Below are 72,089 nucleotides of genomic sequence, written 5' to 3'. Positions count from 1 at the left end.
TGGAGGGGTCCGAAATCAACCCTATCTCTTGTTTCCCCACACATACGGACTCTAAAAATAGACTATACTTATGTATTTCGAAATTACATGGGCCTGGCCCAATAATAAGGTGACGCAGCACCTAAAATAGCCTCGGGACGAAATTTAGGAAGTGGCATCTTGTATATTTCGTCCAAGGCTTCATGCACCCATTATGGTGGCTTCAAAGTCCTGAAATCATCACTTGTAACTCCGTTCTTGTTCTTGCTCCAATGTTCATCCTTCTCCAAGCTAGGCCCTTCATTTGTAAGCAAAACAAATGTATCCAATTTAGGCAGCATCATATTCTCATGAACATTAGAATCATTACCAAGAAACGAAAGTACCTAGTAATTTCGTTGGCGTGCACGAGCTCTAGTAATTGGTCCAGTATGTATAGCAGCAGGGGTTGTGGGTGTAACAATTGTATTGATGTCCTCATCACTTTGGCTCTTATTACACGTGAAGAACACGGTGGAGACGATTCTGATCATGAGACGCAATACATGGCTCTTGAAGATGCTGACAGGTATGAATGTTTAGTTGCTCAACGTGTTTTGAGTGTGCAGGTTACACAAGCTAAGCAAAATCAGAGGCATAATTTGTTCCATACAAAGGGAGTTGTGAAGGAACGTTCTGTTCGCATGATCATAGATGGAGGGAGCTGCAATAACTTGGCTAGCATGGAGATGGTGGAGAAGCTATCTCTCACCACAAGACCACATCCACATCCTTACTACATCCAATGGTTCAACAACAGCGGCAAGGTTAAGGTAACACGTACTGTTCGTGTGTATTTTAGTATCTCCACATATGCTGATTATGTTGATTGTGATGTGGTACCTATGCAAGCATGTTCCTTATTACTTGGTAGACCATGTCAATTTGATAAAAAATCTGTACACCATGGTAGAAACAATCAGTATACTCTTGTTCATAACGATAAAAATATTACTTTGCTTCCTATGACTCCTGATTCCATTTTGAAAGATGATATTAATAGAGCTAATAAAGCAAAACAGGAGACAAATAAGAGTGAAAATCAGATTGTGGCAAAAGAATTTGAGCACCAAATGAAGCCTAATAATAAACCATCTACTGTTGTTTCTGAAATTAAATTGAAAAGTGCATCGCTACCCAACCGTGCACCATACCGTACCAATTCAGAGGAGACGAAGGAGATTATGTGTCAAGTACAAGAACTGCTCGACAAAGGTTATATACGCGAATCCCTTAGTCCTTGTGCTGTTCCTATCATTTTAGTGCCGAAAAAGGATGGTACATCGCGTATGTGCGTTGATTGTAGAGGCATTAATAATATTACTATTCGTTATCGTCATCCTATTCCTAGGCTAGATGATATGCTTGATGAATTGAGTGGCTCTACAATATTCTCCAAAGTTGATTTGCGTAGTGGATACCATCCAATTCGTATGAAATTGGATGATGAGTGGAAAACAACATTTAAAACTATGTTTGGATTATATGAGTGGTTAGTCATGCCTTTTGGGTTAACTAATGCACCTAGTAATTTCATGAGGTTAATGAACGAAGTTTTACGTGCTTTCATTGGACGATTTGTGGTAGTTTACTTTGATGACATATTGATTTATAGCAAATCTTTGGAGGAACATTTGGAACATTTGTGTGCTGTTTTTATTGCTCTACGTGATGCACGTTTGTTTGGAAACCTTGGAAAGTGCACCTTTTGCACCGACCGAGTATCTTTTCTTGGCTATGTTGTTACTCCACAGGGAATTGAAGTTGATAAAGCCAAGATTGAAGCTATTGAGAGTTGGCCGCAGCCCAAAACGATCACACAAGTGAGGAGTTTCCTTGGCCTCGCTGGTTTCTATAGGCGTTTTGTGAGAGATTTCAGCACCATTGCTGCACCTCTCAACGAGCTTACAAAGAAGGATGTGCGTTTTGTTTGGGGTACCGCACAGGAAGAAGCCTTCACGGTATTGAAAGATAAGTTGACACATGCTCCTTTACTCCAACTTCCTAATTTCAATAAGACTTTTGAGCTTGAATGTGATGCTAGTGGAATTGGATTAGGAGGTGTGTTATTACAAGATGGAAAACCTGTTGCATACTTTTCTGAAAAATTGAGTGGGCCTAGTCTGAACTATTCTACTTATGATAAAGAATTATATGCTCTTTTTCGGACCTTAGAAACATGGCAACATTATTTATGGCCCAAGGAATTTGTTATACATTCTGATCATGAATCTTTGAAACACATTAAAAGTCAAGCAAAACTGAAGCGTAGACATGCTAAATGGGTTGAATTCATTGAGACTTTCCCTTATGTCATTAAACACAAGAAGGGTAAAGAAAATGTTATTGCTGATGCCTTGTCTCGTCGTTATACTATGCTTTCACAACTTGACTTTAAAATATTTGGTTTGGAGACCATCAAAGATCAATATGTTCATGATGCTGAATTTAAAGATGTATTGCAGAATTGTAAGGAAGGGAGAACTTGGAACAAGTTCATTCTTAACGATGGATTTGTGTATCGTGCTAACAAGCTATGCATTCCAGCTAGCTCCGTTCGTCTTTTGTTGTTGCAGGAGGCGCATGGAGGAGGATTAATGGGACACTTTGGCGTCAAGAAGAAGGAGGATATACTTGCTACACATTTCTTTTGGCCAAAGATGAGACGGGATGTTGAGCGTTTTGTTGCTCGCTGCACTACATGTCAAAGAGCTAAGTCACGACTCAATCCTCATGGTTTATATATGCCTTTGCCTGTACCTAGTGTTCCTTGGGAGGATATATCTATGGACTTTGTTTTAGGTTTACCTCGAACAAAGAAGGGGAGGGATAGCATATTTGTTGTCGTGGATAGGTTCTCGAAAATGGCACACTTTATACCATGTCATAAAAGCGATGATGCTGTTAATGTTGCTGATTTGTTCTTTCGTGAAATTATTCGCTTACATGGTGTGCCAAATACTATTGTTTTAGATCGTGATACTAAATTTCTTAGCCACTTTTGGAGATGTTTATGGGCTAAGTTGGGGACTAAGCTGCTTTTTAGTACTACTTGTCACCCCCAAACTGATGGACAAACTGAGGTAGTCAATAGAACATTGTCTACTATGCTTAGGGCTGTTTTGAAGAATAACAAGTAAATGTGGGAAGAATGCTTGCCTCATATTGAATTTGCTTATAATCGTTCATTGCATTCTACTACTAAGATGTGCCCTTTTGAAATTGTGTACGGTTTCCTACCTCATGCACCTATTGATTTGTTGCCTCTTCCATCTTCAGAGAAGGTTAATTTTGATGCTAAAGAACGTTCTGAATTGATTTTAAAAATGCATGAGTTAACTAAGGAAAACATTGAGCGTATGAATGCTAAATATAAACTTGCTGGAGATAAGGGTAGAAAACATGTTGTGTTTGCGCCTAGAGATCTTGTTTGGTTACATTTGTGTAAAGATAGATTTCCTAATCTGCGCAAATCAAAGCTAATGCCACGTGCTGATGGTCCTTTTAAGGTGTTAGAGAAAATAAATGATAATGCATATAAACTTGAGCTACCTGTAGATTTTGGGGTTAGTCCCACTTTTAACATTGCAGATTTGAAGCCTTATTTGGGTGAGGAAGATGCGCTTCCGTCGAGGACGACTTCATTTCAAGAAGGGGAGGATGATGAGGACATCAATACCATTGTTACACCCACAGCCCCTACTGTTACATATACTGGACCAATTACTAGAGCTCGCGCACGCCAATTAAATTACCAGGTACTTTCGTTTCTTGGTAATGATTCTAATGTTCATGAGATTATGATGCTGCCTAAATTGTATACATTTGTTTTGCTTACAAATGAAGGGCCTAGCTTGGAGAAGGATGAACATTGGAGCAAGAACACACATGGAGTTGATGGCATGCGCAAGGGGATCAAGAATGGAGTTACAATTGATGATTTCAGGACTTTAAAGCCGCCATAAGGAGTGCATGAAGCCTTGGACGAAATATACAAGATGCCACTTCATAATATTCGTCCATAGGCTATTCTAGGTGCTGTGTCACCTTATTAATGGGCCAGGCCCATGTAATTTCGAAATACTTAAGTATAGGCTATTTTTAGAGTCCGTATGTGTGGGGAAACAAGAGTTAGGGTTGGTTTCGGACCCCACCCTCAAGGGCCACGAAATTCCCCCCTCTTCCTCCATATATACAGCCCTTAGGGCGTCGTTTAGACTTTGGGTTTTGTTTAGATTAAAAGTTCGCCATAGCTGCAACTTCGCGTACTTCGTTTGTGTCCAACGACCAGACCAAGACGTCACAGAACCCCACCTTGATCAATAAAGCTTTCATCTTATATTCGCAATATCCCGATTGCAATCTCAGTTTCTTGCTTGTTCTTCGTTTGCTCGCAGGAAACAGACCCTCGTGGTCAGGTTGATCGTGCTCCGGCGTGGTCAATAACCCTCGGAAGTTGGTTTAGTGATTGCTAAGGCGCGACGTCTCGCACGTTCGTAGTCGGATCGTCAAGGTCGACTCCCATAGAAAACGATAGCCACCATCTCATCGAAACATCGGGACACCTTAGCCTCTATCAAGAAGACTAGCACTGAGCTACGGCCAATTCATCCATTAACAGGTTCAAACAAGCATGGCAAAAATGCATTTGGTAAACAGATTTCAGACTTAGTGAAATTAACACTTGTCTGGAATTTCAGATCAGATAGCACTCTTTGGAGCAAGAAAACAATATGCTACAAGACTTGAACATGGCAAAGTAAAGCATGGCATGGAGCTACTCAAAGAGATTAACAAAAGTCCCTTAGTGACCTTGAGCCAAAAGGGATCAGAAAATACAATTGCAAGCATGTGAACATGGCAAAAACATAATCAGTTCTCAGACTTGGTGAAAACTGGAGCATGCTGAAACAGATATCAAGTAGGCATGTTTACGAGCTCGATGCACTCACTACAGAGCAAGTCATGACAATATAAGCATACACCCGTCAAGAATACACAAAATACAAGCTAGACATGGCAAGAACAATAACATAGCATGCATGGATCAACTACAACATCCTCGGCAAAATCGCTAACAAGTAGACAATCTGCCCAGATTCAAGCTAGGGTGCTCTATAATTGCAACGAAAGACATGGATGGATATAGCACTACAAGATTAACAAAACATCCTTACTGATCATCCTTAAAAGAGGCACGGATCACTAGGAAACAACATGAACATATGGCATAATGAGATAAACAGATTAAGGACTTAGTGGAAATGCCAAGTCCCTGAAATCAGCATTAACGAATGCACCACTTTACAAGCTTGTGCTAGTCACCACACACATCGCAAAAATACATGGGTTGCACCTCTGGATATATGGCAAAACATATAACAAAACACATGTAGAGCTCATGGGCATATCATGCACACAATAATCATGGCAAAAATGACAAATATCTAATTGGAGCAGCAGATCTGACAATTATCTCAAATAGCATTCTTCTAACAGCATTTCGGGCATCAAGATGAACTCAAATGAAAATGATGCAATGAGATGAAATGATGTACTCTCTGAGTTGAACATTTTGATATGCTATATGCCCAAAATGGAGTTACGGATGAGGAGTTACGACGCGATGAACAATGCCAAATAAATTAGGGTTTCGGGCAAAAGTCAACCGAGGCAATTTCTCAAATCTAGATCCAGCCGGGCGCGGACTTTGAGGCTCGCCGGAACTGTTCACCGGCGACGGGGGCGCGGTGGCCGGAGTTGCCGGAGTCGTCGGATTAGCTTGCCGGAGCCGGATCCGGGCGAGGGGAGGCGAGGACGAGGCGACGGCGGGTCGGCGAGGCCTCGGGGAGGCGGCGGCCGGCGGCGTCGGGGTGCTGCAGGGCGGCGGTGCCTCGCCGGAGCGGCGAGGCCGGTAATGGCGCGCGGCAGCGCCGGGCATCGGGCGTAGGGACGGAGGAGGGCGCGGGGCGGCGCGGTCGATGGGCCCGGGAGGGCCTCCCGCGAGCCTGGCGGGCCCCGAGCGGCGGCGGCGATGTGGGGCTCGCGGGAGCTGACGTGGCGGCGGCGGGTGGATCCGGACGTGTCCGGCCGGACAAAAAAATGTCCGCCGACGCGAGAGGTGGGTGGTTCTAGGGTTTCGTCCGTGAATTGAAATGGGGGGTTCTTTATATAGAGGTGGAGGGAGCTAGGAGAGTCCAAATGAGGTGCGGTTTTCGGCCACGCGATCGTGATCGAACGCTCTAGACAATGGAGAGGGTTTTGGGCTAACTTGGAGGGGTGTTGGGCTGCAACACACACGAGGCCTTTTCGGTCCATCGGTTAACCGTTGGAGCATCAAACGAAGTCCAAATGGTATGAAACTTGACAGGCGGTCTACCGGTAGTAAACCAAGGCCGCTTGGCAAGTCTCGGTCCAATCCGGAAATGTTTAATCCCCACACACGAAAGAAAGGTAGAAATGACCACTGGAGGAGAACGAAGCGCCGGAATGCAAAACGGACAACGGGGAAAATGCTCGAATGCAAGAGATGAACACGTATGCAATGCAATGCACATGATGACATGATATGAGATGCATGACAACGACAACAACATACGGAGACAAAAACCCGAACCCGAGAAAATGAAATAACTTAAGGCCGGGAACGGCAAGAGTTGGAGTACATATTGGGTAAATCACATCCGGGGTGTTACCACACTCCACCACTATGAAAGGATCTCGTCCCGAGATCTAGGACTGAAAGAATGCCGGGTATTCAGAACGGAGGTGATCCTCGCGTTCCCAGGTGGCTTCACGGTCGGAATGGTGTGACCACTTGACTTTGAGGAATTTGATTGACTTATTGCGAGTCTTGCGTTCAGTCTCTTCAAGAATAGCAACGGGGTGCTCACGATAGGAGAGATCTTCTTGGAGCTCAATGTCCTCAAAGTTGACGGTGCGGTCAGGAGTCTTGAAGCACTTACGAAGCTGAGAGACATGGAACACGTCATGAACATTTGCAAAGTTTGAAGGAAGCTCGAGTTGATAGGCGAGATCGCCTCTCTTGCTGACGATCTTGAAAGGTCCCACGTATCTAGGGGCAAGCTTCCCTTTGATACCGAAGCGACGAGTACCTTTCATTGGAGAGACGCGGAGGTAAACATGATCTCCGATCTCGAAAGCCAAATCATGGTGCTTACTATCATAGTAGCTCTTCTGGCGGGATTGGGCTGCTTTGAGGTTATCTCGAATGACTTTGCACATTTCCTCTGCCTCTGTGATTAAGTCATTTCCCAAAAGCTAACGTTCACCGGTTTCAGACCAGTTGAGAGGGGTACGACACTTCCTGCCATATAGAATTTCAAATGGGGCCTTGCCCGAACTTGCTTGAAAACTGTTGTTGTAGGAGAATTCAGCATATGGAAGACAATCCTCCCACTTCATGCCGAAGGAGATCACACAAGCCCTGAGCATATCTTCAAGAATCTGGTTGACACGCTCGACTTGACCGCTAGTTTGAGGATGGAAAGCTGTGCTAAAGCGGATGTTGGTGCCCATGGCCTTCTAAAAAGAATCCCAAAACTTGGAGGTAAAGATCCTGCCACGGTCTGAAGAGATCACTTGTGGAATACCGTGCAGAGAGACGATTCGAGAGGTATAGAGTTCCGCCAATTGAGCTGCAGCGATTGACTCTTTGATAGGCAGAAAGTGAGCCACTTTAGTGAGTTTGTCGATGACAACGAATATAGCATCATTGCCATGTTTGGACTTTGGAAACCCAGTCACGAAGTCCATCTCAATGTGGTCAAACTTCCATTCTGGAATGGCAAGAGGTTGGAGGAGACTAGCTGGCCTTTGGTGTTCTGCCTTCACTCTTCTGCAGACATCACACTCATTCACGAATTGAGCAATCTCGCGCTTCATTCGAGTCCACCAATAAGCCTGCTTGAGGTCCTGATACATCTTCGTGCTCCCAGGGTGAATGGAGAGGAGAGAATTGTGAGCCTCGTTCATGATAACCTTACGAAATCACCTTTGGGCACAACAATACGATCCTCGAAGAAGAGAGTATCCTTGTCATCAAGGCGGTAGCACTTGTACTTGGGTTGACTCTTGGTAATCCCCATCTTCACCTTCTTCACCATAGCATCAAGAAGCTGGGCTTGGCGAATCTGGTCTTCCAAGGTAGGAGCGACTTGAAGGTTGTCGAGGAAACCTTGAGGAACAACTTGCAGATTAAGTTTGCGGAAAGCTTCACAAAGCTCGGGTTGATAAGGCTTGAGAATCAGACTATTGCAGTAAGCCTTCCTGCTCAATGCGTCAGCAATCACATTGGCCTTGCCTGGAGTATACTCGATACTCGGATTATACTCTTGAATCATTTCGACCCATCGAGTTTGCCTTAGGTTGAGATTAGGCTGAGTGAAGATGTACTTGAGACTCTTGTGATTAGTGAAAATGTCCACTTTTCTTCCCAATAAGAGATGTCTCCAAGTCAAAAGAGCATGCACAACTGCCGCCAACTCAAGGTCATGAGTGGGGTAGTTCTTCTTGTTGGGCTTCAATTGGCGAGAGGTATAAGCCACAACTTTCTTCTCTTGCATCAACACTGCGCCAAGACCTTGGAGAGAGGCATCACAAAAGACCTCGTACGGTTTGGATTCATCAGGAGGAGTCAGAACTGGAGCAGTGACCAATTTCTCTTTCAAAGTGTTGAAAGCAATGTCACACTCCGGAGACCAAACGTACTTGACGTGCTTCTGGAGAAGATTTGAGAGAGGCTTCGCGATCTTAGAAAAGTTTTCAATGAATCTTCGATAATAGCTCTCGAGATCGAGGAAGCTACGGAGTTGCTTCATGTTCTGAGGAGGTCCCCAATTCACAATTGCAGACACCTTCTCAGGATTCACCGCAATGCCCTTGGCAGAGATGATATGACCAAGATAAAGAACCTCATCAAGCCAAAATTCGCACTTGGAGAACTTGGCGTAGAACTTGTGTTCCCTGAGCTTATCGAGTACCAAACGCAAGTGCTTGGCATGATCTTCCTTGTTCTTTGAAAAGACCAGAATGTCATCGAGATAGACCAAAACGAAGTCATTGGTGTAGGCGTTGAAGATGAAGTTCATCATGTGAGAGAAAGTCGGAGGAGCGTTGACGAGGCCAAAAGACATGACAGTGTATTCATATGACCCATAGCTTGTCCTGAAAGCCGTCTTGGGAATATCTTGCTCACGGATTCGAATATGATGATAACCCATACGGAGATCAAGCTTGGAGAATACTTGGGCGCCTTTGAGTTGTTCGAACAGCTCGTTGATGTTGGGAAGTGGGTATTTGTTCTTGATGGTCTTCTTGTTCAATGGACGGTAATCAACACAAAGTCGGTCCGTTCCATCCTTCTTCTTCACAAAAAGAACACCACAACCCCACGGAGAAGAACTAGGCTGGATGAGACCCATACGCTCTTGAATATCGAGTTGCTTCTTCAACTCCTTCAACTCTTCAGGTCTGAGCTTGTAAGGACGCTTGCAAACAGGTTCCGTGCCGGGCTCAAGATCAATGACGAATTCAACTGGCCGGTGCGAAGGCATTCCTGGAAGCTCTTCTGGAAAGACGTCTTGATATTCGCAAACAACTGGAATTTGCGAGATGGCATCCAGTTCACCCTTCTCATTGAGAGAAAACAGACAGATGGTATCATCACGAGCGGCAAAGACAATTATATCCTCAGACGAATGAGTCAATTGAATCTGCCTGGCAGCACAATCAAGATGCGCCTTGTGCTTAGAAAGCCAATCCATTCCGAGAATAAGATCAATATCCGAGTTACCAAGAACCACCGGAGAAGAAAGGAACTTGTAGTCGCCCAACATGATAGTAACATCTGGGGCGATAGCGCTTGCATTCATGAATTTACCCGGAGAAACAACAGATAACTGTCTAGGCAAATCTTGTAAAGGCAACTCATGCTTAGAAACAAATGGTCTCGAGATGAAACAATGCGATGCACCTGTGTCAAAAAGAACTTTTGCAGGAATATCATTAACAGGAAGGTTACCCATGATGACATCTGACGAGTCCTCTGCCTGAGCTGCATTCAGCAAGTTGACCTTGGCGGACTTGGTGTTATGCTTGACCATAGCTGTACTTGCCGATCTCACCGGAGGAGGAGGAGGGAGGCGCCTCTGGTTGAAGCATTTGTTGGCATAGTGACCCTTCTGTTGGCACTTGTTGCACGTGACCTCTGAAAGCGGACGGTGATACGAAGCACTCGATCTTGGAGCTTGAGACGAAGTCTTGTTTTGAAAGCCAGGGTTGGGTGGCTGGGAAGGTCCACTGCCACCTTTGCTCTTCTGCTGATACGGCTGACGGAACTGAGGAGGAGGAAGCCAATACTTCTGCTACTTGGCCACTTGAGTAGAGGAAGAAGGAGTAGCATCTGTGACTCGCTTCTTGGAAGCATCACACCTCAGTTGAGCAGCCTCTTGCTTCAATGCCATGTTGTAGAACTCATCGTACCTCAAGGGCTCAAAGAGAACAAGAGCTAGCTGGATTTCTTCTCTGAGACCCCCCCTGAACTGGTATATCATGCTCTTCTCATCAGGGACGTCCTGCTTAGCAAAGCGGGTGAGCTTCTGAAACAACTTGTTGTAGTCATAGACAAACAAAGAGCCTTGCTTCAGGTTGCGGAATTCCTCACGCTTGCTTTCAACCACACTCTAAGGGATATGATGAGCTTTAAAGTCTTGACGGAATTCATCCCAAGTAATCACACGGCCTCCTCTGGAATCCTTGTACTGCTGGAACCATTCTGTAGCTTGGTCTTTGAGTTGGAAGGAAGCGAACTTGACAAAGTCCTCAGGCCTGACGTTACTGCACTCGAAATGCTTGCACAGATCCACGAGCCAATCGTCAGCATCAGTTGCCTCAACACAATTGCTGAAAGTCTTTGGCCCGTTAGCAAGGAACTGGTTGAGTGTAGCAAAGTGATTCTGATTGTTGCCTTGGTTCGCTTGATTGCGCTCTTGAAGAATTTGCATGATCAACTGCGTGTTTGCATTGGTTGCGGCCATCAGAGCTTGCCATGCCTCCGGAGGAGGTGGAGGTGGTGGCGGATCCTGATTCTGATTTTGATTGGTGCTCTTAGAGGGAGCCATCCTGAAGAGGGTGACAACCATTAGCACATTGACAGATAAAATGAAGCTGAATCAAACGGGTTGAAATTGCAACATAAAGTCTTCACATCCGAACAAAATGAACGAATGCATTCCACTTGAAACGGTCACATATCCATAAATTGAGAAGCCACTTAGAATTTAGGTAGAGAAATAAATTAACAAGGTATGGATCAAGAACGAATACTCGGTAAGAAATCCCAATCTCAAACCAAATATCCGTGGAAGAACTAGAGCTACAAGAATTCCCACCTATGAAACTCCCGAACCTTTTCGGTTATGCAATCAGGTGTTGGGGATACAGGGGAAGCATAATATCTCACCCAAATCTAGCAAATCCTACATCCAGCTGTATCCATCCTTCAACACATAACCGAGAAAAACTTCAGAAACCATCTACCGCAACCTTCGAAAAGCATCCGTTATACAAGTTATGGCGATACTCCCGAACTCCCACCCCAGTACTGGGTGGCGTCGAGGTTATCTCACCAACGAACTGCATAAAAGAGATTTTCGATGTCGGCGTACTAAACTCAGGTATTCCAGAACTGCAACGATAAAATTGTGACGACAACACCTCGGAGCTCAACTCCCCGGGACACTGCCACAACCCCTAAAGACAGGAGGCACCAAGAACAATGTTCTCGTCACAAAACCATCGGAACGATTCCAAGATACCCGCGTGATCCTAATTTTTTTGTGAAATTTGAGAAGAGAAGAGTCAAAACTCTACGTCAGGATGCCTTACCAGAGCGATGAGGAGACTGGGAAGTAAAAAGAATTCCTAAACTCTCTGATATATAATTCCTAAATGACTCAAAACAATTTTCTAGACTCAACAACGGCTACTAAAAACGATGAAGCAATGGGGGCTCCTATGGTCGGGGAAGGCTCTGATTACCAACTTGTAACGCCCTCGATGCGACTATAGCTCCCATGTGTCGAGGCACGACTTAGAGGCATAATCGCATTGAAAGCAATGTCGCAAGTTAGGCAATCTTCACAACATCCCATGTAATATAGATAATAAAAGGGGAGATACATAGTTGGTTTACACTCGCCACGTCAATCAAAGTACATAAATAGCATTACAACATTCAAACACTCATGGCCCGACTACAGCGCCAAAATAAAAGACAAACCCAACATGCGACACGGTCCCGATCTGATGAGGACATCAATACCATTGTTACACCCACAGCCCCTGCTGCTATACATACTGGACCAATTACTAGAGCTCGCGCACGCCAACTAAATTACCAGGTACTTTCGTTTCTTGGTAATGATTCTAATGTTCATGAGAATATGATGCTGCCTAAATTGGATACATTTGTTTTGCTTACAAATGAAGGGCCTAGCTTGGAGAAGGATGAACATTGGAGCAAGAACAAGCATGGAGATGATGGCATGTGCAAGGGGAACAAGAACAGAGTTACAAGTGATGATTTCAGGTCTTTGAAGCCTCCATAACAAGTGCATGAAGCCTTGGACGAAATATACAAGATGTCACTTCATAAATTTCGTCCAGAGGCTATTATAGGTGCTGCGTCACCTTTTTATTGGGCCTGGCCCATGTAATTTCGAAATACATAAGTATAGGCTATTTTTAGAGTCCGTATGTGTGGGGAAACAAGAGATAGGGTTGATTTCGGACCCCTCCACCAAGGGCCACGAAATTCCCCCTCTCTTCCTCCATATATACAGCCCTTAGGGCACCGTTTAGACTTTGGGTTTTGTTTAGATTAAAAGTTCGTCATAGCTGCAACTTCGCGTACTTCGTTTGTGTTCAACGACCAGACAAAGGCGTCACAGAACCCCACCTTGATCAATAAAGTTTTCATCTTATATTCGCAATATCCAGATTGCAATCTTAGTTTCTTGCTTGTTCTTCGTTTGCTCGCAGGAAAGAGACCCTCGTGGTCAGGTTGATCGTGCTCCGGCGTGGTCAATAACCTCTCGGAGTTGGTTTAGCGATTGCTAAGGCGCGACGTCCTCGCACGTTCGTAGTCGGATCGTCAAAGTCGACTTCCACCAAAGCGATATCCATCATCTCATCGAAAGACGGGACACCTTTGCCTCTATCAAGTGGTATCAGAGCTCCAGGTTGCTCGGTGAGATTTTACAGTTTTTCGTAGTTTAGATCGAGTCTGTTCTTCATACCTACAGTCCACGAAAAAGCCACAAAAAAAATTAGGGTTAGTTCATCATATCCGAACCAATCTGAGCCTTTGCATAATCTTTTTAGGGTTTTGCTTTGTTGAATTTGCGGTTGCATCGTCGTGTCTAGTTGCTGGTCTTAGAGTCTAGTCTTTTAGAGTTTTGAGTTCTGGTCATAAGTTGTCACGCCGCCGCCGCACCATCATCGTCACCCCTGCCATCTACCACCACCGCTTATCCGCCACCGCTTCGAATCCGTATCCATATACCACCACAGCTGTCATATACCACCACCGCTGCCATCTACCACCATATATCCACCACCAATCCGAGTTCTTGTCATATTAGGTTTGTTTTCGAGATCCATCTAGATTCCGATTCGTGTTTCCTTGCCGGAGTAGGTTTCGGAAAAAAAAAGAGTCGGGTAGCCACGCTCCGTTTAGGCCCAAAATTTTAGGTGTTTCTGAGTGTTTTGAGACAGGTGCCATTATAGGAAGTTTTTTTTGACCCGTTTCCAGTTTTTGGGTCCGGGCAGTCAAAAAAAAACAATTGGTCAAAAAAATTTCGTGCCCATCCTGTCAGTTTGAGCTAAGAAGAGTTTTGAGACACTCGCCATTATAGTGATTTTTCGCAAAAAAAAAAGCAGCGCAAAAAAAAAGAGCGCAAAAAAAATTCCAGAGTGTGCTTTTCCCTTGTTTACGTGCCGCGCCGTGATTTTGTTAGTGTTCTAGGCTCGCGTCTCTAGCACAGTCTAGCCTAGGACCAGCACAGTACCGTCGTTGAGCGTTTATTCAACTTTGCATCTCTGAATTGATTATTGCTGACCCTTTTTGCTACCATATTATAAGCCTTCCCAGCTCCACATACATCTACGTCGTGCGTTTGACTCTCCCTGGTAATCGCTCTATCCAAGCTTTGAGAGTTTTTGACTACAACGGTTGCCGATCACCGCCTGCTGCTGGGTAAGAACTGGTAAGAATTTGAGATTTGCTTGACGGATTTGTGACACCCACCACCACCACTTGTTCGTAGTCTGTAGGATCATATTCTTGTGTGTTTCTATTGCTGCTAACCATGCCAGGATCTCAAGCCGACGAGATTGACTGGGAGAATTTATCGAACAAGGAGCTTCATGATAAGTTTCAGCAAATGATGACTGAACAGGTGCAAGATGTGCTGAACAATTTTGAAGAGGCCATGGAGAAGATCACTGGCTTTGAGAAGACGTTCGAAACAAAGCTCGATAACAAGTTTAATGAATTGCTCGCGCGTCTTCCACCACCACCACCCGCTGCAGCTAACGCACCTCTCCAACAACAACAACAACGACTACCTCCACGTCGCGAAGCAGACCTCCGCCGAGCAAGCCGTGTTCCTCTTGCGTTTGGCCAAACTGTTGGTGCTGCTGTTGATACTTCTGTGGCTCCTGCTGCTGATGCGGAGGAGGATGATTATGTGGGAGATTATGAGGATGAGGTTGATCAAAATCAACACTATGTGCAGCCACCTGTACCACCACCAGCAGGTCGACCTTAGGTATATATTCGTAATGGTAGGCCTGCACCACCACCTCAGGTACGAGATGATGTCCATATTCCTAAACTGAAAATGAATATTCCACCATTTGAGGATAGATATGTTCCTGATATATATCTTACTTGGGAGTTAGAAACTGAACAACGATTTACATGTTTACAATATCCTGAGGAGAGACGAGTTGCTGCTGCCGTTTGTGCTTTCACTAGTTTTGCATGTGTATGGTGGTCTGAACATTGTAGATTATATCCTATTCCAACTACTTGGGCTGCTTTGAAAACTGCTATGCGTACGCGTTGGGTTCCACCATATTATCAGCGTGAATTGCTTCAAAAATTGCAGCGTTTAAGACAAGGGAAAAATTCTGTAGAAGAATATTATCAGGAATTACAAACTGGCATGATTAGATGTGGTATTGTTGAGGAGAATGAAGCTATGCTTGCACGTTTTCTGGGTGGATTAAATAGAGAGATTCAGACCATTCTAGACTATAAGGAGTATACTAATATCACTCGTTTATTCCATCTTGCTTGTAAAGCTGAACGTGAAGTGCAGGATCGACAAGCATTGGCGCGAACTAACTTTTCTGCAGGCCGACCTTCCTCATGCACGCCGCGTGCATCTTCTACTTCAACTGCACCAGCACCTCAATCAGGTGCCTCCTACAGCCGTGATACAAGAAAACAGGAACAACCACCATTATCTGCCAAGAGCGCACCTGCGGGGCCTGCACAGCGTTCTTCTTCTTCCATGGCATCAACAGGGCACACAAGTGATATTATTTGTCGTCGTTGTAAGGGAGGAGGTCATTATGCGAGAGAATGCAAATCTCCGCGTGTGATGATTGCTACCACGGATGGTGGATATGAGTCCGCTAGTGACTATGATGAGGAGACTTTGGCTCTTATTACACGTGAAGAACATGGTGGAGATGATTCTGATCATGAGACGCAATACATGGCTCCTGAAGACGCTGACAGGTATGAATGTTTAGTTGCTCAACGTGTTTTGAGTGTGCAGGTCACACAAGCTGAGCAAAATCAGAGGCACAATTTGTTCCATACCAAGGGAGTTGTGAAGGAACGTTCTGTGCGCGTCATCATAGACGGAGGGAGCTGCAACAACTTGGCTAGCATGGAGTTGGTGGAGAAGCTTTCTCTCACCACAAGACCACATCCACATCCTTACTACATCCAATGGTTCAACAACAGCGGCAAGGTTAAGGTAACACGTACTGTTCGTGTGCATTTTAGTATCTCTACATATGCTGATTATGTTGATTGTGATGTGGTACCTATGCAAGCATGTTCCTTATTACTTGGTAGACCATGGCAATTTGATAAAAATTCTGTACACCATGGTAGAAACAATCACTATACTCTTGTTGATGAGGACATCAATACAATTGTTACACCCACAGCCCCTGCTGCTATACATACTGGACCAATTACTAGAGCTCGTGCACGCCAACTAAATTACCAGGTACTTTCGTTTCTTGGTAATGATTCTAATGTTCATGAGAATATGATGCTGCCTAAATTGGATACATTTGTTTTGCTTACAAATGAAGGGCCTAGCTTGGAGAAGGATGAACATTGGAGCAAGAACAAGCATGGAGATGATGGCATGCGCAAGGGAACAAGAACGGAGTTACAAGTGATGATTTCAGGACTTTGAAGCCACCATAATGGGTGCATGAAGCCTTGGACGAAATATACAAGATGCCACTTCATAAATTTCGTCCCGAGGCTATTTTAGGTGCTGCGTCACCTTATTATTGGGCCAGGCCCATGTAATTTCGAAATACATAAGTATAGGCTATTTTTAGAGTCCGTATGTGTGGGGAAACAAGAGATAGGGTTGATTTCGGACCCCTCCACCAAGGGCCACTAAATTCCCCCCTCTTCCTCCATATATACAGCCCTTAGGGCATCGTTTAGACTTTGGGTTTTGTTTAGATTAAAAGTTCGCCATAGCTGCAACTTCGCGTACTTCGTTTGTGTTCAACGACCAGACAAAGGCGTCACAGAACCCCACCTTGATCAATAAAGCTTTCATCTTATATTCGCAATATCCAGATTGCAATCTCAGTTTCTTGCTTGTTCTTCGTTTGCTCGCAGGAAACAGACCCTCGTGGTCAGGTTGATCGTGCTCCGGCGTGGTCAATAACCTCTCGGAGTTGGTTTAGCGATTGCTAAGGCGCGACGTCCTCGCACGTTCGTAGTCGGATCGTCAAAGTCGACTTCCACCAAAGCGATATCCATCATCTCATCGAAAGACGGGACACCTTTGCCTCTATCAGGATATGAGTCCGCTAGTGACTATGATGAGGAGACATTGGCTCTTATTACACGTGAAGAACATGGTGGAGATGATTCTGATCATGAGACGCAATACATGGCTCCTGAAGACGCTGACAGGTATGAATGTTTAGTTGCTCAACGTGTTTTGAGTGTGCAGGTCACACAAGCTGAGCAAAATCAGAGGCACAATTTGTTCCATACCAAGGGAGTTGTGAAGGAACGTTCTGTGCGCGTCATCATAGACGGAGGGAGCTGCAACAACTTGGCTAGCATGGAGATGGTGGAGAAGCTTTCTCTCACCACAAGACCACATCCACATCCTTACTACATCCAATGGTTCAACAACAGCGGCAAGGTTAAGGTAACACGTACTGTTCGTGTGCATTTTAGTATCTCTACATATGCTGATTATGTTGATTGTGATGTGGTACCTATGCAAGCATGTTCCTTATTACTTGGTAGACCATGGCAATTTGATAAAAACTCTGTACACCATGGTAGAAACAATCACTATACTCTTGTTCATAAGGATAAAAATATTACTTTGCTTCCTATGACTCCTGATTCCATTTTAAAAGATGATATTAATAGAGCTAATAAAGCACAACAGGAGAAGAATAAGAGTGAAAATCAGATTGTGGCAAAAGAATTTGAGCAACAAATGAAGCCTAATAATAAACCATCTAGTGTTGCTTCTGAAATTAAATTGAAAAGTGCATGTTTATTTGCCACCAAATCTGATATTGATGAGCTAGATTTCAGCAAATCTGTTTGCTATGCTTTTGTGTGCAAAGAGGTATTATTTTCATTCGAGGACGTGCCTTCCTCTTTGCCTCCTGCTGTCACTAACATTTTGCAGGAGTTCGCTGATGTTTTTCCACAAGACGTGCCACCGGGATTACCGCCTATTCGAGGGATTGAGCATCAGATTGACTTAATTCCCGGTGCTTCACTGCCAAACCGTGCACCATACCGTACCAATCCAGAGGAGACGAAGGAGATTATGCGTCAAGTACAAGAGCTTCTCGACAAAGGTTATATACGCGAATCCCTTAGTCCTTGTGCTGTTCCTATTATTCTAGTGCCGAAAAAGGATGGTACATCACATATGTGTGTTGATTGTAGAGGCATTAATAATAATACTATTCGTTATCGTCATCCTATTCCTAGGCTAGATGATATGCTTGATGAATTGAGTGGCTCTACAATATTCTCCAAAGTTGATTTGCGTAGTGGCTACCATCAAATTCGTATGAAATTGGGAGATGAATGGAAAACAGCATTTAAAACTAAGTTTGGATTATATGAGTGGTTAGTCATGCCTTTTGGGTTAACTAATGCACCTAATACTTTCATGAGATTAATGAACGAAGTTTTACGTGCTTTCATTGGACGATTTGTGGTAGTTTACTTCGATGACATATTGATTTATAGTAGATCTTTGGAGGAACATTTGAAACATTTACGTGCTGTTTTTATTGCTCTACGTGATGCACGTTTGTTTGGTAACCTTGGGAAGTGCACCTTTTGCACCGACCGAGTATCTTTTCTTGGCTATGTTGTTACTCCACAGGGAATTGAAGTTGATAAAGCCAAGATTGAAGCTATTGAGAGTTGGCCGCAGCCCAAAACGGTCACACAAGTGAGGAGTTTTCTTGGCCTCGCTGGATTCTATAGGCGTTTTGTGAGAGATTTCAGCACCATTGCTGCACCTCTCAATGAGCTTACAAAGAAAGATGTGCCTTTTCTTTGGGGTACTGCACAGGAAGAAGCCTTCATGGTATTGAAAGATAAGTTGACACATGCTCCTTTACTCCAACTTCCTGATTTTAATAAGACTTTTGAGCTTGAATGTGATGCTAGTGGAATTGGATTAGGAGGTGTGTTATTACAAGATGGCAAACCTGTTGCATACTTTTCTGAAAAATTGAGTGGGCCTAGTCTGAATTATTCTACTTATGATAAAGAATTATATGCTCTTGTTCGGACTTTAGAAACATGGCAACATTATTTATGGCCCAAAGAATTTGTTATACATTCCGATCATGAATCTTTGAAACATATTAAAAGTCAAGCTAAACTGAATCGTAGACATGCTAAATGGGTTGAATTCATTGAGACTTTCCCTTATGTCATTAAACACAAGAAGGGAAAAGAAAATGTTATTGCTGATGCATTGTCTCGTCGCTATACTATGCTTTCACAACTTGACTTCAAAATATTTGGTTTGGAGACCATCAAAGATCAATATGTGCATGATGCTGATTTTAAAGATGTAATGCATAATTGTAAAGAAGGAAGACTGTGGAACAAGTTTGTTGTTAACGATGGATTTGTGTTTCGTGCTAACAAGCTATGCATTCCAGCTAGCTCCGTTCGTCTTTTGTTGTTGCAGGAGGCGCATGGAGGAGGATTAATGGGACACTTTGGCGTGAAGAAGACGGAGGACGTACTTGCTACACATTTCTTTTGGCCAAAGATGAGACGGGATGTTGAGCGTTTTATTGCTCGCTGCACTACATGTCAAAAAGCTAAGTCACGCCTCAATCCTCATGGTTTATATATGCCTTTGCCTGTTCCTAGTGTTCCTTGGGAGGATATATCTATGGACTTTGTTTTAGGTTTACCTCGAACAAAGAAGGGGAGGGATAGCATATTTGTTGTCGTGGATAGATTCTCGAAAATGGCACACTTTATACCATGTCATAAAAGCGATGATGCTGTTAATGTTGCTGATTTGTTCTTTCGTGAAATTATTCGCTTGCATGGTGTGCCAAATACTATTGTTTCAGATCGTGATACTAAATTTCTTAGCCACTTTTGGAGATGTTTATGGGCTAAGTTGGGGACTAAACTGCTTTTTAGTACTACTTGCCACCCCCAAACTGATGGACAAACTGAAGTAGTCAATAGAACGTTGTCTACTATGCTTAGGGCTGTTTTGAAGAATAATAAGAAAATGTGGGAGGAATGCTTGCCTCATATTGAATTTGCTTATAATCGTTCATTGCATTCTACTACTAAAATGTGCCCTTTTGAAGTTGTGTATGGTTTCCTACCTCGTGCACCTATTGATTTGTTGCCTCTTCCATCTTCGGAGAAGGTTAATTTTGATGCTAAACAGCGTGCTGAATTGATTTTAAAAATGCATGAGTTAACTAAGGAAAACATTGAGCGCATGAATGCTAAATATAAGCTTGCTGGAGATAAGGGTAGAAAACAAGTTGTGTTTGCACCTGGAGATCTTGTTTGGTTACATTTGCGTAAGGATAGATTTCCTGATTTGCGCAAATCAAAGTTAATGCCACGTGCTGATGGTCCCTTTAAGGTGTTAGAGAAAATAAATGATAATGCATATAAACTTGAGCTGCCTGCAGATTTTGGGGTTAGTCCCACTTTTAACATTGCAGATTTGAAGCCTTATTTGGGTGAGGAAGATGAACTTCCGTCGAGGACGACTTCATTTCAAGAAGGGGAGGATGATGAGGACATCAATACCATTGTTACACCCACAGCCCCTGCTGCTATACATACTGGACCAATTACTAGAGCTCGCGCACGCCAACTAAATTACCAGGTACTTTCGTTTCTTGGTAATGATTCTAATGTTCATGAGAATATGATGCTGCCTAAATTGGATACATTTGTTTTGCTTACAAATGAAGGGCCTAGCTTGGAGAAGGATGAACGTTGGAGCAAGAACAAGCATGGAGATGATGGCATGCGCAAGGGGAACAAGAACGGAGTTACAAGTGATGATTTCAGGACTTTGAAGCCACCATAATGGGTGCATGAAGCCTTGGACGAAATATACAAGATGCCACTTCATAAATTTCGTCCCGAGGCTATTTTAGGTGCTGCGTCACCTTATTATTGGGCCAGGCCCATGTAATTTCGAAATACATAAGTATAGGCTATTTCTAGAGTCCGTATGTGTGGGGAAACAAGAGATAGGGTTGATTTCGGACCCCTCCACCAAGGGCCACGAAATTCCCCCCTCTTCCTCCATATATACAGCCCTTAGGGCATCGTTTAGACTTTGGGTTTTGTTTAGATTAAAAGTTCGCCATAGCTGCAACTTCGCGTACTTCGTTTGTGTTCAACGACCAGACAAAGGCGTCACAGAACCCCACCTTGATCAATAAAGCTTTCATCTTATATTCGCAATATCCAGATTGCAATCTCAGTTTCTTGCTTGTTCTTCGTTTGCTCGCAGGAAACAGACCCTCGTGGTCAGGTTGATCGTGCTCCGGCGTGGTCAATAACCTCTCGGAGTTGGTTTAGCGATTGCTAAGGCGCGACGTCCTCGCACGTTCGTAGTCGGATCGTCAAAGTCGACTTCCACCAAAGCGATATCCATCATCTCATCGAAAGATCGGGACCCTCGCCTCTATCACTGGCCCATGTAATTTCGAAATACATAAGTATAGGCTATTTTTAGAGTCCGTATGTGTGGGGAAACAAGAGATAGGGTTGATTTCGGACCCCTCCACCAAGGGCCACGAAATTCCCCCTCTCTTCCTCCATATATACAGCCCTTAGGGCACCGTTTAGACTTTGGGTTTTGTTTAGATTAAAAGTTCGCCATAGCTGCAACTTCGCGTACTTCGTTTGTGTTCAACGACCAGACAAAGGCGTCACAGAACCCCACCTTGATCAATAAAGTTTTCATCTTATATTCGCAATATCCAGATTGCAATCTTAGTTTCTTGCTTGTTCTTCGTTTGCTCGCAGGAAACAGACCCTCGTGGTCAGGTTGATCGTGCTCCGGCGTGGTCAATAACCTCTCGGAGTTGGTTTAGCGATTGCTAAGGCGCGACGTCCTCGTACGTTCGTAGTCGGATCATCAAAGTCGACTTCCACCAAAGCGATATCCATCATCTCATTGAAAGACGGGACACCTTTGCCTCTATCACGATCACCCCAACTGGGCACCACTACTGATCATCAGGAAAGACACGTAGTATCGGCGTGAGTCCTTGTCGAACTCCCACTTGAGCTCAAGCGCGTCATCTGGAACAGAGTCATCTGGCCCTGCATCTGGTTTGGAAGTAATCTGTGAGCCACAGGGACTCAGCAATCTCGCACCCTCGCGATCAAGACTATTTAAGCTTAATAGGTAAGGCAAGGAAAAATATGTGGAGCTGCAGCAAGCGACTAGCATATATGGTGGCTATCCTGTTCGCAAAAGAGAGCGAGAAGAGAGGGCAAAGCGCGAGCGAGTAACTAGAGGGCATCCTGCGGCAAGCATTACTCCAACACCGTGTTCACTTCCCGGACTCCGCCGAGAAGAGACCATCACGATAACTCACACAGTTGATTCATTTTAATTAAGTTAAGGTTCAAGTTATCTACAACCGGACATTAACAAATTCCCATCTGCCCATAACTGCGGGCACGACTTTCGAAAGTTCAAATCCCTGCAGGGGAGTCCCAACTTAGCCCATGACAAGCTCTCACGGTTAATGAAGGAATAGACCTCCTCCCGAGACATTCCGATCAGACTCGGTATCTCGGTTCTTCAAGACACTTCGACAAGTTAAAACAAAACCAGCAACACCGCCCGAATGTGCCGACAAATCCCGATAGGAGCTGCACATATCTCGTTCTCAGGGCACACTCAGATGAGCCAGACGTCGGGTAGGCCAGCCCAGAGTTACCCCTGGTAGCCCCAGACATCGCTCGGTTGGACCAACACTCAGAGGAGCACTGGCCCGGGGGGGGGCTTAAATAAGATGACCCTCGGGCTCCGGAAACCCAAGGGAAAAAGAGGCTAGGTGGCAAATGGTAAAACCAAGGTTGGGCATTGCTGGAAAAGATTTAATCAAGGCGAACTATCAAGGGGTTCCCATTATAACCCAACCGCGTAAGGAACACAAAATCCGGGAACATAACACCGATATGACGGAAACTAGGGCGGCAAGAGTGGAACAAAACACTAGGCGAGAGGCCGAGCCTTCCACCCTTTACCAAGTATATAGATGCATTAAGATAACATGGCAATATAATGATATCCCAACAAGTAAATAATGTCCCACCAAGGAACGGTCTCCAATCTTCACCTGCAACTAGCAACACTATATGAGGGGCTGAGCAAAGCGGTAACATAGCCAATCAACGGTTAGCTAGGACATGGTGGGTTAGAGGTTTGACATGGCAATTTGGGAGGCATGATAAGTAAGTGGTAGGCATCGTAGCATAGGCATAGCAAAAGAGCGAGCATCTAGCAAAGCAAAGATAGTAGTGATTTCGAGGGTATGATCATCTTGCCTGCAAAGTTGTCAGAGTTGATTGGATCCTCGAAAGCAAACTCAACGGGCTCCTCGTTAGCGAACTCGTCTCCCAGCTCTACCCAAACAAGACAAACAAGCAACAAGGACACAATCAACCACGTGCAAACTCAAACAACATGATGCAAGGATGGTATGCTATGCGGGACGCAATATGTGATGCATATGCAAGATTTTACAAGGAATGAAAGAACCTGGCCTGAACTTGGAAATCCAAGTGTGCCATTGGAAAGATGAGATGAAATCGCTTGAAAACGATATAAAGAACGCCAGAATCGGAGTTACGGTTTGGAAATGGCAAGCAATTCAAATATGACCACGTTCTGCGATTTACAGCAAGTAGTCAACTAAATGCAACAAGTTGAACATGCTACAACACCCAAACATGACAACAAAATACATGGCAGGGATCCATTCATGAAGCTTAACAAAATACTAGCACTGAGCTACGGCCAATTCATCCATTAACAGGTTCAAACAAGCATGGCAAAAATGCATTTGGTAAACAAATTTCAGACTTAGTAAAATTAACACTTTTCTGGAATTTCAGATCTGATAGCACTCTTTGGAGCAAGAAAACAATATGCTACAGGACCTGAACATGGCAAAGTAAAGCATGGCATGGAGCTACTCAAAGAGATTAACAAAAGTCCCTTAGTGACCTTGAGCCAAAAGGGATCAGAAAATACAATTGCAAGCATATGAACATGGCAAAAACATAATCAGTTCTCAGACTTAGTGAAAACTGGAGCATGCTGAAACAGATATCAAGTAGGCATGTCTAAGAGCACGATGCACTCACTACAGAGCAAGTCATGACAATCTAAGCATACACCCATCAAGAATACACAAAATACAAGGTAGACATGGCAAGAACAATAACATAGCATGCATGGATCAACTACAACATCCTCGGCAAAATCGCTAACAAGTAGACAATCTGCCCAGATTCACAAAATAGCAAAAGTAGAGCTCGATTGACTCAAGCTAGGGTGCTCGATAATTGCAACCAAAGACATGGATGGATAGAGCACTAAAAGATTAACAAAACATCCTTACTGATCATCCTCAAAAGAGGCACGGATCACTAGGAAACAACATGAACATATGGCATAATGAGATAAACAGATCAAGGACTTAGTGGAAATGCTAAGTCCCTGAAATCAGCATTAACGAATGCACCACTTTGCAAGCTTGTGCTAGTCAGCACACACATCACAAAAATACATGGGTTGCACCTCTGGATAGATGGCAAAACATATAACAAAACACATGTAGAGCTCATGGGCATATCATGCACACAATAATCATGGCAAAAATGACAAATATCTAATTGGAGCAGCAGATCTGACAATTATCTCAAATAGCATTCTTCTAACAGCATTTCGGGCATCAAGATGAACTCAAATGAAAATGATGCAATGAGATGAAATGATGTACTCTCTGAGATGAACACTTTGATATGCTATATGCCCAAAACGGAGTTACGGATGAGGAGTTATGATGAGATGAACAACGCCAAATAAATTAGGGTTTCGGGCAAAAGTCAACCGAGGCAATTTCTCAGATCTAGATCCAGTCGGGCGCGGATTTCGAGGCTCGCCAGAACTGTTCACCGGCGACAGGGGCGCGGTGGCCGGAGTTACCGGAGTCATCGGATTAGCTCGCCGGAGCCGGATCCGGGCGAGGGGAGGCGAGGACGAGGCGGCGGCGGGTTGGCGAGGCCTCGAGGAGGCGGCGGCCGGCGGCGTCGGGGTGCTGCAAGGCGGCTGTGCCTCACCGGAGCGGCGAGGCCGGCAATGGCGCGCGGGGCGCCGGGCACCGGGCGCGGGGACGGAGGAGGGCGCGGGGCGGCGCGGTCGATGGGCCCGGGAGGGCCTCCCGCGGGCCTGGCGGGCCACAAGCGGCGGCGGTGATGTGGGGCTCGCGGGATCTGACGTGGCGGCGGCGGGTGGATCCGGACGTGTGTGGCCGGACAAAAAAATGTCCGCCGGCGCGAGAGGTGGGTGGTTCTAGGGTTTCGTCCGTGAATTGAAATGGGGGGTTCTTTATATAGAGGTGGAGGGAGCTAGGAGAGTCCAAATGAGGTGCGGTTTTTGGCCACGCGATCGTGATCGAACTCTCTAGACGATGGAGACGGTTTTGGTGGGTTTTGGGCCAACTTGGAGGGGTGTTGGGCTGCAACACACATGAGGCCTTTTCGGTCCCTCGGTTAACCGTTGGAGCATCAAACGAAGTCCAAATGGTACGGAACTTGACAGGCGGTCTACCGGTAGTAAACCAAGGCCGCTTGGCAAGTCTCGGTCCAATCCGGAAATGTTTAATCCCCACACACGAAAGAAAGGTAGAAATGACCACCGGAGGAGAACGAAGCGCCTGAATGCAAAACGGACAACGGGGAAAATGCTTGAATGCAAGAGATGAACACGTATGCAAATGCAATGCACATGATGACATGATATGAGATGCATGACAACGACAACAACATACGGAGACAAAAACCCGAACCCGAGAAAATGAAATAACTTAAGGCCGGAAACGGCAAGAGTTGCAGTACATATTGGGTAAATCACATCCGGGGTGTTACAGCCAGAGAGTAAAGGCAGAGCATCAGAAGCCAGCAGGATTGTTACAACCATTGCCGATATCCGAATGGAAGTGGGATAAGCTAGGCATGGATTTTATCATGGGATTACCCAGGACTCGTTCAGGCTATGACTCAATTTGGGTTGTAGTTGATCGATTGACGAAAGTAGCTCATTTCATCCCGGTAAAGACCACTTACACCAGTGCTAAGTTGGCAAAGATATACATGACCAGGATCGTATGTTTGCATGGAGTTCCGAGGAGTATCGTATCAGATAGAGGAACCCAGTTTACCTCAAAGTTCTGGAAGCAGTTGCATGAGACGTTGGGAACTAGGCTAGAATTCAGTACAGCTTTTCATCCACAGACAGATGGACAAACCGAGAGAGTCAATCAGATTTTGAAGGATATGCTGAGAGCTTGTGCGCTAGATTATGGATCTAGTTGGGACGATAATTTGCCATATGCAGAGTTCTCTTACAACAATAGTTACCAAGCCAGTTTGAAGATGGCCCCTTTCGAAGCCTAGTACGGATGGAGGTCCAGGACACCGTTGTCGTGGGACGAAGTTGGAGACTGCTAGTTGTTTGGACCTGACGTGATTAAGGAGTCTGAACGAAAGGTGAAATTGATTCGCGATAGGCTCAAGGTAGCCCAATCCAGACAAAAAAGTTATGCAGATTCTAAACGCAAGGAGACAGTTTACGAAGTCGGAGATAGAGCTTATCTTCGAGTATCTCCACTTCGGGGAACAAAGCGTTTTGGAGTTAAAGGGAAGTTAGCGCCATGATTTGTAGGACCATATCGAGTTTTGGAGCGTACGGGAGAAGTGGCCTACAGGTTGGAATTGCCCGAAGGATTGTCAGGAGTTCATGATGTGTTCCACGTCTCTTAGTTAAAGAAGTGCCACGCGGAGATGGCTGACATACCTTTGAGAGACACAGTGCCATTGGAAACTATTCAGTTGTATAATGATTTGACCTATGAGGAGAAACCAGTTAAGATCCTCGAGTTTGCCAGCCGAGTTACCCGCAGCAAGGTTATCAAGTTTTGTAAGGTTCAGTGGAGCCACCACACGGAGGACGAAGCCACCTGGGAACGAGAGGAAGATTTGCTCAAGGACCACCCTCACCTATTTTCTAGCCAACCCGAATCTCGAAGGCGAGATTCATCTTAAGGGGGGTAGGTTTGTAACATCCCAAATTTCCAATTTGGAATGTTATACATTAGATCATCATTGCAAATCATATTTTATTTTGCTTTTGGTTGATCCTAGAAATTCTACGCAACTCAAGGACCCACGGAGAGAGTTGGGGATTTCGTTATTTTCATATTTGAGTTTTCTCAAATTTTGAGAATAGGATCATTTGATTTTATTTATTTTATCATTAATTATTTCTATTCCAAAAATATGAGAGAGGGAATAAAATGACTTTCCCAAAATAAAAAAATATTGAGGATCAAATAATAAAATCAAATAAGATTTTAGTTCGGAGTTTTTCGGTGTTTTTATTTGAATTTAGGAAAAATGTGCATTTTTCAAAGTTGCATTTAGGTCCCAAATAAATGTTCACCTTGTGCGGCTTGATTTTAGAAGCCCGTGAAATTTTATTTCGGAATTTTTAGAGTCCGTTTAGTATTTCTTTTTATTTTTCTTCTGCGCGTAATAAAAAAACGAACCGACCTACGGGCCGTGTCCGGCTAGGACTCCGGCCCGAGGTGGCTTTATAAGCCGGCCCAGCCCCCGGGGGAAACCCTAGCCTCGGGCCGCCCCAGCCGCCGACCCCGTCGCCGCCGCCTGCCCCGCCTCCGCCGCCTGCGCGCCGCTCGCCGCCCTGCCGCCGTCGCCGCCCACGCGCCGCCCCGCTCGCACGCTCGCCGAGGTTCACCGCCGCCTCGAAATCCGTGCCCGGTTTTTTTAGAAAATCGATCGGTTTTCCGTCGGTTTTTCCATCGGTTTTTTTTAGTTTTGGTTTTCTTTTAAATAGATCAGTTTTTCTGGTTTATTTAAATAGTGAGTGTTCGTCCATTCGTTCATTTTAGCGAGCGTTCGTCGTTTTTCTTTTTCTCGGATTAAATCCGCGATTTTTCTGATCGCGATTCCTGATCCGATTTTCGTTTTAGTATAACTTTTCGCTCATTTATCGGAATCAGGTGATTCAAGCGCCTGGAGTTTCGTCTCGAAACCCTCTATCCGTTTAACCAACTTAAAAAAGATTTTGCCCCTGTAAAATTTGCCCTAGATCCAGATTAGTAGAACGAAGTTGTTTTCTTTCGTCGTTTGACTTTCGTTGCTTCGTTCGATTTGATTCTTTTTGCCAACTGGAGTTCTTAAGTTGAACCTTCTGGTTAGATCTCTTATTTGAGTTTTACCCGTGCATTAGATGAGTACTTATTGTATGTTTGTTTGTTTGTCTGTGATAGAATACCCGGAGTGCGCCGCCTGTTACTTCGAATCTCTAGGTTTCACGGATCATCAGCAAGGCAAGTAACACTTTGATCATATTTTTCCAACTACCCAGTTTTATTGCATTAGATCAATCCTTACACATTGCAAGATTAGGATCTAATTAAATTGTGGGATGGGAAGTAGTTGAGGTAGTACCTATTACCTGTTTATTGTCAAACCTTTGGGAGTTACTTCTACGCATTGCTTAATTTGCTATGCTATGCTCGTAGACGTGGTTTGGGTGAGTGATATCCATGACAGATGTGAGTTTTGTTAATTAATGGTTTATCTAAGGTGGCAACTTAAACACACATCTGGGTGGATTGAGGCACCTGGGTATTCTAGAGGACTTGCCTGTTTTCTTTTGGACCGCCACCCAGGCTCAAAGGGATCATGAGACTATTCATACTAGAAACTTCCGTGTGCAGCCACAAGCTATTATGGGCTCTAGCATAGTTGACTAAGTCGTGCGAACTCTTACAGTGGTAGACTAGCAGATGTAGGGGATGTAGGTGGTATGGTCTACCCGATCATAAGGTGCTAGCGCTTCTGAAAGACTATGTCTCGGTTATCCGTCTTCTCAAACACCATGTAGTGCGAGAAACCAAACGGAGGCGATCGAGTCTTGTGGGGAAAAGTGCGCAAACCTCTGCAGAGTGTAATAAACTAATCATGATTAGCCATGTCCCCGGTTATGGACATCTTGAGTATCTAGTACCTGGATTATCATGTGAATCTCAACATGTTACTCTAAATTAATTTTCCTGGGTTATGTTTAATGATGATGTTTAATTGGGATTGAGAATGCTGTCAACCATTTTCAATGTTTAACAACTACCATGATAGTAATTAAATATTATTCCTTTGAAGTAGGGAAAAATTGGCTTTACGCAAAATTGTAACCATAGAGCTTTCCAGCCAAATATGCATATAGTATAGCTGTTTCATTCCATTACTCTCTATGTGTTACCTTGCTAGCATATTCCATGTGCTGACCCATTTTCGGGCTGCAACGTTAATGTTGCAGACTTTTCAGACGATAATTAAGGAGTTTTAGGTCGTGGTTCTATACTCAGCGATGCCGTTGGAGTTGATGGACTCACTTATCTTCCAAGCCTTCCGCTGATAGAGGCGGGGTGTCCCGATCTTTCGATGAGATGATAACTATCGGTTTGGTGAAGATGACTTTGACGATCCGACTACAAACGTGCACGACGTTGCGCCTTAGCAATCGCTAAACCAACTCTGAGAGGTTATTGACCACACCGGAGCACAATCAACCTGACCACGAAGGTCTATTCCTGCAAGCAATCAAAGAACAAGCAAGAATATGATAAAAGCAATCTGAATATTGCGAGTATATATGAGGTATTGATAAAGGTGGAGATCCGTAAGCGGTCTTGGTCTGGTCGTTGGACACAAACGAAGTACACGAAGTTGCAATGGCTAACTTTTAACTAAACAAATCCCAAGAGAAAAGCTACTAGATGGATCTACTTATATAGGAGCAAGGGGTGGCGGCCAAGGAGGTGGGAGGACGTCCCAAGGCAGCTTAAAACTAACCCTAGGTCGTACAAGGCCAATGGGCCCAAGTGGAGGTGATGTAACACCTTTGGACTTGTAGTTTGACTAGGATTCTGGTGCAGCGTCAGATTGTTTCGTTCATAACTCAACGCTCTTGACGGATTTTAAGGTGATTCCAATTGGGTTGGAAAGAGCATGAAATCTACTTTCCAACAGAAAAAGAATCACCCAATTTGGAGTCCGTATGAAAAAGTTGTTGGCGTTTTGAGTCTGGTATATCTGTGCAGTCCGAATCTGAATCCAGAACGTGAGAGACTTGGACTCTATCTTCTCTTGACCCAAAAGTGACGTGAGAGGACTTTTTGAACAGCACCTAAACTTCTCCTTTTCCCTTATCTTCATATGTGGATTGTACAAAATAACCCATACACCTGCAATTAGACAAAACACAAAAGTATGTGAAGTATTTTTGTTCTGGATAACATAAATAGATTATTGAATAGTTTGCACTAGAAATCACCTGACAAATATGCATGTATGCAATATTTTTGGTCTTATCCAAGGTAGTCATGTCCTCATCAGTTAGTAGTCTGTAGGATCATATTCTTGTGTGTTTCTATTGCTGCTAACCATGCCAGGATCACAAGCCGACGAGACTGACTGGGAGAACATGACGAATAAGGATTTGCATGATAAATTTCAGCAAATGATGAGTGAACAGGTGCAAGACGTGCTAAACAGATTTGAAGAGGCCATGGAGAAGATAGATGGCATGGAGAAGACGTTCGAAACAAAGCTCGATAACAAGTTTAATGAATTGCTCGCGCGTCTTCCACCACCACCACCCGCTGCACCTAACGCACCTCTCCAACAACAACAACAACGACTACCTCCACGTCGCGAAATAGACCTCCGCCGAGCGAGCCGTGTTCCTCTTGCGTTTGGCCAAACTGTTGGTGCTGCCCTATACTTATGTATTTCGAAATTACATGGGTCTGGCCCAATAATAAGGTGACGCAGCACCTAAAATAGCCTCGGGACGAAATTTATGAAGTGGCATCTTGTATATTTCGTCCAAGGCTTCATGCACCCATTATGGTGGCTTCAAAGTCCTGAAATCATCACTTGTAACTCCGTTCTTGTTCTTGCTCCAATGTTCATCCTTCTCCAAGCTAGGCCCTTCATTTGTAAGCAAAACAAATGTATCCAATTTAGGCAGCATCATATTCTCATGAACATTAGAATCATTACCAAGAAACGAAAGTACCTGGTAATTTAGTTGGCGTGCACGAGCTCTAGTAATTGGTCCAGTATGTATAGCAGCAGGGGCTGTGGGTGTAACAATTCTATTGATGTCCTCATCAATATCCATATTATCTGTAGCCCTCAAGTCTTGAACAGAACAAAGTGATGGCTTAAGACTTGCTTCAATATAAATACTGCCACTTAAGAAATCCATGTTGTTCATCCCAGTCACTTAGTAAGAACTGAATACTCCGTATTATGTAGCCCCCAAGTGTAGGGTCATTATGCAATAATGAGTAGGGACTTTATAAATATAATCATGCTTCATTGAAAATAACATCATATGATGTAACTCCACCATGGGGCTTGAACCCACGTCCACAAGGTTAAGAGCTTTGTGTTTTACCAACTGAGCAGCGGACCCTTAAATATAATGGATTAAGACTTGTGTACCTTGAATCATTGATAGGAGCAATTGGTAGCCCCCTAGGGCCGGCTCATTATGATGTGATGAGTCGGGTCTTCAATAAGGCCAAAAATTGACTTTGCATTAGCCCCCAAGTGTCATGGTGCATGCTTGCAGCGACATGAGACTTGCATATTTGATATAATCTCAACTTAAATAATGTAACCCCCAAGTGCCGGGTTGTAAACCTGCAGCGACTCGGGACTATTCCTTCAATTGTAGAATAAATCATATCCATTGATAATATAACAACCATTACGCTAAAGCGACTTTGAAAACCTTAATCATAATACTGGTTACTGATAACCATAATAAAATCCTAGCCATGTTGGCTATTTGAAGATTGAATTATATAATCCAATGATTTATGTGCGCATGATTCCAATGGCGCAATCCAAATATATACTGGCAAGTTATAATCCCAAACCAGTCCGGGTTAATAAACACTGGATAATTTATCATCATACTGGCGACTTATAGTCGAAAGCCAGGCTGGGTTAATAAACGCCGGTTATTTATAATCATGCTTTATTCAACATGTTTCTGCATACAACAAGTTTAAAGTGTCCGGCTGGTTTACCGTCGGACGGGTCATAATGCCCAACATACAACCCGGGTTTATAAGCAAGGCTGCACTTAAGAATAATCAAAAATGAAATATATCATACCAGTAAGGGTGAATCACATCGTTGGTTTACCCGCTTTTGTAGGAAGGGTGATATCCCCAATCTTGAGTACTGATAACTCCTTCCATATTTTGCCGGTTTATGATAAAACCGTACCGGGTTATAATAAACACCGGTGTATCCACATATAATACTGGAGACTTGTAGTCAAAACCAGACCGGGTCAATAAGCGCCAGATTATAACTGATCATATATTGACAACTTGTAGTTGAAAGCCAAGCCGGGTCAATAAAGTCGGTTTATCATAAGATATTATCAACCTCATCAAAGGAGAAAAAACTTGGCAAATAAAAGTAGAGAAAGAACATGCAAGGCTTTTCATGGGCTGCCTGGCCCAAAATTGAGGCTTTTCATGGGCTGCCAGGCCACTGAGTTAAACCATTTCACAAAGCCTTTTAAGATGGACCTCAATCATTAACCAATCGTCATTTTAACTTTGACAAGTTCAGGGTCTATGAGATTGACTTGTCAAACATTTGGTGGGTCATACCAGGTTTACCTGGACGGAGTGGCTTACTTAAAGAAGGCAGGATAACCCAGGGTTTTAGGTGAATACACCTGGCTTCCAAGCCTGACTTGATAGCCTATTACAAGTGTAGACTCTTTGTTCGTTGCGAAGCAAAGAGCCCCCAAGCAATATTTTGAGCTGTGCTCAGTGGGTGCCTATGTTTGAGTTGTGCTGTGCAACAGACTCTCTTTGGCCCCTGATGATAATATTGGCTTGATAGCCGGATTACCGAAGTAACCAGAGCTGTGCTCTTTTGATAATATTGGCTTGATAGCCAGATCAAGAGGGTAGCAACGCTATGTTCTCTTTGGTGAGTACACCTATGTTTGAATAGGAAGCCCCCAAGTGATCAATAATATGATAAACCAATAAGGCAGGATACCCATGTTTGAACCGCGCATCATGGCAACAGGTCCTCTTCGGCAACCTTTAACTTTTTGCAAGAGATAAATTATTCTTGAACCGGGAGTTTGAACCGGATATTGAGAGTTTCAAAGCTGCGTGGGAGACATCTTTCCCTTGAACCGGATTTTAAACCGGAATCTTCATTTTCAGCCAAAAATTTTCTGACGGCCTTTAAACTCGCATTTGCGAGAAATTAATTCTTTTTGAACCAGAAATTCTTAAACTGGATTTAGAGCTTCAGGGCTTTGCGAGAGACAGCTTCCTCTTAAACTGGATTTTGAACCGGATATTGAGGGCTTCAGCGCTTTGTTGGAAACGGGATTTCCCTTGATCCGGATTGTAAACCGAAAGCATCATTGTGAGCCGGAATATTTCTGATGCCCTTTTAAATTTACATCAATATAACAGTAGCTTCTGGGACCGGGTTATCTTTCCCTCCATCGTCCTGGGGTTCTTAAATTTGCTGAAACTGGCAAGATTTGCTGAGTCATGTCATCGTAGCCCCCGAGTCTCAAGGTGACTCGAGGAGTTGGCTTGAGATTCTCGATATTTGACCGTGATTTAAACCGGCATAAGTTGTATATCATTGGTGTTGATAGCATGATGTGAATCCACAGAAGGCTGAGGTGACCGCAGTGGGTTATAAATGATCCCGTATGAGCCGTGTCAGCAACTCAGCCAATGGTTCCTTCCAACTGGCTATTTGAAGTTATCCAAACTATAGTGGCGGTGATTTGTGCGCCTGCCCATTGAGCGACCCAGTGCAGACGGCGGTTGATACTATATGATAATTTGCCTCCATTTTTTTGAAAGAAAACCGGGCTACCCAAGCTGTGACTTGCTCATACTCAATAAATAGCTCATGCAGACAGGTGCGGCCTGGTATGTTGATGTAGACCAGGCCACGAGAGACAGACAGTAAAGACGACAGCAGCATCAGAGGCAGCTCGGACAGATGATTCAGCCGCGACATTGTAAGCCGGCACGGACGAGTGAGTTAATCGCAAGCACGGTCCCGACAAGCTGATGTAAATCGGGCCATAAAGACGGCGTCTTACCCGCATCCATTCACCGTGTAATATGGCATGGACGAACTCCGGGCGTGATGTTGCCAGCGTGTTGCTCCGTACCCATGGTACGAGCCACTTTTGTCGTGATTAATTATCTTGCATAAAAGATATTGCAGGCGAGAGTAATTGTTCTCGAAATCATCAAAATGTATCAACAAAAAATTGACCGGATGGATTTAACCTGATATGTTTAGCCGAAAATTATCCACCGCGGAGTTGATGATCACCACGGGCGAGTCGGCCGCGGGAGCAGACGAATGAACCGGCCGCGGCGTTGTAAACCGTCATGGACGGGGAGTGTCGGCAACGGCGTTGTAAGCCGGTGCAGACGCATGAACCGGACGCGAGGGCGGACGGGTGAGTCGTCCATGGCGTTGTAAGGCGGTGCAGACGGGCGAGTCGGCCGGCGCAATGATGTAAACTGGACCGTGACACGCGTGTCCGTGAAGCCGCGCGACACAGCCAAACGTGCACCCGCGATACAACACCACCCCTTTTTCTGTTAATAGTTGTACTGCGTAAAAATATTACAAGCCAGAGTGATCGTTCTCGGACGAATTAATATGCTCATAAAATACAGAGGAAAGATATCACCTGATGTTCTGTTGGGTAAACGCCATATTCCAGCAATTATAAACTTGTAGTCTCGTTTCCCTATTTGATGTGACGCCCATAGGAATAATATATACTAGTAGTGCACTAGTAGTTGGTCTCCTTGACATCCATTTTATGTGCTTCTGTAGTTAATTCTCCACAAACTGTAATATCTTCTCTATCTCTCAAAAAAGGCAGAGGCATCCCGCGGTGCAATGGTGCAGCCAGCAAAGCCGGTTTAACTGTGAAAACCAGGTTCGGCGGCTCGCCGTCCACTCGCAGACGGCCCACGGCTGAGGCGACTCAGGTGAAGATGAGCTGCAGTAGGGGTGGAAGCAGCAGGGGCAGGCCGTCAGGTAGAACTGCAGCGACATGCAGCCGTACCTGGGCGGGCACTAATGTCTTGTTTGATGAAGAAAGCATCCGTCCGATCAGACGGTACTCACTTCTTCCACCCCTGAATATTGAAAACGATGGATGTATTTTTCCTTGCGTGGCTCCATTGGGAAACATAAAGACTGATTTTTGGAAATTGTGCATGTATTAGTACATTTCCCAAATGATGACGGTGCTTGTAGTACTAATCCTCAATGCTTCTTTGGATGGATGCCCATACTTTTGGTGGCTCCCTCATCGCTTTACACGGCGCTTTGGTTTATGTGATGCAATATCAGAAAGGAATCTGGTTTTTTGGCTTGATCTCCATTCATTTTTTTCAGCAGAGTACGCCACATGCACTACCTCCCGTACCTGTGTCCTAGTGACTCTGCAGGGCTACCACATTTCCTCTCGCATGGGTTTTGACTTAATGGGAGGCAGCGGCGGCAATAGCTTGCATTGGGCACGGCTGCCCCAGTACACGCGGCTCTGTTGTATTAGGCTAGTCATAGTGGAAGTAACTTAGCTAGTAACATAGCGCACTTCGAGAAAATTCTGCTTATGTGGCAAGTAATTAATAAGAGGTGGTAACATAATATGTTACTGTAACATAACGCTTTCCAAGACAAGATGAGTCTACGAGCTAATAAATGAAGCCATATATGATACTATTAGTATGTTACTTTGCATTATGAAGGTAGTAACTTAGACTAGTGCCATATGCATGACACTAATCTAAGTTACTCCCCACTATGACCAGCCTTAGTACTGTAATATACTATTTGCCGCGCATAGTAGACCGTCTCGGGCTCCTTCAGGCAAGAATCCCCTAATGATTGTTGCATCGCTATCATCTCAGGACTTGAGCCAGTAGAAAGTACACGTCAGCGGATTTGGACAGGTCCCGATCGCTTGCGGACTTTGCGGTGCATTCAACGGATATCGATCGGTTTTTGACTTCCGCCTGGACCAACAATCAATCTCGGCGACTCGGCTTCTTCGTAGGGCAGCATATCCGAAATTGGCCTAGACGTTTCTTTTGGTCACGCGTGGCTGCACAATAGCGGAAAATCAAATTCAACAGATCGCCCAGCGACGCCTGTGGTGACGCACGCAATCCTAATATTCTCAATCCCGTATATACCAGATCATAAAACGGCAAATTTGCCAGCTCTGCCCGAGGTTGACTTATGCTGGGCTATTCTGCGTGATTATGCTGGGCTATCCTTCATGCGACCAAGCATGAGCTTCTCGATTCCTGGGAGAGATCCCTCCAAGAACTCAGCACCACCGTGCGCAAGCCCCACGGTGGGCGCCAACTGTCATGGAATTGTCACGGCAGATCTCGCAGTGTGAGGACTTAATCGTGAGGCAAACACACCTATGTGGTAGCTTGAGAGGGTTTGGGCGGAATCGAGAGACGCAACATAAGAGAAGGATTTAGACAGCTTCGAGCCCCGGGAAACATCATCCGGTAATAACCCTACGTGCTATTTGTGGCTTGGTCTTACTATGATCATCAGGGAGTCGTCGGATTACCGGCTCTTTGTATCTAGCCTTAGCGATTGTTTCTTGCCCCCCTTTGGGGAGCCCTGCCCCTCCTTATATAAGTTAGAGGGGCGGGTTACATGTCCTATTAGGATTAGGACCAGTCTACCTTATAGTACAAACCGGATACAAGTCCAGGTCTTAATTCCTTGTAAGCCAAATATTCCTCACCCTTTCCTCTTAAACCGGCCCACCATAACATGAACTGGCCTTCTGGGCCTTGGTCCGGTGCAGACGCATGAACCGGACGCGAGGGCGGACGGGTGAGTCGTCCATGGCATTGTAAGGCGGTGCAGACGGGCGAGTCGGCCGGCGCAATGATGTAAACTGGACCGTGACACGCGTGTCCATGAAGCCGCGCGACACAGCCAAACGTGCACCCGCAATACAACACCACCCCTTTTTCTTTTAATAGTTGTCCTGCGTAAAAATATTACAAGCCAGAGTGATCGTTCTCGGACGAATTAATATGCTCATAAAATACAGAGGAAAGATATCACCTAATGTTCTGTTGGGTAAACGCCATCTTCCAGCAATTATAAACTTGTAGTCTCGTTTCCCTATTTGATGTGACGCCCATAGGAATAATATATACTAGTAGTGCACTAGTAGTTGGTCTCCTTGACGTCCATTTTGTGTGCTTCTGTAGTTAATTCTCCACAAACTGTAATATCTTCTCTATCACTCAAAAAAGGCAGAGGCATCCCGCGGCGCAATGGTGCAGCCAGCAATGCCGGTTTAACTGTGAAAACCAGGTTCGGCGGCTCGCCGTCCACTCGCAGACGGCCCACGACTGAGGCAACTCAGGTGAAGATGAGCTGCAGTAGGGGTGGAAGCAGCAGGGGCAGGCCGTCAGGTAGAACTGCAGCGACATGCAGCCGTACCTGGGCGGGCACTAATGTCTTGTTTGATGAAGAAAGCATCCGTCCGATCAGACGGTACTCACTTCTTCCACCCCTGAATATTGAAAACGATGGATATATTTTTCCTTGCGTGGCTCCATTGGGAAACATAAAGACTGATTTTTGGAAACTGTGCATGTATTAGTACATTTCCCAAATGATGACGGTGCTTGTAGTACTAATCCTCAATGCTTCTTTGGATGGATGCCCATACTTTTGGTGGCTCCCTCGTCGCTTTACACGGCGCTTCGGTTTATGTGATGCAATATCAGAAAGGAATCTGGTTTTTTGGCTTGATCTCCATGCATTTTTTTCAGCAGAGTACGCCACATGCACTACCTCCCGTACCTGTGTCCTAGTGACTCTGCAGGGCTACCACATTTCCTCTCGCATGGGTTTTGACTTAATGGGAGGCAGCGGCGGCAATAGCTTGCATTGGGCACGGCTGCCCCAGTACACGCGGCTCTGTTGTATTAGGCTAGTCATAGTGGAAGTAACTTAGCTAGTAACATAGCGCACTTCGAGAAAATTCTGCTTATGTGGCAAGTAATTAATAAGAGGTGGTAACATAATATGTTACTGTAACATAACGCTTTCCAAGACAAGATGAGTCTACGAGCTAATAAATGAAGCCATATATGATACTATTAGTATGTTACTTTGCATTATGAAGGTAGTAACTTAGACTAGTGTCATATGCATGACACTAATCTAAGTTACTCCCCACTATGACCAGCCTTAGTACTGTAATATACTATTTGCCGCACATAGTAGACCGTCTCAGGCTCCTTCAGGCAAGAATCCCCTAATGATTGTTGCATCGCTATCATCTCAGGACTTGAGCCAGTAGAAAGTACACGTCAGCGGATTTGGACAGGTCCCGGTCGCTTGCGGACTTTGCGGTGCATTCAACGGATATCGAACGGTTTTTGACTTCCGCCTGGACCAACAATCAATCTCGGCGACTCGGCTTCTTCGTAGGGCAGCATATCCGAAATTGGCCTAGACGTTTCTTTTGGTCACGCGTGGCTGCACAACAGCGGAAAATCAAATTCAACAGATCGCCCAGCGACGCCTGTGGTGACGCACGCAATCCTAATATTCTCAATCCCGTATATACCAGATCATAAAACGGCAAATTTGCCAGCTCTGCCCGAGGTTGACTTATGCTGGGCTATTCTGCGTGATTATGCTGGGCTATCCTTCATGCGACCAAGCATGAGCTTCTCGATTCCTGGGAGAGATCCCTCCAAGAACTCATCACCACCGTGCGCAAGCCCCACGGTGGGCGCCAACTGTCATGGAATTGTCACGGCAGATCTCGTAGTGTGAGGACTTAATCGTGAGGCAAACGCACCTATGTGGTAGCTTGAGAGGGTTTGGGCGGAATCGAGAGACGCAACATAAGAGAAGGATTTAGACAGCTTCGAGCCCCGGGAAACATCATCCGGTAATAACCCTACGTGCTGTTTGTGGCTTGGTCTTACTATGATCATCAGGGAGTCACCGGATTACCGGCTCTTTGTATCTAGCCTTAGCGATTGTTTCTTGCCCCCCCCTTTGGGGAGCCCTGCCCCTCCTTATATAAGTTAGAGGGGCGGGTTACATGTGGAGTCCTATTAGGATTAGGACCAGTCTACCTTATAGTACAAACCAGATACAAGTCCAGGTCTTAATTCCTTGTAAGACAAATATTCCTCACGCCTTTCCTCTTAAACCGACCCACCATAACATGAACCGGCCTTCTGGGCCTTGGTCCTTGTTATCCGTCTGTCCCGCCCGCCGGGTTACCAGTGAATCATAATGTCTAGTCAGGTTGCTTGTAAACCGTCTGGTCAGTGCGGGTCGCCGGTGAGTCGCCAAGACCGGCCGGGTTATACTTTCGGCCGGGTTACGCCGCGGGGTATATCCCCGACACATACCCTCCGATACCACTCATAAGTTCATCAAAATAAGCAAACAACACATAAAAAACAGAATCTGTCAAAAACATAACAGTCTGTAGTAATCTGGAAATTAGTATACTTATGTAATTACAAAAGTTCTGAAAAATTTAGTACAATCTAGGCAATTTGTATATCAATCATGTGTCAAAAAGTCATAATTTTACCACGTTCTAGTGAATTTTCAAAATTCCTGGACTAAGAGTAAAAGTTTCTATTTTCGCACAGAATCAAGTCAACTGTCATCCACACTATCCCAAAGGCTTTACTTGGCACTTTACTGAAACAAAAGCTATAAAACATGATTAATACATTAGTGATGAGGACATGACTACCTTGGATATGACAAAAAATATTGCATATATGCATATTTGTCAGGTGATTTCTAGTGCAAACTATTCAATAATCTATTTATGTTATCCAGAACAAAAATACTTCACACACTTTTGTGTTTTGTCTAATTGTAGGTGTATGGGACATTTGTACAATCCACATATGAAGATAAGGAAGAAAGAGATGTTTATTTGCTGTCCAAAAAGTTCTCTCACGTCACTTTTGGCCCAAGAGAAGATAGAGTCCAAGTCTCTCAAGTTCTGGATTCAGATTCGGACTGCACAGACACACCTGACTCAAAACGCACACAAGTTTTTCATACGGACTCCGAATTGGGTGATTCGTTTTTTGTTGGAAACTAGATTTCGTGCACTTTCCAACCCAATTGGAATCACCTTCAAATTCGCCCGGAGCGTTGAGTTGTGGACGAAACAATCTGATGCTGCAGCAGAATCCGAGTCAAACTACAAGTCCAAAGGTGTTACATCACCTCCACTTGGGCCCATTGGCCTTGTACGACCTAGATTTAGTTTTAGGCTGCCTTGGGACGTCCTCCCACCTCCTTGGCCGCCACCCCTTGCTCCTATATAAGTAGAACCATCTAGTAGCTTTTCCTGGGGATTTGTTTAGTTAAAAGTTAGCCATTGCAACTTCGTGTACTTCGTTTGTGTCCAACGACCAGACCAAGACCGCTTCCGGATCCCCACCTTTATCAATACTTCATATATACTCGCAATATTCAGATTGCTTTTATCATATTCTTGCTTGTTCTTCGATTGCTTGCAGGAATAGACCTTCGTGGTCAGGTTGATTGTGCTCCAGCGTGGTCAATAACCTTTCGGAGTTGGTTTAGCGATTGCTAAGGCGCAACGTCGTGCACGTTTGTAGTCGGATCGTCAAAGTCATCTTCACCAAATCGATAGTTATCATCTCATCGAAAGATCGGGACACCCCCGCCTCTATCAAGTGGTATTAGAGCAATTATAGTGATTTTTCGCAAAATTTCGTGCCCATCCTGTCAGTTTGAGCTAGGAAGAGTTTTGAGACACTCGCCATTATAGTGATTTTTCGCAAAAAAAAAGCAGCGCAAAAAAAAGAGCGCAAAAAAAAGAGCGAAAAAAATAATAATTCAGAGTGTGCTTTTCCCTTGTTTACGTGCCGCGCCGTGATTTTGTTGGTGTTCTAGGCTCGCGTCTCTAGCACAGTCTAGCCTAGGACCAGCACAGTACCGTCGTTGAGCGTTTATTCAACTTTGCATCTCTGAATTGATTATTGCTGACCCTTTTTGCTACCATAGTATAAGCCTTCCCAGCTCCACATACATCTACGTCGTGCGTTTGACTCTCCCTGGTAATCGCTCTATCCAAGCTTTGAGAGTTTTGACTACAACGGTTGCCGATCACCGCCTGTTGGTGGGTAAGAACTGGTAAGAATTTGAGTTTTGCTTGACGGATTTGTGACACCCACCACCACCACTTGTTCGTAGTCTGTAGGATACTATTCTTGTGTGTTTCTATTGCTGCTAACATGCCAGGATCACAAGCCGACGAGATTGACTGGGAGAATTTATCGAACAAGGAGCTTCATGATAAGTTTCAGCAAATGATGACTGAACAGGTGCAAGATGTGCTGAACAATTTTGAAGAGGCCATGGAGAAGATCACTGGCCTTGAGAAGACGTTCGAAACAAAGCTCGATAACAGATTTAATGAATTGCTCGCGCGTCTTCCACCACCACCACCCGTTGCACCTAACGCACCTCTCCAACAACAACAACAACGACTACCTCCACGTCGCGAAATAGACCTTCGCCGAGCGAGCCGTGTTCCTCTTGCGTTTGGCCAAACTGTTGGTGCTGCTGTTGATACTTCTGTGGCTCCTGCTATTCCTGTTGCTGGTACCCAGGAGGATGATGAGTATGCGGGCGATTATGAGGATGAGGTTGATCAAAATCAGATCTACGAGCAGCCACCAGCACCACCACCAGCAGGTCGACCTCAGGTATATATTCGTAATGGTAGGCCTGCACCACCACCTCAGGTACGAGATGATGTCCATATTCCTAAACTGAAATTGAATATTCCACCATTTGAGGGTAGATATGTTCCTGATATATATCTTACTTGGGAGTTAGAAACTGAACAACGATTTACATGTTTACAATATCCTGAGGAGAGACGAGTTGCTGCTGTTGTTTGTGCTTTCACTAGTTTTGCATGTGTATGGTGGTCTGAACATTGTAGATTATATCCTATTCCAACTACTTGGGCTGCTTTGAAAACTGCTATGCGTACGCGTTGGGTTCCACCATATTATCAACGTGAATTGCTTCAAAAATTGCAACGTTTAAGACAAGGGAAAAATTCTGTAGAAGAATATTATCAGGAATTACAAACTGGCATGATTAGATGTGGTATTGTTGAGGAGAATGAAGCTATGCTTGCACGTTTTCTGGGTGGATTAAATAGAGAGATTCAGACCATTCTAGACTATAAGGAGTATACTAATATCACTCGTTTATTCCATCTTGCTTGTAAAGCTGAACGTGAAGTGCAGGATCGACAAGCATTGGGGCGAACTAACTTTTCTGCAGGCCGACCTTCATCATGGACACCACGTGCATCTTCTACTTCAACTGCACCAGCACCTCCATCAGGTGCCACCTCCAGCCGTGATACAAGAAAACAGGCACAACCACCATTATCTGCCAAGAGCGCACCTGCGGGGCCTACACAGCGTTCTTCTTCTTCCATAGCATCAACAGGGCACACAAGTGATATTATTTGTCGTCGTTGTAAGGGAGGAGGTCATTATGCGAGAGAATGCAAATCTCTGCGTGTGATGATTGCTACCGCGGATGGTGGATATGAGTCCGCTAGTGACTATGATGAGGAGACTTTGGCTCTTATTACACGTGAAGAACATGGTGGAGATGATTCTGATAATGAGACGCAATACATGGCTCCTGAAGACGCTGACAGGTATGAATGTTTAGTTGCTCAACGTGTTTTGAGTGTGCAGGTCACACAAGCTGAGCAAAATCAGAGGCACAATTTGTTCCATACCAAGGGAGTTGTGAAGGAACGTTCTGTGCGCGTCATAATAGACGGAGGGAGCTGCAACAACTTGGCTAGCATGGAGATGGTGGAGAAGCTTTCTCTCACCACAAGACCACATCCACATCCTTACTACATCCAATGGTTCAACAACAGCGGCAAGGTTAAGGTAACACGTACTGTTCGTGTGCATTTTAGTATATCTACATATGCTGATTATGTTGATTGTGATGTGGTACCTATGCAAGCATGTTCCTTATTACTTGGTAGACCATGGCAATTTGATAAAAATTCTGTACACCATGGTAGAAACAATCACTATACTCTTGTTCATAAGGATAAAAATATTATTTTGCTTCCTATGACTCCTGATTCCATTTTGAAAGATGATATTAATAGAGCTAATAAAGCAAAATAGGAGACAAATTAGAGTGAAAATCAGATTGTGGCAAAAGAATTTGAGCACAAAATGAAGTCTAATAATAAACCATCTACTGTTGTTTCTGAAATTAAATTGAAAAGTGCATGTTTACTTGCCACCAAATCTGATATAGATGAGCTAGATTTCAGCAAATCTGTTTGCTATGCTTTTGTGTGCAAAGAGGCATTATTTTCATTCGAGGACGTGCCTCCCTCTTTGCCCCCTGCTGTCACTAACATTTTGCAGGAGTTCGCTGACGTATTTCCACAAGACGTGCCACCGGGATTACCACCTATTCGAGGGATTGAGCATCAAATTGACTTAATTCCCGGTGCTTCGCTACCCAACCGTGCACCATACCGTACCAATCCAGAGGAGACGAAGGAGATTATGCGTCAAGTACAAGAGCTTCTCGACAAAGGTTATATACGCGAATCCCTTAGTCCTTGTGCTGTTCCTATTATTCTAGTGCCGAAAAAGGATGGTACATCACGTATGTGTGTTGATTGTAGAGGCATTAATAATATTACTATTCGTTATCGTCATCCTATTCCTAGGCTAGATGATATGCTTGATGAATTGAGTGGCTCTACAATATTCTCCAAAGTTGATTTACGTAGTGGATACCATCAAATTCGTATGAAATTGGGAGATGAATGGAAAACAGCATTCAAAACTAAGTTTGGATTATATGAGTGGTTAGTCATGCCTTTTGGGTTAACTAATGCACCTAGTACTTTCATGAGGTTAATGAACGAAGTTTTACGTGCTTTCATTGGACGATTTGTGGTAGTTTACTTTGATGACATATTGATTTATAGCAGATCTTTGGAAGAACATTTGGAACATTTACGTGTTGTTTTTATTGCTCTACGTGATGCACGTTTGTTTGGTAACCTTGGGAAGTGCACCTTTTGCACCGACCGAGTATCTTTTCTTGGCTATGTTGTTACTCCACAGGGAATTGAAGTTGATAAAGCCAAGATTGAAGCTATTGAGAGTTGGCCGCAACCCAAAACGGTCACACAAGTGAGGAGTTTTCTTGGCCTCGCTGGATTCTATAGGCGTTTTGTGAGAGATTTCAGCACCATTGCTGCACCTCTCAACGAGCTTACAAAGAAGGATGTGCCTTTTGTTTGGGGTACCGCACAGGAAGAAGCCTTCTCCGTATTGAAAGATAAGTTGACACATGCTCCTTTACTCCAACTTCCTGATTTTAATAAGACTTTTGAGCTTGAATGTGATGCTAGTGGAATTGGATTAGGAGGTGTGTTATTACAAGATGGCAAACCTGTTGCATACTTTTCTGAAAAATTGAGTGGGCCTAGTCTGAATTATTCTACTTATGATAAAGAATTATATGCTCTTGTTCGGACTTTAGAAACATGGCAACATTATTTATGGCCCAAAGAATTTGTTATACATTCTGATCATGAATCTTTGAAACATATTAAAAGTCAAGCTAAACTGAATCGTAGACATGCTAAATGGGTTGAATTCATTGAGACTTTCCCTTATGTCATTAAACACAAGAAGGGAAAAGAAAATGTTATTGCTGATGCATTGTCTCGTCGCTATACTATGCTTTCACAACTTGACTTCAAAATATTTGATAGAGGCAAAGGTGTCCCGTCTTTCGATGAGATGGTGGATTTCGCTTTGGTGGAAGTCGACTTTGACGATCCGACTACGAACGTGCGAGGACGTCGCGCCTTAGCAATCGCTAAACCAACTCCGAGAGGTTATTGACCACGCCGGAGCACGATCAACCTGACCACGAGGGTCTGTTTCCTGCGAGCAAACGAAGAACAAGCAAGAAACTAAGATTGCAATCTGGATATTGCGAATATAAGATGAAAGCTTTATTGATCAAGGTGGGGTTCTGTGACGCCTTTGTCTGGTCGTTGAACACAAACGAAGTACGCGAAGTTGCAGCTATGGCGAACTTTTAATCTAAACAAAACCCAAAGTCTAAACGATGCCCTAAGGGCTGTATATATGGAGGAAGAGGGGGGAATTTCGTGGCCCTTGGTGGAGGGGTCCGAAATCAACCCTATCTCTTGTTTCACCACACATACGGACTCTAAAAATAGCCTATACTTATGTATTTCGAAATTACATGGGCCTGGCCCAATAATAAGGTGACGCAGCACCTAAAATAGCCTCGGGAAGAAATTTATGAAGTGGCATCTTGTATATTTCGTCCAAGGCTTCATGCACCCATTATGGTGGCTTCAAAGTCCTGAAATCATCACTTGTAACTCCGTTCTTGTTCCCCTTGCGCATGCCATCATCTCCATGCTTGTTCTTGCTCCAATGTTCATCCTTCTCCAAGCTAGGCCCTTCATTTGTAAGCAAAACAAATGTATCCAATTTAGGCAGCATCATATTCTCATGAACATTAGAATCATTACCAAGAAACGAAAGTACCTGGTAATTTAGTTGGCGTGCACGAGCTCTAGTAATTGGTCCAGTATGTATAGCAGCAGGGGCTGTGGGTGTAACAATTGTATTGATGTCCTCATCACATGATCAGGTTAATGTATCTATACCACCATTTAATGGCCGTTTTAAACCTGCTTTATATATTGAATGGGAGTTCGACATAAAAAATATATTTGCTTCCCATAATTTCGATGAACATAAAAAGGTTAAGGTTGCGGTTGGTTCTTTCACTGGTTATGCTTTGGTTTGGTGGAGTGAATATTGTCGGTTACACCCTGATTATATACCTACTACTTGGGATGATTTGAAACTTGCCATGCGACATACTTTCGTCCCTGCTTATTATACTCGTGACATGATTAAGAAGTTGCAACACTTAAAACAAGGTAGTGAAACTGTAACAAAATATTATGATGATTTACAAACTACCTTGTTGCATTCCTCTTTAGAAGAAAGTGAAGATGATTTTATGGATAGATTTTGGGGAGGATTAAACCGTGATATTCAAGAGATACTAATTCATGAAGAGTGTTATCCTATGGACCATTTGTTTCATCTTGCTTGCAAAGCTGAACAGGAAATAAAACGACGTGTTGGCCACGAGGAGAACAAGCGCACGATGCACATTCTAAGAGTTGATATGATTGTTCCTTCAACTACTAGGCATACTATGACAACCACATCCGTTGTTGTCAGGACTACATCACCTCCACCATGTGACACATCGCCCCCGAGAGTGGCTACATCATCTGAGTTGATCATAAGAGGTAATGACAAAGGTACTGATCTTCCATCTCTACATGAGAATGATGAATGCCTTGTCAATTTGAATGCACCATCTGATGAGCTACCCTCTACTTTGATCACACCACCTATTTTAGAGGACTACGTTGATAATTTGACTTTGCCATGTGATCAAACAACTGAAATACCAACAATTTTGAGTGCACCCATTGAATTAACTATTGATGCAAGGAGGTGTGTTATTACAAGATGGCAAACCTGTTGCATACTTTTCTGAAAAATTGAGTGGGCCTAGTCTGAATTATTCTACTTATGATAAAGAATTATATGCTCTTGTTCGGACTTTAGAAACATGGCAACATTATTTATGGCCCAAAGAATTTGTTATACATTCTGATCATGAATCTTTGAAACATATTAAAAGTCAAGCTAAACTGAATCGTAGACATGCTAAATGGGTTGAATTCATTGAGACTTTCCCTTATGTCATTAAACACAAGAAGGGAAAAGAAAATGTTATTGCTGATGCATTGTCTCGTCGCTATACTATGCTTTCACAACTTGACTTCAAAATATTTGGTTTGGAGACCATCAAAGATCAATATGTGCATGATGATGATTTTAAAGATGTAATGCAGAATTGTAAAGAAGGAAGAATGTGGAACAAGTTTGTTGTTAACGATGGATTTGTGTTTCGTGCTAACAAGCTATGCATTCCAGCTAGCTCCGTTCGTCTTTTGTTGTTGCAGGAGGCGCATGGAGGAGGATTAATGGGAGACTTTGGCGTGAAGAAGACGGAGGACGTACTTGCTACACATTTCTTTTGGCCAAAGATGAGACGGGATGTTGAGCGTTTTATTGCTCGCTGCACTACATGTCAAAAAGCTAAGTCACGACTCAATCCTCATGGTTTATATATGCCTTTGCCTGTACCTAGTGTTCCTTGGGAGGATATATCTATGGACTTTGTTTTAGGTTTACCTCGAACAAAGAAGGGGAGGGATAGCATATTTGTTGTCGTGGATAGATTCTCGAAAATGGCACACTTTATACCATGTCATAAAAGCGATGATGCTGTTAATGTTGCTGATTTGTTCTTTCGTGAAATTATTCGCTTGCATGGTGTGCCAAATACTATTGTTTCAGATCGTGATACTAAATTTCTTAGCCACTTTTGGAGATGTTTATGGGCTAAGTTGGGGACAAAAGTGCTTTTTAGTACTACTTGTCACCCCCAAACTGATGGACAAACTGAAGTAGTCAATAGAACGTTGTCTACTATGCTTAGGGCTGTTTTGAAGAATAATAAGAAAATGTGGGAGGAATGCTTGCCTCATATTGAATTTGCTTATAATCGTTCATTGCATTCCACTACTAAGATGTGCCCTTTTGAAGTTGTGTATGGTTTCCTACCTCGTGCACCTATTGATTTGTTGCCTCTTCCATCTTCGGAGAAGGTTAATTTTGATGCTAAACAACGTGCTGAATTGATTTTAAAAATGCATGAGTTAACTAAGGAAAACATTGAGCGTATGAATGCTAAATATAAACTTGCTGGAGATAAGGGTAGAAAACATGTTGTGTTTGCACCTGGAGATCTTGTTTGGTTACATTTGCGTAAGGATAGATTTCCTGATTTGTGCAAATCAAAGTTAATGCCACGTGCTGATGGTCCCTTTAAGGTGTTAGAGAAAATAAATGATAATGCATATAAACTTGAGCTGCCTGCAGATTTTGGGGTTAGTCCCACTTTTAACATTGCAGATTTGAAGCCTTATTTGGGTGAGGAAGATGAACTTCCGTCGAGGACGACTTCATTTCAAGAAGGGGAGGATGATGAGGACATCAATACAATTGTTACACCCACAGCCCCTGCTGCCATACATACTGGACCAATTACTAGAGCTCATGCACGCCAACTAAATTACCAGGTACTTTCGTTTCTTGGTAATGATTCTAATGTTCATGAGAATATGATGCTGCCTAAATTGGATACATTTGTTTTGCTTACAAATGAAGGGCCTAGCTTGGAGAAGGATGAACATTGGAGCAAGAACAAGCATGGAGATGATGGCATGCGCAAGGGGAACAAGAACGGAGTTACAAGTGATGATTTCAGGACTTTGAAGCCACCATAATGGGTGCATGAAGCCTTGGACGAAATATACAAGATGCCACTTCATAAATTTCGTCCCGAGGCTATTTTAGGTGCTGCGTCACCTTATTATTGGGCCAGGCCCATGTAATTTCGAAATACATAAGTATAGGCTATTTTTAGAGTCCGTATGTGTGGGGAAACAAGAGATAGGGTTGATTTCGGACCCCTCCACCAAGGGCCACGAAATTCCCCCCTCTTCCTCCACATATACAGCCCTTAGGGCATCGTTTAGACTTTGGGTTTTGTTTAGATTAAAAGTTCGCCATAGCTGCAACTTCGCGTACTTCGTTTGTGTTCAACGACCAGACAAAGGCGTCACAGAACCCCACCTAGATCAATAAAGCTTTCATCTTATATTCGCAATATCCAGATTGCAAACTCAGTTTCTTGCTTGTTCTTCGTTTGCTCGCAGGAAACAGACCCTCGTGGTCAGGTTGATCGTGCTCCGGCGTGGTCAATAACCTCTCGGAGTTGGTTTAGCGATTGCTAAGGCGCGACGTCCTCGCACGTTCGTAGTCGGATCGTCAAAGTCGACTTCCAACAAAGCGATATCCATCATCTCATCGAAAGACGGGACACCTTTGCCTCTATCAAGTGGTATCAGAGCAATTATAGTGGCAAAAATCAAGGGAAGTAAAAATGGATGACATATACATATACAACATGTACACCTTGTCTCTTTTGTTAGCCACATTTCAGATTAAGCAACGCCGAGGACGGCTTTATTTTCAAGAAGGGGAGGATGATGAGGACATGACTACCTTGGATATGACAAAAAATATTGCATATATGCACATTTGTCAGGTGATTTCTAGTGCAAACTATTCAATAATCTATTTATGTTATCCAGAACAAAAATACTTCACACACTTTTGTGTTTTGTCTAATTGTAGGTGTATGGGACATTTGTACAATCCACATATGAAGATAAGGAAGAAAGAGATGTTTATTTGCTGTCCAAAAAGTTCTCTCACGTCACTTTTGGCCCAAGAGAAGATAGAGTCCAAGTCTCTCACGTTCTGGATTCAGATTCGGACTGCACAGACACACCTGACTCAAAACGCACACAAGTTTTTCATACGGACTCCGAATTGGGTGATTCTTTTTTTGTTGGAAACTAGATTTCGTGCACTTTCCAACCCAATTGGAATCACCTTCAAATTCATCCGGAGCGTTGAGTTGTGGACGAAACAATCTGATGCTGCAGCAGAATCCGAGTCAAACTACAAGTCCAAAGGTGTTACATCACCTCCACTTGGGCCCATTGGCCTTGTACGACCTAGATTTAGTTTTAGGCTGCCTTGGGACGTCCTCCCACCTCCTTGGCCGCCACCCCTTGCTCCTATATAAGTAGAACCATCTAGTAGCTTTTCCTGGGGATTTGTTTAGTTAAAAGTTAGCCATTGCAACTTCGTGTACTTCGTTTGTGTCCAACGACCAGACCAAGACCGCTTTCGGATCCCCACCTTTATCAATACTTCATATATACTCGCAATATTCAGATTGCTTTTATCATATTCTTGCTTGTTCTTCGATTGCTTGCAGGAATAGACCTTCATGGTCAGGTTGATTGTGCTCCAGCGTGGTCAATAACCTTTCGGAGTTGGTTTAGCGATTGCTAAGGCGCAACGTCGTGCACGTTTGTAGTCGGATCGTCAAAGTCATCTTCACCAAATCGATAGTTATCATCTCATCGAAAGATCGGGACACCCCCGCCTCTATCAATTAGCATAATCATGTTAACACACAAAAAAAGTAGGTATAAGTGTTGGGTTGTCTCCCAACAAGCGCTTTTCTTTAATGCCTTTTCAGCTAGGCATGATGATTTCAATGATGCTCACATAGAAGATAAGAATTGAAACATAATGGGAGCATCATGAAGAATATGATTAGTACATTTAAGTCTAACCCACTTCCTATGCATAGGGATTTTGTGAGCAGGCAATTTATGGGAACAAGAATCAACTAACATAGGAAGGCAAAACAAGCATAACTTCAAGATTTTCAACACATAGAGAGGAAACTTGATATTATTGCAATTCCTACAAGCATATATTCCTCCCTCATAATAATTTTCAGTAGCATCATGAATGAATTCAACAATATAGCTATCACACAAAGCATTATTTTCATGATCCACCAGCATAGAAAATTTACTACTCCCTCATAAGCAAAATTCTTCTCATTCGGAATAGTGGGAGTATCATAAGATACTCGAATACTATAAATTGTTTCCACACTAAAAGATTAATGTTCAGAAAAGGGTAATGATAATTATGACAAGTTTTATAAATATAATCATCACTACTTTTTATAACATAAGTGTCATCACAATAATCATCATAAGTAGCAACTTTGTTCTCATCAAAATCAATTGAAACCTCTCCCAAGATGGTGGAATCATTACTAAATAAAGTCATGACCTCTCCAAATCCACCTTTATCATTATCATAAGATTCAACACCCTCCAAAATAGTGTGATAATTATTATCTAAAGTTGAAACTCTTCCAAACCCACTTCCATAAATATTGCAATCATCGTAAATAGGAGGCATGCTATCATCATAATAAATTTGCACATCAAAACTTGAGGGACTAAAAATATCATCTTCATCAAGCATAGCATCCCCAAGCCTGGGACAAACATTAATTGCAGCAAATAGATTCTCAAACTTGTCATTCTCATCAAACATAGCATCCCCAATCTTGCGGCCTTGCATATTATAAGAATAATCACTCTCATCATTAATAGTATGGCAATTGTTATCATCACAACTTCCAAATTTGGTGCCAAAAAGATTTTCAAGATTATAAGAAGTATCAATATTTTCCCAATCATGATCATCACAACAAGTAACATGCATAACAAAATCATCCTCAATAGTTTCTTCGGACATTGTACCATAAGACAGAGAATAAATTTCATCATCAAGTATATCATCCTCCACATTTATTTTTGATTCATTCTCATGAGGCATAACATTAATAGGAGCCACGTCATTTGGGAGGGATACCTTTTTACCTTTGCCTTTCCATCTTTTATTTTTCTTCTCCACATCATGTGTGGGTTTAATCAACTTTTTGGAGCTCCTTATTGATGAGATTGGTTGCATAGGGAGCTCATTCTCGTAACATGTTTCATCGCGAGAGACAATAGGAGGGAAAGTGGAGATCTTTACCCTTTCATTAGTATTTCTTTTATACTCTAATGGTTTTCCCATCTTTCTATAGTTGGCAATATAAGCATTCTCATTGCAATTTACCATGCAAAACATACAGATTTCTTTAAGAGTAGTTTCAGCATGGTCTGTGAATATGAACGCTTCAAACCAACTATTTTTATGTGACAATTCTTCACACCCAAAAAATAACCAAAGTTCATTATAAAGTTCAAGGGTGATCAAGTTATTGCAATATTTGGTCACGATTCGATCATGAAAAAGTATGCATTGAAAATTAAGATGACCAACTCTATTGCAAAATTCACAAGTAATGGGGTGAAGAGAGAATAATTTTGTAGCAAATTTATCTATCACCTTAAGTCATCGATTGGTTTCATCATGTTTATGCTTCTTACAATATCTATCATCCCTATAAGGCATGTCTTCACAAACTCTATTCACTCCACAAAAATTGACATGGTTATGAGAAACTTCTTTATCATGACTAGTGCAATTATCATTAGTATCATGAATATTCATAGCAATCACACTAATAACATTGCAATCATGTTTATCATTAAATGATTTAGAGCCAAACATTTTATTGACTTCTTATTCTAACACTTGACCACAATTTTCCTTTCCATCATTTCCATGAAAGACATTAAAAAGATGAAGCATATGAGGCAATCTCAATTCCATTTTTTGTAGTTTCTTTTATAGACTAAACTAGTGATAAAACAAGAAACTGAAATAACCAATTGCAAGATCCAAAGATACACCTTCAAGCACTAACCTCCCCGACAACAGCGCCAGAAAAGAGCTTGATGTCTACTACGCAACCTTCTTCTTGTCGACTCGTGTTGGGCCTCCAAGCGTAGAGTTTTGTAGGACAGTAGCAAATTTCCCTCAAGTGGATGACCTAAGATTTATCAATCTGTGGGAGGTGTAGGATGAAGATGGCCTCTCTCAAACAACCCTACAACCAAATAACAAAGAGTCTCTTGTGTCCCCAACACACCCAATACAATGGTAAATTGTATAGGTGCACTAGTTCGGTGAAGAGATGGTGATACAAGTGTAATATGGATGGTAGATATAGGTTTTTGTAATCTGAAAATATAAAAACAGCAAGGTAACTAGTAACAAAAGTGAGCAAAAACATTATTGCAATGCTTGAAAACAAGGCCTAGGGTTCATACTTTCACTAGTGCAAGTTCTCTCAACAATGATATCATAATTAAATCATATGGCAATCCCTCAACGTGCGACAAAACTCACTCCAAAGTTCCTATCATGGAGAACATAAGATGAAATTGCTTGTAGGGTACGAAACTACCTCAAAGTTATTCTTTCCGATCAATCCATTGAGCTATTCTTATAAGTGTCACAAACAACCCTAGAGTTCGTAGTAAAATAACACCATATGACACACATCAACCCTAATGTCACCTAGATACTCCAATGTCACCACAAGTATCTATGGGTCAATTATACATTATGCATCAAATAACTTCAGATTCATACTATTCAATGCAACATAAAGAACCTCAAAGAGTGCCCCAAGATTTCTACCGGAGAAACAAGGATGAAAACATGTATCAAACCCTATGCATAGATTACCCCAATGTCACCTCGGGAATCCGCAAGTTGAGTGCCAAAACATACATCAAGTGAATCAATAGAACACCCCATTGTCAGCACGGGTATCCCACGCAAGACATACATCAAGTGTTCTCAAATCTATAATAGTATTCAATTCGATAATACTGAAACCTCAAAGGAAAAACTCAATTCATCACAAGAAGGTAGATGGGGAGAAACACCATATGATCCAACTATAGTAACAAAGCTCGTGGTACATCAAGATCGTGCCAAATCAAGAACACGAGAGAGAGAGAGAGAGAGAGAGATCAAACACATAGCTACTGGTACATACCCTCAGCCCCGAGGGTGAACTACTCCCTCCTCGTCATGAAGACCGTCGGGATGATGAAGATGGCGACCGATGATGGTTTCCTCCTCCGGTAAGGTGCCGGAATAGGCTCTTGATTGGTTTTTCGTGTCTACAGAGGCTTGCGGCGGCGGAACTCCTGATCTAGGTTTATTTCTGGAGGTTTCGCGATTTATAGGAATTTTTGGTGTCGGTTTCACGTCAGGGGGTCCACAAGGCAGTGGCAAGACAGGGGGCGTGCCCTTCATCCTTGCCGTCACCTCGACAATCTTCTAGCCCAACTCCGATGCTTTGTGGGCTTCTTCTGGTCCATAAAAAATCACCTTAAATTTTCAGCTCGTTTGGACTCCGTTTGACATTCCTTTTTTGTAAAACTCAAAAACAAGGAAAAAACAGAAACTGGCACTGGGCTCCAGGTTAATAGGTTAGTCCCAAAAATAATATAAAAAGCATATAAATGCATATAAAACATCCAAGATGGATAATATAGTAGAATGGAACAATAAAAAAATTTAGACATGTTGGAGACGGATCAACCTCGCGTGCTAAATGGTGACGACCGCCCATCCGAAAGGCCTCTTCTCGCAACCTTAGCAAAGGCCGACGCCTCCTTTTTCGCGCGAGCCACTTGCAGGTAAAAGGGGGGCCCGAGCATTGCGCCTCAGGAGCCCTCACTAGCTTTCGGTGCTCCTCACCTCCTGGCCTTGTCCAGGCATCGCGACCTAACATACCAGCGACGACTGAGACTCGCCCGGGGCTGGGTTCTAACGACGTAGAGCACGAAGGCGAGCAAAGAAAAAAGGGGTAAGCCTCGCGAGGGGGCTTCAAGAGGGAACTTACATTTCAGACCACAAAAGCAATTAGTTAAAGCGCGGAAACCACCGTTTTCACACACCCTGCGGGGCCTACATCAATCTAGTGCAGATAAAAAGAGGAAGTGAAGGAGGAAGCTTCAGGCGGGACGTGACGATCCTCAAGTCTCCAGCTCGGGCGCCGACCACACCCTAGTCGGAGTCCTCGCCTTCACTCTTGGTGCGGGGGGGGGGGGCATCGCTGCTCCTGCTTCCACTGCAGGGGGACGTGTCACCGTCGCCGTCGTCTTCACCGGAGGAGTCGCTGTCTTCACTCTCCGTGCAACACTTCAGACGGCTGCCGGTGACCCCAAAGATCTTCAGGAAGAGCGTGGTGGCCCCATCATACTTGAACTGGAGGACGTGTCCCCTTTTCAGGCCACGAGCGAGGGCGAACGACTTCCACCCCTGCCTGAAGAACATGAAGCCCATGGGAGTGAACTCCGTCGCCTCCTAGGAAGAGTCGTTGCAACAGCCATCTGTCTGCAGCCATAGGCCGAGTGGCACGCGGTCCGCCATCTCCTTTACAAAGGAGCCTAGAGCCGGAGCCAGGTGCAGGGTGATACGTCCATTTTGCGTCATGTTTTCGTACTGTTATTTATATTGTTTTTATGTATAATAATGCTTTTTGGAATAATTCTAGTGCCTTTTCTCTCATAATATGCAAGGTACGCACAAAGAGGGAGAATACCGGCAGCTGGAATTCTGGACCTGAAAAAGCTATGTCAGGCTACCTATTATGCACAGCTCCAAATGAGCTGAAACTTTATGGGGAATTTTATGGAATATATAAGAAATATTGGAGCAAATAAGTACCAAAGGGGCCCACCAGATGGGCACAACCCACCTGGGCACGCCAGGGAGCCCACACCCCCCTGGGGGGTTGTGCCTCCTCGGCCCACCTCTGGTGCCCCTCTTCTGGTATATAAGTCATTTTGACCTAGAAAAAATAAGGGGAGGACTTTCGGGACGAAGCGCCTCCGTCTCGAGGTGGAACTTGGGCAGGAGCACTTTTGCCCTCTGGTAGAGCGATTCCGCCGAGGGAACTTCCCTCCCGGAGGGGGAAATCATCGTCATCATCATCACCAACAACTCTCCCATCTTGGGGAGGGCAATCTCCATCAACATCTTCAACAACACCATCTCCTCTCAAACCCTAGTTCATCTCTTGTGTTCAATCTTTGTACCGGAATTATAGATTGGTATTCGTGGGTGACTAGTAGTGTTGATTACATCTTGTAGTTGATTACTATATGGTTTATTTGGTGGAACATTATATGTTCAGATCCAATATTCTATTTAATGCCCCTCTGATCTTGAGCATGATTATCATTTGTGAGTAGTTACTTTTGTCCTTGAGGTGACGGGAGAAATCTTGTTGCAAGTAATGATGTGAACTAGATATGTGTTCGATATTTTGATGGTATGTATGTTGTGATTCCCTTAGTGGTGCCATGTGAACGTCGACTACATGATATTTGGGCCTAAGGGAATGCGTTGTGGAGTAGTTATTAGATGATGGGTTGCGAGACTGACAGAATCTTAAACCCTAGTTTATGCGTTATTCCGTAAGGGACTGATTTGGATCCAAAAGTTTAATGCTATGGTTAGGAATTATTCTTAATACTTCTCTCGTAGTTGCAAATGCTTGCGAGGGGGTTAATCATAAGTAGGAGGTTTTTTCAAGTAAGAACAACACCTAACCACCGGTCCACCCACATATCAAATTATCAAAGTACCGAACACAGATCAAACCAACATGATGAAAGTGACTAGATGAAATTCATGTGTACCCTCAAGAACACTTTGCTTATTATAAGAGACCGTTTTGGCCTGTCCTTTGCCTCAAAAGGATTGGGCTACCTTGCTGCACTTTTGTTACCATTACCGTTACTTGCTCGTTACAAATTATCTTGCTACCAAACTATTCGTTACTTATAATTTCAGTGCTTGCAGACATTACCTTGCTAAAAACCGCTTGTCATTTCCTTCTGCTCCTCGTTGGGTTCGACACTCTTACTTATTGAAAGGACTACGATTGATCGCCTATACTTGTGGGCCATCAAGGCTCTTTTCTGGTGCAGTTGCCGGGGAGTGAAGCGTTCTTGGTAAGTGGAAATTGGTAAGGAAAAATTATTACTACGTGCTGAAATTTACTGTTACTTGTTACTATGGAAAACAATCCTTTGAGGGGTTTGGGGGGGGGGGTATCTTCACCTCGACCAGAACCACAATTAGTCACCCCTCAACCTACTGCACCTACTGAAAATATTGGTTATGAAATTCCTTCGGGTATGATAGAACAACTGCTAGCTAATCCTTATGCAGGAGATGGAACCGAACATCCTGATATGCACTTGATATATGTGGAAGAAATTTGTGGATTATTTAAGCTTGTAGGTTTACCCGGAGATGAAGCTAAGAATAAGTTTTCCCCTTTATCTTTGAAGGGAAAAGCATTGGCATGGTATAGGCTATGTGATGATATTGGGTCTTGGAATTGGAATCGACTGAAATTGGAGTTCCACCAAAAAATTTATCCTATGCATCTAGTTCATCGTGATCGGAATTACATATATAATTTTTGGCCTCGTGATGGAGAAAGTATCGCTCTAGCTTGGGGGAGGCTTAATTCAATGTTATATTCATGCCCCAATCATGAGCTCTCAAGAGAAATTATCATTCAGAATTTTTATGCTCGGCTTTCTCATGATGATCGATCCATGCTCGATACCTCTTGTAGTGGTTCCTTTGTGAAGAAGACTATTGAATTCTGGTGGGATCTTTTAGATAGAATCAAACGCAACTCTGAAGATTGGGAACTCGAAGAAGGTAAAGAGTCAGGTATTAAGCTTAAGTATGATTGTGTTAAATCTTTTATGAATACCAATGCTTTTCAAAAGTTTAGCACTAAATATGGACTTGACTCTGAGATAGTAGCCTCATTTTGTGAATCTTTAGCTACTCATGTTGATCTCCCTAAGGAGAAGTGGTTTAAATATCACCCACCTATTAAAGAAGAAATTAAAGAACCGGTAATAGCTAAAGATGAAAGTATTATTTATAATGTTGATCCAGTTGTTCCTAATGCTTATATTGAAAAACCACCTTTCTCTGTTAGGACGAAGGAACATGCTAAAGTTTCAACTATGGTCAATAAAAGTTATATTAGAACACCTAAACCAACTGAACAAATTAAGGTACAACCTAGTGTTGCTATGGTTAAGCATCTCCTGGTTGAAAATATAGATAGGCATGTTATTTACTTCCGTGATGAAGCTGCTAGAATTGCCAAACCCGATGAAAAAGATAAACATAGACCCATTGTTGGCATGCCTATTGTCTCAGTTAAAATAGGAGATCACTGTTATCATGGCTTATGCGACATAGGTGCTAGCGTGAGTGCTATTCCTTTTACCTTATATCAAGAAATTATGAATGATATAGCACCCGCTGAGATAGAGGACATAGCCGTTACTATTAGACCTGCTAATAGAGACACCATCACACCACTTGGGATAGCTAGAGATGTTGAAGTCTTGTGTGGGAAAATAAAATATCCTACTGATTTTCTTGTTCTTGGTTCCCCACACGATGACTTTTGACCCATTATCTTTGGTAGACCTTTCTTGAACACCGTTAATGCTAAAATAGATTATGAGAAACAAACTGTCGATGTTAGTTTTGTAGGAAGTATCATAAGAAAGAATTTCCTAGTAAGGATGAAATAATTTGTCTTGCTTCTATTGTTGTACCTCCTACTGATCCACTAGAACAATATTTGCTAGACCATGAGAATGATATGCATATACATGAAAGAAATGAAATAGATAAGATTTTCTTTGAACAACATCCTCTGCTTAAACACAATTTGCCTATTGAAACTCTAGGAGGTCCTCCTCCACCTAAAGGTGATCATGTGTTTGAATTAAAACAATTTCCAGACACTTTGAAATATGCTTGATGAGGACATCAATAACATTGTTACACCCACAACCCCTACTGTTACATATACTGGACCAATTACTAGAGCTCGCGCACGCCAATTAAATTACCAGGTACTTTTGTTTCTTGGTAATGATTCTAATGTTCATGAGATTATGATGCTGCCTAAATTGGATACATTTGTTTTGCTTACAAAAAAGGGCCTAGCTTGGAGAAGGATGAACATTGGAGCAACACACATGGAGTTCATGGCAGGCGCAAGGGGATCAAGAACGGAGTTACAAGTGATGATTTGAGGACTTTAAAGCCGCCATAAGGAGTGCATGAAGCCTTGGACGAAATATACAAGATGCCACTTCATAATATTCGTCCATAGGCTATTCTAGGTGCTGCGTCACCTTATTAATGGGCCAGGCCCATGTAATTTCGAAATACTTAAGTATAGGCTATTTTTAGAGTCCGTATGTGTGGGGAAACAAGAGTTAGGGTTGGTTTCGGACCCCACCCTCAAGGGCCACGAAATTCCCCCCTCTTCCTCCATATATACAACCCTTAGGGCATCGTTTAGACTTTGGGTTTTGTTTAGATTAAAAGTTCGCCATAGCTGCAACTTCGCGTACTTCGTTTGTGTCCAACGACCAGACCAAGACGTCACAGAACCCCACCTTGATCAATAAAGCTTTCATCCTATATTCGCAATATCCCGATTGCAATCTCAGTTTCTTGCTTGTTCTTCGTTTGCTCGCAGGAAACAGACCCTCGTGGTCAGGTTGATCGTGCTCCGGCGTGGTCAATAACCCTCGGAAGTTGGTTTAGCGATTGCTAAGGCGCGACGTCTCGCACGTTCGTAGTCGGATCGTCAAGGTCGACTCCCACAGAAAACGATAGCCACCATCTCATCGAAACATCGGGACACCTTGGCCCCTATCAAGTGGTATCAGATTTCCAGGTTGCTCGGTGAGATTTGACAGTTTTTCGTAGATTAGATTGAGTCTGTTCTTCATACCTACAGTCCACGAAAAAGCCACAAAAAAAAAATTAGGGTTAGTTCATCATATCCGAACCAATCTGAGCCTTTGCATAATCTTTTTAGGGTTTTTGCTTTGTTGAATTTGCGGTTGCATCGTTGTGTCAAGTTGCTGGTCTTAGAGTCTAGTCTTTTAGAGTTTCGAGTTCTGGTCATAAGTTGTCACGCCGCCGCCGCACCATCATCACCGCCCATCTACCACTTTTGCTTATCCGCCACCGCTCTGAATCCATATCCATATACCACCACCAATCTGTATCCATATACCACCACCGCTACCATATACCACCATCGCTGCCATATACCACAACCATATATCCACCACCAATCCGAGTTCTTCTCATATTAGGTTTGTTCTTGAGATCAATCTAAATTCCGATTCGTGTTTCCTTGCCTGCGTAGGTCTCGGAAAAAAAAAAGTCTGGAGACCCCGGGGCAGTTTTTAGGCCAAAATTTTCACGGGCAATTTTTTCCCTATCCTATTTTTAGGCTTTTCTGAGTCTTTTGAGCCACGTGCCATCATAGTGATTTTTTGTCGCACTTTTTCGTCGTCGCTGCCCTGATTTCCGAAAAAAAAGTGAAAAAAAAATTTCGTGCCCATCCTATCAGTTTGACGAGGGAAGAGTTTTGAGACACTCGCCATTATAGTGATTTTTCGCAAAAAAAAAGAGGAGCACAAAAAAAAGGAGCGCAAAAAAAAATAAAGAGCGAAAAAAAGAGTTCCAGAGTGTGCTTTTCCCTTATTTACGTGCAGCGCCGTGATTTTGTTAGTGTTCTAGGCTCGCGTCTCTAGCACGGTCTAGCCTAGGACCAGCACAGTACCGTCGTTGAGCGTTTATTCAACTTTACATCTCTGAATTGATTATTGCTGACCCTTTTTGCTACCATACTATAAGCCTTCCCAGCTCCACATACATCTACGTCGTGCGTTTGACTCTCCCTGGCAATCGCTCTATCCAAGCTTTTGAGAGTTTTGACTGTAACGGTTGCCGATCACCGCCTGCTGCTGGGTAAGAACTGGTAAGAATTTGAGAATTGCTTGACGGATTTGTGACACCCGCCATCACCACCACTTGTTAGTAGTCTGTAGGATCATATTCTTGTGTGTTTCTATTGCTGCTAACCATGTCAGGATCACAAGCCGACGAGACTGACTGGGAGAACTTGACGAACAAGGAGCTTCATGATACGTTTCAGCAAATGATGAGTGGACAGGTGCAAGATGTTGATAGAGGCAAAGGTGTCCCGTCTTTCGATGAGATGATGGATATCGCTTTGGTGGAAGTCGACTTTGACGATCCGACTACGAACGTGCGAGGACGTCGCGCTTAGCAATCGCTAAACCAACTCCGAGAGGTTATTGACCACGCCGGAGCACGATCAACCTGACCACGAGGGTCTGTTTCCTGCGAGCAAACGAAGAACAAGCAAGAAACTGAGATTGCAATCTGGATATTGCGAATATAAGATGAAAGCTTTATTGATCAAGGTGGGGTTCTGTGACGCCTTTATCTGGTCGTTGAACACAAACGAAGTACGCGAAGTTGCAGCTATGGCGAACTTTTAATCTAAACAAAACCCAAAGTCTAAACGATGCCCTAAGGGCTGTATATATGGAGGAAGAGGGGGGAATTTCGTGGCCCTTGGTGGAGGGGTCCGAAATCAACCCTATCTCTTGTTTCCCCACACATACGGACTCTAAAAATAGCCTATACTTATGTATTTCGAAATTACATGGGCCTGGCCCAATAATAAGGTGACGCAGCACCTAAAATAGCCTCGGGATGAAATTTATGAAGTGGCATCTTGTATATTTCGTCCAAGGCTTCATGCACCCATTATGGTGGCTTCAAAGTCCTGAAATCATCACTTGTAACTCCGTTCTTGTTCCCCTTGCGCATGCCATCATCTCCATGCTTGTTCTTGCTCCAATGTTCATCCTTCTCCAAGCTAGGCCCTTCATTTGTAAGCAAAACAAATGTGTCCAACTTAGGCAGCATCATATTCTCATGAACATTAGAATCATTACCAAGAAACGAAAGTACCTGGTAATTTAGTTGGCGTGCACGAGCTCTAGTAATTGGTCCAGTATGTATAGCAGTAGGGGCTGTGGGTGTAACAATTGTATTGATGTCCTCATCATCCTCCCCTTCTTGAAATGAAGTCGTCCTCGACGGAAGTTCATCTTCCTCACCCAAATAAGGCTTCAAATCTGCAATGTTAAAAGTGGGACTAACCCCAAAATCTGCAGGCAGCTCAAGTTTATATGCATTATCATTTATTTTCTCTAACACCTTAAAGGGACCATCAGCACGTGGCATTAGCTTTGATTTGCGCAAATCAGGAAATCTATCCTTACGCAAATGTAACCAAACAAGATCTCCAGGTGCAAACACAACATGTTTTCTACCCTTATCTCCAGCAAGTTTATATTTAGCATTCATACGCTCAATGTTTTGCTTAGTTAACTCATGCATTTTTAAAATCAATTCAGCACGTTGTTTAGCATCAAAATTAACCTTCTCCGAAGATGGAAGAGGCAACAAATCAATAGGTGCACGAGGTAGGAAACCATACACAACTTCAAAAGGGCACATCTTAGTAGTAGAATGCAATGAACGATTATAAGCAAATTCAATATGAGGCAAGCATTCCTCCCACATTTTCTTATTATTCTTCAAAACAGCCCTAAGCATAGTAGACAACGTTCTATTGACTACTTCAGTTTGTCCATCAGTTTGGGGGTGACAAGTAGTACTAAAAAGCAGTTTAGTCCCCAACTTAGCCCATAAACATCTCCAAAAGTGGCTAAGAAATTTAGTATCACGATCTGAAAGAATAGTATTTGGCACACCATGCAAGCGAATAATTTCATGAAAGAACAAATCAGCAACATTAACAGCATCATCGCTTTTATGACATGGTATAAAGTGTGCCATTTTCGAGAATCTATCCACGACAACAAATATGCTATCCCTCCCCTTCTTTGTTCGAGGTAAACTTAAAACAAAGTCCATAGATATATCCTCCCAAGGAACACTAGGTACAGGCAAAGGCATATATAAACCATGAGGATTGAGTCATGACTTAGCTTTTTGACATGTAGTGCAGCGAGCAATAAAACGCTCAACATCCCGTCTCATCTTTGGCCAAAAGAAATGTGTAGCAAGTACGTCCTCCGTCTTCTTCACGCCAAAGTGTCCCATTAATCCTCCTCCATGCGCCTCCTGCAACAACAAAAGACGAACGGAGCTAGCTGGAATGCATAGCTTGTTAGCACGAAACACAAATCCATCGTTAACGACAAACTTGTTCCACATTCTTCCTTCTTTACAATTCTGCATTACATCTTTAAAATCAGCATCATGCACATATTGAGCTTTGATGGTCTCCAAACCAAATATTTTGAAGTCAAGTTGTGAAAGCATAGTATAGCGACGAGACAATGCATCAGCAATAACATTTTCTTTTCCCTTCTTGTGTTTAATGACATAAGGGAAAGTCTCAATGAATTCAACCCATTTAGCATGTCTACGATTCAGTTTAGCTTGACTTTTAATATGTTTCAAAGATTCATGATCAGAATGTATAACAAATTCTTTGGGCCATAAATAATGTTGCCATGTTTCTAAAGTCCGAACAAGAGCATATAATTCTTTATCATAAGTAGAATAATTCAGACTAGGCCCACTCAATTTTTCAGAAAAGTATGCAACAGGTTTGCCATCTTGTAATAACACACCTCCTAATCCAATTCCACTAGCATCACATTCAAGCTCAAAAGTCTTATTAAAATCAGGAAGTTGGACTAAAGGAGCATGTGTCAACTTATCTTTCAATACCGTGAAGGCTTCTTCCTGTGCGGTACCCCAAAGAAAAGGCACATCTTTCTTTGTAAGCTCATTGAGAGGTGCAGCAATGGTGCTGAAATCTCTCACAAAACGCCTATAGAATCCAGCGAGGCCAAGAAAACTCCTCACTTGTGTGACCGTTTTGGGCTGCGGCCAACTCTCAATAGCTTCAATCTTGGCTTTATCAACTTCAATTCCCTGTGGAGTAACAACATAGCCAAGAAAAGATACTCGGTCGGTGCAAAAGGTGCACTTCCCAAGGTTACCAAACAAACGTGCATCACGTAGAGCAATAAAAACAGCACGTAAATGTTCCAAATGTTCCTCCAAAGATCTGCTATAAATCAATATGTCATCAAAGTAAACTACCACAAATCGTCTAGTGAAAGCACGTAAAACTTCGTTCATTAATCTCATGAAAGTACTAGGTGCATTAGTTAACCCAAAAGGCATGACTAACCACTCATATAATCCAAACTTAGTTTTAAATGCTGTTTTCCATTCATCTCCCAATTTCATAAAAATTTGATGGTAGCCACTACGCAAATCAACTTTGGAGAATATTGTAGAGCCACTCAATTCATCAAGCATATCATCTAGCCTAGGAATAGGATGACGATAACGAATAGTAATATTATTAATGCCTCTACAATCAACACACATACGTGATGTACCATCCTTTTTCGGCAATAGAATAATAGGAACAGCACAAGGACTAAGGGATTCGCGTATATAACCTTTGTCGAGAAGCTCTTGTACTTGACGCATATTCTCCTTCGTCTCCTCTGGATTGGTACGGTATGGTGCACGGTTTGGCAGTGAAGCACCGGGAATTAAGTCAATCTGATGCTCAATCCCTCGAATAGGCGGTAATCCCGGTGGCACGTCTTGTGGAAAAACGTCAGCGAACTCCTGCAAAGTGTTAGTGACAGCAGGAGGCAAAGAGGAAGGCACGTCCTCGAATGAAAATAACGCCTCTTTGCACACAAAAGCATAGCAAACAGATTTGCTGAAATCTAGCTCATCAATATCAGATTTGGTGGCAAATAAACATGCACTTTTCAATTTAATTTCAGAAGCAACACTAGATGGTTTATTATTAGGCTTCATTTGTTGCTCAAATTCTTTTGCCACAATCTGATTTTGACTCTTATTCTTCTCCTGTTGTGCTTTATTAGCTCTATTAATATCATCTTTCAAAATGGAATCAGGAGTCATAGGAAGCAAAGTAATATTTTTATCCTTATGAACAAGAGTATAGTGATTGTTTCTACCATGGTGTACTGAATTTTTATCAAATTGCCATGGTCTACCAAGTAATAAGGAACATGCTTGCATAGGTACCACATCACAATCAACATAATCAGCATATGTAGAGATACTAAAATGCACACGAACAGTACGTGTTACCTTAACCTTGCCGCTGTTGTTGAACCATTGGATGTAGTAAGGATGTGGATGTGGTCTTGTCGTGAGAGAAAGCTTCTCCACCATCTCCATGCTAGCCAAGTTGTTGCAGCTCCCTCCGTCTATTATGACACGCACAGAACGTTCCTTCACAACTCCCTTGGTATGGAACAAATTGTGCCTCTGATTTTGCTCAGCTTGTGTGATCTGCACACTCAAAACACGTTGAGCAACTAAACATTCATACCTGTCAGCGTCTTTAGGAGCCATGTATTGCGTCTCATGATCAGAATCATCTCCACCATGTTCTTCACGTGTAATAAGAGCCAAAGTCTCCTCATCATAGTCACTAGCGGACTCATATCCACCATCCGCGGTAGCAATCATCACACGCGGAGATTTGCATTCTCTCGCATAATGACCTCGTCCCTTACAACGACGACAAATAATATCACTTGTGTGCCCTGTTGATGCCATGGAAGAAGAAGAACTCTTTGCAGGCCCAGCAGGTGCGCTCTTGGTAGATAATGGTGGTTGTGCCTGTTTTCTTGTATCACGACTGGAGGAGGCACGTGACTGAGGTGCTGGTGCAGTTGAAGTAGAAGATGCACGTGGTGTCCATGATGAAGGTCGGCCTGCAGAAAAGTTAGTTCGCCCCAATGCTTGTCGATCCTGCACTTCACGTTCAGCTTTACAAGCAAGATGGAATAAACGAGTGATATTAGTATACTCCTTATAGTCTAGAATGGTCTGAATCTCTCTATTTAATCCACCCAGAAAACGTGCAAGCATAGCTTCATTCTCCTCAACAATACCACATCTAATCATGCCAGTTTGTAATTCCTGATAATATTCTTCTACAGAATTTTTCCCTTGTCTTAAATGCTGCAATTTTTGAAGCAATTCACGTTGATAATATGGTGGAACCCAACGCGTACGCATAGCAGTTTTCAAAGCAGCCCAAGTAGTTGGAATAGGATATAATCTACAATGTTCAGACCACCATACACATGCAAAACTAGTGAAAGCACAAACAGCAGCAGCAACTCGTCTCTCCTCAGGATATTGTAAACATGTAAATCGTTGTTCAATTTCTAACTCCCAAGTAAGATATATATCAGGAACATATCTACCCTCAAATGGTGGAATATTCAATTTCAGTTTAGGAATATGGACATCATCTCGTACCTGAGGTGGTGGTGCAGGCCTACCATTACGAATATATACCTGAGGTCGACCTGCTGGTGGTGGTACAGGTGGCTGCACGTAGTGTTGATTTTGATCAACCTCATCCTCATAATCTCCCACATAATCATCCTCCTCCGCATCAGCAGCAGGAGCCACAGAAGTATCAACAGCAGCACCAACAGTTTGGCCAAACGCAAGAGGAACACGGCTTGCTCGGCGGAGGTCTGCTTCGCGACGTGGAGGTAGTCGTTGTTGTTGTTGTTGGAGAGGTGCGTTAGGTGCAGCGGGTGGTGGTGGTGGAAGACGCGCGAGCAATTCATTAAACTTGTTATCGAGCTTTGTTTCGAACGTCTTCTCAAGGTGATAGAGGCAAAGGTGTCCCGTCTTTCGATGAGATGGTGGATTTCGCTTTGGTGGAAGTCGACTTTGACGATCCGACTACGAACGTGTGAGGACGTCGCGCCTTAGCAATCGCTAAACCAACTCCGAGAGGTTATTGACCACGCCGGAGCACGATCAACCTGACCACGAGGGTCTGTTTCCTGCGAGCAAACGAAGAACAAGCAAGAAACTAAGATTGCAATCTGGATATTGCGAATATAAGATGAAAGCTTTATTGATCAAGGTGGGGTTCTGTGACGCCTTTGTCTGGTCGTTGAACACAAACGAAGTACGCGAAGTTGCAGCTATGGCGAACTTTTAATCTAAACAAAACCCAAAGTCTAAACGATGCCCTAAGGGCTGTATATATGGAGGAAGAGGGGGGAATTTCGTGGCCCTTGGTGGAGGGGTCCGAAATCAACCCTATCCCTTGTTTCCCCACACATACGGACTCTAAAAATAGCCTATACTTATGTATTTCGAAATTACATGGGCCTGGCCCAATAATAAGGTGACGCAGCACCTAAAATAGCCTCGGGACGAAATTTATGAAGTGGCATCTTGTATATTTCGTCCAAGGCTTCATGCACCCATTATGGTGGCTTCAAAGTCCTGAAATCATCACTTGTAACTCCGTTCTTGTTTCCCTTGCGCATGCCATCATCTCCATGCTTGTTCTTGCTCCAATGTTCATCCTTCTCCAAGCTAGGCCCTTCATTTGTAAGCAAAACAAATGTATCCAATTTAGGCAGCATCATATTCTCATGAACATTAGAATCATTACCATGAAACGAAAGTACCTGGTAATTTAGTTGGCGTGCACGAGCTCTAGTAATTGGTCCAGTATGTATAGCAGCAGGGGCTGTGGGTGTAACAATTGTATTGATGTCCTCATCAGTCTAGAATGGTCTGAATCTCTCTATTTAATCCACCTAGAAAACGTGCAAGCATAGCTTCATTCTCCTCAACAATACCACATCTAATCATGCCAGTTTGTAATTCCTGATAATATTCTTCTACAGAATTTTTCCCTTGTCTTAAACGCTGCAATTTTTGAAGCAATTCACGTTGATAATATGGTGGAACCCAACGCGTACGCATAGCAGTTTTCAAAGCAGCCCAAGTAGTTGGAATAGGATATAATCTACAATGTTCAGACCACCATACACATGCAAAACTAGTGAAAGCACAAACAGCAGCAGCAACTCGTCTCTCCTCAGGATATTGTAAACATGTAAATCGTTGTTCAGTTTCTAACTCCCAAGTAAGATATATATCAGGAACATATCTACCCTCAAATGGTGGAATATTCAATTTCAGTTTAGGAATATGGACATCATCTCGTACCTGAGGTGGTGGTGCAGGCCTACCATTACGAATATATACCTGAGGTCGACCTGGTGGTGGTGGTGCTGGTGGCTGCACGTAGTTCGGATTTTGATCAACCTCATCCTCATAATCTCCCACATAATCATCATCCTCCTGGGTACCAGCAGCAACAGTAGCAGGAGCCAAAGAAGCACCAACAGCAGTAGCAGCGGCACCAGAATTTTGTCCTCGCTCAATAGGAACACGCTGTGCTCGTCCATACTGATTCGGAAGGGGGCGTAGTTGTTGTTGTTGCAGAGGTGCGACAGGTGCAGCCGGTGGTGGAAGACGCGCAAGTAGTTCATTAAATCTGTTATCGAGCTTTGTTTCGAACGTCTTCTCAAGGCCAGTAATCTTCTCCATAGCCTCTTCAAAATTGTTCAGCACATCTTGCACCTGTTCAGTCATCATTTGCTGAAACTTATCATGAAGCTCCTTGTTCGATAAGTTCTCCCAGTCAATCTCGTCGGCTTGTGATCCTGGCATGGTTAGCAGCAATAGAAACACACAAGAATATGATCCTACAGACTACTAAGAAGTGGTGGTGGTGTATCACAAATCCGTCAAGCAAATCTCAAATTCTTACCAGTTCTTACCCAGCAGCAGGCGGTGATCGGCAACCGTTGTAGTCAAAAACTCTCAAAGCTTGGATAGTGATGAGGACATGACTACCTTGGATATGACCAAAAATATTGCATATATGCATATTTGTCAGGTGATTTCTAGTGCTAACTATTCAATAATCTATTTATGTTATCCAGAACAAAAATACTTCACACACTTTTGTGTTTTGTCTAATTGCAGGTGTATGGGACATTTGTACAATCCACATATGAAGATAAGGAAGAAAGAGATGTTTATTTTCTGTCCAAAAAGTTCTCTCACGTCACTTTTGGCCCAAGAGAAGATAGAGTCCAAGTCTCTCACGTTCTGGATTCAGATTCGGACTGCACAGACATACCTGACTCAAAACACACACAAGTTTTTCATACGGACTCCGAATTGGATAATTCTTTTTTTGTTGGAAACTAGATTTCGTGCACTTTCCAACCCAATTGGAATCACCTACAAATTCGTCCGGAGCGTTGAGTTGTGGACGAAACAATCTGATGCTGCAGCAGAATCCGAGTCAAACTACAAATCCAAAGGTGTTACATCACCTCCACTTGGGCCCATTGGCCTTGTACGACCTAGATTTAGTTTTAGGCTGCCTTGGGACGTCCTCCCACCTCCTTGGCCGCCACCCCTTGCTCCTATATAAGTAGATCCATCTAGTAGCTTTTCCTGGGGATTTGTTTAGTTAAAAGTTAGCCATTGCAACTTCGTGTACTTCGTTTGTGTCCAACGACCAGACCAAGACCGCTTACGGATCCTCACCTTTATCAATACTTCATATATACTCGCAATATTCAGATTGCTTTTATCATATTCTTGGTTGTTCTTCGATTGCTTGCAGGAATAGACCTTCGTGGTCAGGTTGATTGTGCTCCAGCGTGGTCAATAACCTTTCGGAGTTGGTTTAGCGATTGCTAAGGCGCAACGTCGTGCACGTTTGTAGTCGGATCGTCAAAGTCATCTTCACCAAATCGATAGTTATCATCTCATCGAAAGATCGGGACACCCCCGCCTCTAACAGATAGAGCGATTACCAGGGAGAGTCAAACACACGACGTAGATGTATGTGGAGCTGGGAAGGCTTATAGTATGCTAGCAAAAAGGGTCAGCAATAATCAATTCAGAGATGCAAAGTTGAATAAACGCTCAACGACGGTACTGTGCTGGTCCTAGGCTAGACTGTGCTAGAGACGCGAGCCTAGAACACCAACAAAATCACGGCGCGGCACGTAAACAAGGGAAAAGCACACTCTGAAATTTTTTCTTTTCGCTCTTTTTTTTTGCGCTCTTTTTTTTGCGCTGCTTTTTTTTTGCGAAAAAGCACTATAATGGCGAGTGTCTCAAAACTCTTCCTAGGTCAAACTGACAGGATGGGCACGAAATTTTTTTTTTGAATTTTTTTTTCGACTGCCCGGACCCAAAAACTGGAAACGGGTCAAAAAAAACTTCCTATAATGGCACCTGTCTCAAAACACTCAGAAACACCTAAAAATAGGATAGCCAGAAATTTTTTCAAAAAATGCGTTTTCGAATTTTTTTTTTCCGAAACCTACTCCGGCAAGGAAACACGAATCGGAATCTAGATGGATCCCGAAAACAAACCTAATAAGCAATGAACTCGGATTGGTGGTGGATATATGGTGGTGGTATATGGCAGCGGTGGTGGTAGCGGTGGTAGTATATGGATATGGATCGGTGGTGGTATATGGACACGGATTGGTGGTGGTATATGGATACGGATTCGGAGCGGTGGTGGTAGATGGCAGGGGCGATGATGATGGTGCGGCGGCGGCGTGACAACTTATGACCAGAACTCGAAACTCTAAAAGACTAGACTCTAAGACCAGCAACTAGACCGACGATGCAACCGCAAATTCAACAAAGCAAAACCCTAAAAAGATTATGCAAAGGCTCAGATTGGTTCGGATATGATGAACTAACCCTAATTTTTTTTGTGGCTTTTTCGTGGACTGTAGGTCTGAAGAACAGACTCGATCTAAACTACGAAAAACTGTAAAATCTCACCGAGCAACCTGGAAATCTGATACCACTTGATAGAGGCAAAGGTGTCCCGTCTTTCAATGAGATGATGGATATCGCTTTGGTGGAAGTCGACTTTGACGATCCGACTACGAACGTGCGAGGACGTCGCGCTTAGCAATCGCTAAACCAACTCCGAGAGGTTATTGACCACGCCAGAGCACGATCAACCTGACCACGAGGGTCTGTTTCCTGCGAGCAAACGAAGAACAAGCAAGAAACTGAGATTGCAATCTGGATATTGCGAATATAAGATGAAAGCTTTATTGATCAAGGTGGGGTTCTGTGACGCCTTTGTCTGGTCGTTGAACACAAACGAAGTACGCGAAGTTGCAGCTATGGCGAACTTTTAATCTAAACAAAACCCAAAGTCTAAACGATGCCCTAAGGGCTGTATATATGGAGGAAGAGGGGGGAATTTCGTGGCCCTTGGTGGAGGGGTCCGAAATCAACCCTATCTCTTGTTTCCCCACACATACGGACTCTAAAAATAGCCTATACTTATGTATTTCGAAATTACATGGGCCTGGCCCAATAATAAGGTGACGCAGCACCTAAAATAGCCTCGGGACGAAATTTATGAAGTGGCATCTTGTATATTTCGTCCAAGGCTTCATGCACCCATTATGGTGGCTTCAAAGTCCTGAAATCATCACTTGTAACTCCGTTCTTGTTCCCCTTGCGCATGCCATCATCTCCATGCTTGTTCTTGCTCCAATGTTGATAGAGGCAAAGGTGTCCCGTCTTTCGATGAGATGGTGGATTTCGCTTTGGTGGAAGTCGACTTTGACGATCCGACTACGAACGTGCGAGGACGTCGCGCCTTAGCAATCGCTAAACCAACTCCGAGAGGTTATTGACCACGCCGGAGCACGATCAACCTGACCACGAGGGTCTGTTTCCTGCGAGCAAACGAAGAACAAGCAAGAAACTAAGATTGCAATCTGGATATTGCGAATATAAGATGAAAGCTTTATTGATCAAGGTGGGGTTCTGTGACGCCTTTGTCTGGTCGTTGAACACAAACGAAGTACGCGAAGTTGCAGCTATGGCGAACTTTTAATCTAAACAAAACCCAAAGTCTAAACGATGCCCTAAGGGCTGTATATATGGAGGAAGAGGGGGGGAATTTCGTGGCCCTTGGTGGAGGAGTCCGAAATCAACCCTATCTCTTGTTTTCCCACACATACGGACTCTAAAAATAGCCTATACTTATGTATTTGGAAATTACATGGGCCTGGCCCAATAATAAGGTGACGCAGCACCTAAAATAGCCTCGGGACGAAATTTATGAAGTGGCATCTTGTATATTTCGTCCAAGGCTTCATGCACCCATTATGGTGGCTTCAAAGTCCTGAAATCATCACTTGTAACTC

The sequence above is a fragment of the Triticum dicoccoides genome, chromosome 5A (genome assembly GCF_002162155.2).
Source record: "Triticum dicoccoides isolate Atlit2015 ecotype Zavitan chromosome 5A, WEW_v2.0, whole genome shotgun sequence".
Taxonomy (NCBI): Eukaryota; Viridiplantae; Streptophyta; class Magnoliopsida; order Poales; family Poaceae; genus Triticum; species Triticum dicoccoides.
This window is presented reverse-complemented; position numbering follows the sequence as displayed.